This window comes from Hypanus sabinus, unplaced genomic scaffold (genome assembly GCF_030144855.1).
Source record: "Hypanus sabinus isolate sHypSab1 unplaced genomic scaffold, sHypSab1.hap1 H_5, whole genome shotgun sequence".
Classification (NCBI taxonomy): domain Eukaryota; kingdom Metazoa; phylum Chordata; class Chondrichthyes; order Myliobatiformes; family Dasyatidae; genus Hypanus; species Hypanus sabinus.
Genome location: NW_026779046.1, coordinates 639,202 through 711,016, shown reverse-complemented (window position 1 = coordinate 711,016; position 71,815 = coordinate 639,202). Strand labels below are relative to the sequence as shown.

The 71,815-nt window shown below is 52.1% G+C and overlaps 1 protein-coding gene across 1 annotated transcript; it reads left to right on the top strand.

Annotated features, from left to right (window-relative positions):
- Nucleotides 1-28,328: 28,328 nt before the first annotated feature.
- LOC132386069 (glutathione S-transferase theta-3-like) lies at nt 28,329-53,023 on the top strand. Its single transcript, XM_059958356.1, has 5 exons — nt 28,329-28,782; nt 33,552-33,639; nt 45,915-46,065; nt 49,039-49,215; nt 52,758-53,023. The coding sequence occupies exons 1-5, from the start codon at nt 28,671-28,673 to the stop codon at nt 52,959-52,961; spliced, it is 732 nt and encodes a 243-aa protein (XP_059814339.1). The 5' UTR covers nt 28,329-28,670; the 3' UTR covers nt 52,962-53,023.
- Nucleotides 53,024-71,815: the final 18,792 nt, after the last annotated feature.

Sequence of the window (71,815 nt, the reverse complement as noted above, 5' to 3'; positions counted from 1 at the left end):
GGATTTTTACACGGAGAGTGCTGGGTGCATGGAATACACTGGGGCCAGAGGTAGATACATCAGGACATTTAAGAAACTCTTAGGTAGGTACAGGATAGAAAAACAGAGGGCTGCACAGGAGGAAAGGATTACATTGATCTTTGACTAGTTTTAAAGGTCAGCACAGCATTGTGGGCCGAAGGGCCTGGGCTTACAGTAGTGTTCTAGCTTCTAATTTGTATAATCTAGCCGTTTGGCAAAACCCCCGCCCAAACTGTCTGAGGTCCCATGTATGATTTGTTATCTGTGTTTGTGTGGATCCTTGGCACGTCTACAAGGTGAAGGGACGATATAAATACCAGCCTCACTTTCCCTTTCAATCCTGACTGAGCACGAGCGATTGGATGCTGCTGCCCAGGGCGAATGAAGCAACAGCAGACAGCGAGGCAGTGAAGACTGTAAACAAACATCATAGAACCATAGAACATTACAGCACAGAAACAGGCCTTTTGGCCCTTCTTGGCTGTGCTGAACCATTTTTCTGCCTAGTCCCACTGACCTGCACCTGAACCATATCCCTCCATACCCCTCTCATCCATGTACCTGTCCAAGTTTTTCTTAAATGTTAAAAGTGAGCCCATGTTCACCACTTCATCTGGCAGCTCATTCCACTCTCACCACTCTCTGCATGAAGAAGCCCCCCCCCCAATGTTCCCTTTAAACTTTTCCCCCTTCACCCTTAACCCATGACCTCTGGGTTTTTTTTCTTGCCTAACCTCACTGGAAAAAGCCTGCTTGTATTCACTCTATCTATATCCATCATAATTTTATGCACCTCTATCAAATCTCTCCTCATTCTTCTACGCTCCAGGAATAAAGTCCTAACCTATTCGATCTTTCTCTGTAACTCAGTTTCTCAAGTCCCGGCAACATCCATGTAAACCTTCTCTGCACTCTTTCAACCTTATTATTAACCTTCCTGTAATTAGGTGAACAAAACTGCATACAATACTCCAAGTTCGGTCTCAGCAATGTCTTATACAACCTCACCATTACATTCCAACTCTTATACTCAATACTTTGATGTATAAAGGCCAATGTACCAAAAGCTCCCTTTATGACCCGATCTACTTGTGACGCCACTTTTATGGAATTATGAATCTGTACTCCCAGATTCCTCTGTTCTGCTGCACTCCTCAGTGTCCTACCATTTACCTTGTATGTTCAACCTTGGTTTGACCTTCCAAAGTGCAATACCTCACACTTGTCTGCATTAAACTCCATCTGCCATTTTTCAGCCCATTCCTCCAACTGGTCCAAATCCCACTGCAAGCTTTGAAAACCTTCCTCACTGTCCACTACACCTCCAATCTTTGTACCATCAGCAAATTTGCTGATCCAATTTGCCACATTATCATGCAGATCATTGATATAGATGACAAATAACAATGGACCCAGCACTGATTCCTGTGCCACACCACTAGTCACAGGCCTCCACTCAGAGATGCAATCCTCCACTACCACTCTGGCTTCTCCCATTGAGCCAATGTCTGCTCCAATTTGCTACCTCTCTCCATGTATACCTAGTGACTGAATCTTCCTAACTAACCTCCCATGCGGGACCTTGTCAAAGGCCTTACTGAAGTCCATGTATACAACATCCACTGCCTTCATCCACTTTCCTGGTAACCTCTTCAAAAAGATCTCTAATAGATTGGTTAAACATGACCTACCATGCACAAAGCCATGCTGACTTTTTCGAATAAGTCTCTGTCTATTCAAATTTTGAGCCTTTTTTAAACCACGGAACTACATGAGCTATCCTCCAATCCTCCAGCACCTGACCCGTAGATATCCACATTTTAAGTATTTCTGCCAGGGCCCCTGCAATTTCAACACTAGTCTCCTTCAAGCTCCGAGGGAATATCATGTCAGGTCCTGGGGATTTATCTACTCTGATTTGCCTCAAGACAGCAAGCACCTCCTCCTCTTTAATCTGTATAAGTTCCATGACCTCCCTACTTGTTTGCCTTGTTTCCACAGACTCCTTTCCAGTTTCCTTAGTAAATACAGATGCAAAAAAAACATTTAATATCTCTCTCATTTCTTTTGGTTCCATACATAGCCTACCACTCTGCTCTTCAGGAGGACCAATTTTATCCCTTACTATCCTTTTGCTCTTAACATACCTGTTGAAGCTCTTAGGATTATCCTTCACCCTGACTGCCAAAGCAACCTCATGTCTTCTTTTAACCTTCCTGATTTCTTTAAGTATTTTCTTACTCTTTTTATACTCCTCAAGCATCTTATTTCCTCCCTGTTGCCTATACAGGTTATAGATCTCTCTTCTTCATTATCAGAGTTCCAATATCCCTCGAGAACTAAGGTTCCTTATTCTTAATCACTTTGTCTTTAACCCTGACAGGAACATACAAACTCTGCACTCTCAAAATTTCTCCTTTGAAGGCCTCCCAGTTACCAATCACATCCCTGCCAGAGAACAACCTGTCCCAATCTACGCTTTTTAGTTCCTTGCTCATTTCTTCAAATTTGGCCTTTTTCCAGTTTAGAACTTCAACCCAAGGACCAGATCTATCTTTATCCATGATCAAGTTGAAACTAATGATGTTATGATCACTGGAACCAAAGTGTTACCCTACACACACCTCCGTCACCTGCCCTAACTCATTTCCTAATAGATCTAATATTGCATCCTCCCTAGTTGGTACATCTATATATTGATTTAGAAAACTTTCCTGAACACATTTCACAAACTCTAACCCATCTAGACCTTTAACAGTATGGAAGTCCCAACGTGTGGAATACTAAAATCTCCTACAATCACAACTTTCTGTCTCCTGCCGTTGTCTGCTATCTCTCTGCAGATTTGCTCCTCCAATTCTTGCTGACTATTGGGTGGTCTATAATACAACCCTATTAATGTGGTCATATCTTTCCTGTTTCTCAGCTCCACCCAGATGTCCTCAGTAGACAAGCCCTCTAATCTGTCCTGCCAAAGCACTGCTGTAATATTTTCCCTGACTAGCAAAGCCACCCCCCACCCTCCATCCCTCTCCCTCTATCACGTCTGAAACATCGGAACCCTGGAACATTGAGCTGCCAGTCCTGCCCCTCCTGTAGCCATGTTTCAGTAATGGCTACAATGTCATAATTCCATGTGTCAATCCAGGCCCTCAGCTCGTCTGCCGTTACCACAATACTCCTCGCATTGAAATATACACACCCCAGAAGATTATTACCGTTACACACAACCTTACTATTTATGACTTTGCATTAACTACTAACATCATTTATTTTTACTCCCATTCCACTATCTACTCTGGTTCCCATCCCCCTGCAAATCGAGTTTAAACCCTCCCCAATAACAGTAGCAAACCTCCCTGCAAGTATATTGATCCACTTGTAGTTCAGGTGTAACCCGTCTCTCTTGTACAGGTCCCACCTGCCCCAGAAGAGGTCCCAATGATTTAGAAATCTGAAACCCTGCCCCCTACACCAGTTTCTCAGCCACGTGTTCATCTGCCAGAGCATCCTACTCTTACCCTCACTGGCACGTGGCACAGGCAACAATCCTGAGATTGCTACCCTCAAGGTCCTGATTTTCAACTTCCTACCAAGCTCTCTGTACTCACTCTTCAGGACCTCATGACTCCTTCTACCTACGTCATTGGTACCGATGTGTACCACGACATCTGGCTGATCACCCTCCCACCTCAGAATGCTGTGCACGCGATCAGAGACATCCCTGACCCTGGCACCCGGGAGGCAACAAACCATCCGGGAGTCTTTGTCATGAGCACAGAATCTCCTGTCTGTACCCCTGACTATGGAGTCCCCGATCACTACCGCTCTCCTCTTCTTCCTCCCTCCCTTCTGCACTGCAGAACCAGACTCAGTGCCAGAGATCGGGCTGCCACCGCTTGTCCCAGGTGGACAACCACCCCCCAACAGTATCCAATTCAGTATACCTGTTAATGAGGGGACTGGCCACAGGGGAACCCTGCTCTGCCTGCCCTTTCCTCTTCCCTCGCCTGACGGTAACCCAATTACCTGTGCCCTGTTCTTCAGGTGTAACTACCTCCCGGAAGCTGCTGCTGGATGCACTTCTTGCAGGTATCGTTGTCAGGGCTACCCTGACTTCCCACATCCTGCAAGAGGAGCATTCCAGCATCCTGCCTGGCATATTCTCTTGTCTGAACAAAAAGAAGAAGAAAACAGAAACTCACCGGAACCTACCCTCGCCGAAGCCGTCCCACTCCGACTCAGTCCGCTCCAACGATGGCCGCTGCATATGGCGGCCTTTCTGTTCAACCTCGGCGCGCTACGTCACGCGCCTGCGCAGTCTGGCTCTCTCCCCACGAGCAGCGAAAGAACAACGACCTTCCCCCCGTGATGCTTCAGTCGCGAAGGATCGGCACGAAGTGAGGAGCAATCCATTCCCGCCGGAAGTCATCACGGGGCGGGGGCGCGCGGGGGGGGGCGGGGGCGCGCGGGGGGGGGCGGCGGCGCGCAGGGACGGGGGCGCGCGGGGGGCGCGCACAGTGTGTAAACACAAAGTACACGGCAGATGCTGTGGTCAAATCAACACACAAACACGCTGGATGAACTCAGAATAGAGGGGTGTCCACTCTGAGCAGAGATGAAGAAGGAAGAATTTCTCTTTCGAGTGGTGATGGAGGTGGATACGATAGGGTCTTTTAAGGGCCTCTTAGATAGGTACATGGAGCTTAGAAAAGTAGAGGGAGGGCTGTGCTGTCGGGGAATTCTTGGCAGTTTCTCGAGGCTGTTGCATGCTCAGCCCAACATTGTGGGCCGAAGGGCCTGTAATGTGGTGTGCCATATTCTCTGACAGGACATTCGATGGCCTCATTCTGCTGCTGTGTTTTATGGTCCTACGGCCAAGAGAAGCAGATGATAAGAATGTGGGAGAAAACAGAGAGGAAACGGGATGATAACAAATGAACAGTCTCTGGTGCTGAAGATCTCCTACCCACCTGCATCAGCTCCACAATGGCCACCAGGTCTGCCAGAGAGATCTCAGCTCCGGCGATGAAGGGCTTGTCCTGCAGGAACTTCTGCTGGAACCTCCCCAGGCTCTGGCTCAGCTCGTTCACAGCTGCCATCGGCCCGGTGTCTGACTCCAGCTTCCCAGCAATGACCGGCACCAGACTCTGTGGGAACCACACAGCACAGGCTGAGGCTGAGGGAAGGGCAGAGAGCTGCCCCTGGCAACCTGTGGATAGGCATCTACAAGGGGGGGGGCATTTCTCCTTCTCCCCCCTCCCTTTTTCTATTCCTCATTCTGACTCCCCTCTTATCCCTTCTCCTCTCCTCTGCTGCTCCTCCTCCTCCTTCCCTTTCTGTTGTCCACTCTCCTCTCCTATCAGATTCCTTCTTCTTCAGCCCTTTCCCTCTTCTACCTATCACCTCGCAGCTTCTTACTTCATTCCCCTTCCCCCTCACCCACCGCCTGTCTCCTTCACCCTGCCAGCTGGGACTCCTTCCCTCCCCAACTTCCTACTCTGGCATCTTCCTCATTCCTTTCCAGTCCTGAAATGTTGACTGTTGATTCCCCTCCACGGATGCTGCCTGACCTGCTGAGATTTTTAAACCTACGAGAGGCATAGAGTAGAGAGCAGGAATCTTTACCAAGGGTCAAAATGCCTTATAGCATGGGGCAGGTATTGAGGTGAGAGTGCGAACATTTAAAGAAGCTGTTTGGATAAGTCTTTTACAGAGTATCGTGGGTGCCTGGAATAATCTGTCAGGGTTGGTGGCGGAGATGTTTAATAAAGACAAGAGATTCTACAGAAGCTGTTAATTCAGAACGCACACAGGGCAGGTAGCATCTGTGTGGGATGTTTTGGGCTGAGACCTCCGACCAGGACTGGAAAGGAAAGAGGCAGAGGCCAGAATAAGAAGGTGGAGGAGTGGGGTGGGGTGGGGGGGGGGATGTACAATTGGGCAGGTGATAGGTGAGACCAAGGTGAGGGGAAGGTGAATGGCTGGAGACAAAGTCAGAAGCTGGTCTGATAGATGGAAGAGTTAAAGGAGTGAAGATGAAGGGGGACAGTAACCCGTGGAAGAAAGGGGAGGATGGGCACTAGATGGGTAGGTGAGGAGAAGAGAATTCCAAATGTGGGTGATAGTGACTTTACAGGGGGATGGGTTGGGCACAGGGAAATTCATACAATATTGCTCCTGACCACTGGGTTCACAGCACCAGGGAGCTGAGGCTGGGTCCAGGCCCTGGCAGACGAAGGCACCGGGAGATTGGCTTGTTGTCAGGCTGCCTGCTGTCCGGTAGTTGGGTTATATGGGGATGTTGGGGGTTAGTGTTAATTGGGGAGGAGGTTAAAGGGGTTAATGTATATGGGGAGAAGGTTGGGGGGGTTGGGATAAATGCCGAGAGTTAAATGAGGGGGGTTAAATAAGTCCCTGTACTCATCCTCCCGTCCTCCCATTAGACACCCAGAGTCATCAGAGACTTTCTGCGAATGACATGGCTCAGTATTGCCCCAGTGCTGCTCATAGCCATGTCTGACACACAGCTCTGAAATCGCACAGACTGTGGTCTGCCAGTCAGGTTATCCGTTATCCCGTAGAAAACAAACCCAATTTTGACCTTGAATCACACACACGTGAATATCCTCACACCCTCGTCCTCGGTTCCTCTCCTTCCCCTATATCCCCCATTGGTACTTAAGCTCCCTCCCTCAGTCTGCCCCCTTCCCTTCCCAAACTGACCCTCTCAGTGACTTTCACACACCCTCCAGAGGAAGGGGAGGGAGCTGAGCCACTCACTGACACCACAGCCTTTGCACAACAGAGATATGTAATTCACAGCCGCTTAGGTCCCAGGAACTCACTCGTCAGTGCAGGAGCTCCAGTAATGTGTTGGCCAGCAGGAGGCAGGGAAGCCTGCAGGTCATTCACCTGCACCTGGATCTCAAAGGTTCACTTATCATCAAAGTACACATGCAGTATACAACTCTGAGGTTCCTCTTCTCCAGATAGCCATAAACAAAGAAAACCAAAGGGTTGCACAAAGAAAAACATCAACTCCTCCCAACAGGCAGAAAAACAAATCATGCAAACGGCAAGAACATTAAACCCAACTCCCTGCACAAAAAAATAACAAATTGTGCCAAACAGCAACAAGAAAGAATGCCAACACCATCATCACACCCCTGATATGAAAACATCATGCAAACAGCACCTAGAACATCAAGCATCCTCCTCATGCCAAAAAACAAGTCGTAGAAATGGGAAGAAAATCTAACTGCACAAAAAACTAAAAAATTGGTCCAAATTACAAGAACATCAAACTCCTACCCACCCCTCCCCTGCAAAAGAATTTAAATATTGTGCCAAATGACACGAATGTTAAACCCCTACCAACACCCCCCACCTGCACAAAAACTAAGGATTGGTCATAATGACAAGAACACCAAGCCCCTACACCCCCCCCCCCCGCACAAAAGCACAAAATCTTGCCAAACAGTAACGAGAAAGACTGGGTGAAATCACAAAATCTGAAAGCCATCAAACTGAAAGAGTCCTGTCCCATCCATAAATGGCAGAACTTCGGTAACATCTTCTGACAGCATCCAGGAACAGCCCAGAGGACATCACTGTCCACCATCAGCTCTTCACAGCCCTCCAGCTCCCTCCTTCATCAGTCCCTACACACTGGGGAAGGAGCCTCACCTCACGGCACATCTCCCTCCTGATCCCACCTCAAGTAAACCTCCCTTAGTCTACAAGGACCCAGCCAGGAAACATCCCTCTCCTCACACCCAACGAGACTGACACAGCAAGTGACCCCTGCACCTATGCCCGGCTGTGACTAAGCTGGCCTGGGGTGAGAAAGCAGGTATTTGATGAAGACTCTGTTGTCTCAGCAGCCCACACAGGGCTCCTGGAGTGGAACTGTTTGTGGATCTGCCTGTGTGAGACAGGAGATGGATCCTGCCCTTTGACCATCTCCTGTCCATTCGCCCTCCCCACTAATCTCCCTTATGGCACTTACCCCTGCAAGCGGCCGAAGTGCCACACCTGCCCATTCATCACTTCCCTCAACAACATCCCGGGCCCTGAACAGTCCTTCCAGGTGAGGCAACACTTCACTTGGGAATCTGTTGAAGTCATCTATTGAATTTGGTGCTTCCGATGCAGCCTCCTCTACAACACTGGGGGAGGGCTTTGTCGAGCTCCAGCCGGCAAAGGCAGAACGTCACATTGGCCAAACATTCTAATTCCAGTTCCCATCCTATTCTGACATGTCAGTCCGTGGCCTCCTGTTGTGCTAGGATGAGGCAACCCTCGTGGTGCAGGAGCAACTCTTTATATTCTGTCTGGGTAGCCTCCAACCTCATGGCATGGATATTGATTTCTCCTTCCTGTAAAAGCAGTCCCTCCCCTCCCCTTATCTCCTCTTCTTCACTCTGGCCTCTTACCTCCTCTCACATGCCTGTCACACTCCCCCTGAGTCCCCTCCTCCTTCTCTTTCTCCCATGGTCCAAAATCTTCTCCTATCAGATTCTTTCTTCTCCAGCCCTTGACCTTTCCTACCCACCTGGCTTCATTTAACACCTTCAACTATCCTCAGTTCCCTCCCCCCATCTTTTTATTCTGGTATCTTCCCCCTTCCTTTCCGATCCTGAAGAGGGTTTCGACTCGAAATGTCGACTGTCTATTCCTATCCATAGAGGCTGCCTGACCCACAGAGTTCCTCAGCACTTTGTTAGTTGCTCTAGACCACCACTGCTGCTTCTCTCTCCCACTCATTGAGATCACTGGCTTGATTTCACATCTGAGCAGCCTTTCTGGTCCTGCATTTCTGCCAGAATACAATCTCTGGCTGTTCTGAATGAGTATTGTTCCAACCTGATGGCATGAACGTCGATTTCTCCTTTCAGGGAAAAAAATCCCTTCTCCCTTCCATCTTCTTCTATTCCCACTCTGACCTCTTACCTCTTCTCTTCAGCTGACTATCACCTCCCCCCAATTCCCCTCCTTCTTTACTTCCTCCCATGGTTCACTCCTCTCCCGTATCAGATACCTTCCTCTTCAGCACTTGTACCTTTCACACCCACCTGACTTCACCTATCACCTTCTCGCAATCCTCCTTCCAACGCCCCCCCCCCACCTATTTACTCTGACATCTTCCCCCTTTCTTTTCCATCCTAATGGATCCTGGCCCAAAATGTCGACTGTTCATTCCCCTGCATAGATGCTGCCTGACCTGCTGAGTTCCTCCAGCATTCTGTGTGTGTTGATCTAGATTACCCAGCATCTGCAGAGTCTGTTGTGTTTATATTATACTGAGAATGTGTTGTAAAGACCTGCCAAACTACTTCCTGCTTCTGGAAATTAACCCAGGTGTGAGTTCTTCATTCCATACTCTTCAGTAACCACTGGGAGATTTCCTGAATTCCGTACTCTTCAGTAACCACTGGGAGATTTCCTGAATTCCCTACTCTCCGGTAACCACTGGGAGATTTCCTGAATTCCATACTCTTCAGTAACCACTGGGAGATTTCCTGAATTCCGTACTCTTCAGTAACCACTGGGAGATTTCCTGAATTCCGTACTCTTCAGTAACCACTGGGAGATTTCCTGAATTCCCTACTCTTCAGTAAACCACTGGGAGATTTCCTGAATTCCCTACTCTCCAGTAACCACTGGGAGATTTCCTGAATTCCCTACTCTCCAGTAACCACTGGGAGATTTCCTGAATTCCGTACTCTCCAGTAACCACTAGGAGATTTCCTGAATTCCCTACTCTTCAGTAACCACTGGGAGATTTCCTGAATTCCATACTCTTCAGTAACCACTGGGAGATTTCCTGAATTCCCTACTCTTCAGTAAACCACTGGGAGATTTCCTGAATTCCCTACTCTCCAGTAACCACTGGGAGATTTCCTGAATTCCCTACTCTCCAGTAACCACTGGGAGATTTCCTGAATTCCGTACTCTCCAGTAACCACTAGGAGATTTCCTGAATTCCCTACTCTTCAGTAACCACTGGGAGATTTCCTGAATTCCATACTCTTCAGTAACCACTGGGAGCATCACACACAAAACCTGGAGGAACTCAGCAGGTCAGGCAGCATCTATGGTTGTCGGGCAAACAGTCAACTTTTCAGGCTGAGTGCATTCGTCTAGACTTTTCTCAGTTTTCCAATTCTGTAGAAGAGTCCCTGGTCCTAAACATTGACTCAGTTTCTTTCCCCACATGTACTGGCTGATCTGCTGAGTATTTCCAGGATTTTCTGTTTTGCTTTCTACAAACGTTTGTAGTTTCCAGCACCTGCAATATTTTTCTGCAGTGAAAGGCCCCCTCTCTCCCTGACATACCCAATGTACTGATCCCCTCCTGCTGAAGAGGATTGTAAGGAAAGAGTTAAATGCAATGCCCCATTGGTGTATGCTGAAAAACAATGGAAGTACGGAAGACAAAATGGTGTTAGCATGGAGTGGGGAAGTTCAAGAGAACGAGTCCACAGCAATGTTTTGAGAAAGTTATGGGAGTGCAAGGCTTCAGCCATGATTATGGATAATGGTAAAAAATGTGTTTGTCCGGGGAAGGTGAGAGCATTCTGTGGGTGCAGGAACCAAATGCAAGGGAACTTTATGGGGAATTACCTGTGTAAGGGGGTTTGAAGGGTATAAAAGGGGGCAAAGGGAGGGCAGGGGGAGGTTGGAGGGGGAGAGGGGAAGAGAGAGAGAGAGGGAGGAAGAGAAGGAGAGATGGAGAAAGGGAGAGGGAATCGTCTCTTAGGACTAGTGTTCGTGCTAAAGTTGAAGATAGAGACATGTACATATAGAACAGAATAGTACGGCACATATCAAGAGATTGAGAGTACATCGAGAGAGAGAGAAAGCTACATGAAAGTTTGTCAGAATTCTACAGAGCAGCTTGTCTGTTGGATGATAAACGGGCAATCAGCCATTGAGTCTGCTCTGCCATTTTACCATGGCTGATCCATTTTCCTTTTCAACCCCATTCTCCTGCCTTCTCCCCATAACTTTTGACACCCTGTCTAATCAAGAACCTGTCAACCTCTGCATTAAATACACCCATTGATCTGACCTCCACAGCTGCCCGTGGCAATGAATTCTACAGATTCGCTACCCTCTGACTAAAGAAATTCCACCTCATCTCCATTCTCAAAGGATACCCCACTATTTAGAGGCTCTTTCTTTCCCCCACTATAAGAAACATCCTCTTTGCATCCACTCTCTCCAGGCCTTTCAACATTGGATAAGTTTTAGTGAGATCTCCCCTCATTCTTCTAAATTCCAGTGAGTACAAGTCCAGAGCCATCAAATGCTTCTTGTATGATAAACCTTTCATTATCGGAACCATCCTTGTGAACCTGCTCCGAACCCTCTCCATATCAGTGTGGTGAACTACATATACCTGTCTGGACATGCCCCCCCGCTGACTGCTCCTGTGGCTCCTCCCACAGACCCTGGTATAAAGGCGATTGGAGACACAGCCCCGGCCTCAGTCTCCAGGATGTAGTGTGGTGGTCAATTGCTGCTTGTTCTTTCTTCCAGCCAATAAAAGCCTATATCTTGCCTCATGTCTCCAAGAGTTATTGATCAGCACATCAATCAGCACAATCAGTGCATCAATCAACACATCTTTTCTTAGATATGGGGTCAAAACTGCTCACAATACTCCAAGTGAGGCCTCACCTGTGTCTTTCAAAGCTTCAGCATTTCATCTTTGCTTTTATATTCTAGTCCTCTTGAAATGAATCCTACCATCACCAATTCAACCTCCATGTTAACCTTTTGGAAATCCTGCATAAGGACTTCCAAATCCCTTGGCACCTTGGATTTTTGAATTTTCTGCCCGTTTAGAAAATCATCTAGATCTTTATTCCTTCTACCAAAGTGCATGACCCTACACTTCCCTGTACTGTATTCCATCAGCCAGTTTGCCCATTCTCCTCATCTGTCTAAGTCCTGTGGCTCTTTGCTTCCTCAAAACTACCTGCACTCCACATAACTTTGTGACATCCTCAAACTTGGCAACAAAGCCATCAACTCTGCCATCCAAATCATTGAAAGATGATGTAAAAATCAAGCTGTCCCAATACAGACCCCTGTGGAACACTCCTAGTCAGTGGCAGCCAACCAGAAAAGGCCCCCATTATTCCCACTCTTTAACTTCTGCCAATCAGTCAATGCTCTATCCATTCTAGTATCTGTCCTGTAATACCATGCGCTCTTAACTTGTTAAACAGACTTATGTGTAGCACCTTGTAAAAGGCCTTCTGAAAATCCAAGTACACAACATCCACTGATTCTCCTTTGTCTATTCTGCTTGTTATTTTTTCAAAGAATTCCAACAGATTTGTCAGGCAATAATCAAAATAGGACATACATGGTAAATGGTGGGGCATTGAGGAATGCAGTAGAACAGAGTGATCTAGGAATAATGGTGCATAGTTCCCTGAAGGTGGAATCTCATGTGGATAGGGTGGTGAAGAAAGCTTTTGGTATGCTGGCCTTTATAAATCAGAACATTGAGTATAGGAGTTGGGATGTAATGTTAAAATTGTACAAGGCATTGGTGAGGCTGAATTTAGAGTATTGTGTACAGTTCTGGTCACTGAATTATAGGAAAGATGTCAACAAAATAGAGGGAGTACAGAGGAGATTTACTAGAATGTTACCTGGGTTTCAGCACCTAAATCACAGAGAAAGGTTGAACAAGTTAGGTCTTTATTCTATGGAGTGTAGAAGGTTGAGGGGGGACTTGATAGAGGTATTTAAAATTATGAGGGGGATAGATTGAGTTGATAGGGGGATAGGCTTTTTCCATTGAGAGTAGGGGAGATTCAAACAAGAGGACATGAGTTGAGAGTTGGGGGCAAAAGTTTGGGGGTAACAGGAGGGGGAATTTCTTTACTCAGAGAGTGGTAGCTGTATGGAACAAGCTTCCAGTAGAAGTGGTAGAGGCAGGTTCGATATTGTCATTTAAAGTAAAATTGGATAGGTATATGGACAGGAAAGGAATGGAGGGTTATGGGCTGAGTGCAGGTCGGTGGGACTAGGTGAGAATAAGTGTTTGGCACAGACTAGAAGGGCCAAGATGGCCTGTTTCTGTGCTGTAATGGTTATATGGTTATGTGGTTAATATTTTCCCTTGAAAAACCATGTTGACTATAGCCTATTTCATCATTTTCCTCCAAGTAACCTGAGACCTCATCTTTAACAATCGACTCCAACATCTTCTCAACCACTGAGGTCAGGCTAACCGGTCTATAATTTATTTTCTTTCTGCCTCTCTCCCTTCTTGAAGTGTGGAGTGACATTTGTAATTTTCCAGTCTTCACAAACCATTCCTTTCTGATTTGGATGTCTTATATAGCTCGAAGAAAGTGATTCAACATGTGCAGAGTGTCTCCTTCATTTGCGAATACATACACGATGCATATTGCTGAATCAGGAAGGAACACAGAAAGAATTCTAAAATAATTCTCATTACAAGGTTTCTGTTCTGCCCAGAGGGTCCCTGTGTACCTATGGAAAATACTGAAAGGCCTGTTTAGGGCTGTTGCTACAGACACTGTGGAGGCCAAGCCATCGGGTATATTTGAAGCAGAGGTTGATTGGTTCTTAACTAGTAAGGGTGCCAAATGTCACGGGGAGAATAGGGTTGAGAGGGAAAACAAATCAGCCACGATGAAATGACGGAGCAGAGATGATGGGCTGAATGGCCTAATTCTGCTCTTATATCTCATGGTCTTATGGTTTCACAGAACTCAAGCATTTCAACACGTCTTCTGGCAGTTTCCATTCTGCTCTCGGGGTCACTTGGCCCACACTAGACTCTTCTCTTTCTCACCTTCAGCAGGAGGCACGGTCACTCAGAGTCCCAGGCTGGAAATGTCAAATATGAGAGCGCACAGCTTTAAGCTGCGAGGGGCCAGGTTTAAAGGAGAAGTGTAGACGTATTTCTCTACACAAAGGACAGTGGGTGCCTGGAGGAGGAGGTGGAGGCAGATATCATCGGTGTGTGTGAGACTGTCACGTGAGTGAGCTGGGAATGGAGGAACACAGACTATGTGTTGACACCCAGATGCCAGTGCATCCCAGACCAGTGCCTAGGTGATGCCTTCCTTTATCCTTAACCTTTTCCCTTCTACGACAGTTGACAGGAATCTCAACCCTGTCTGCTGCCTTGCCACACCTTTTCCTTCCAGCAGAGTGAGGACAAGGCTTCCCCGTCTCAGCCCTGACCACCAGCCTCTGTGTTCAATGGCTCACCTGCATGATTTCTGTTACCGGACGATGAAGGGTGACCTCATGGGATGATGAGAACCATTGATCGTGTGGATAGTCAGAGGCTTTTTCCCAGGGCTGAAATGGCTAACACGAGAAGACACAGGTTTAAGGTGCTGGGGAGTAGGTACAGAGGAGATGTCAGGGGTAAGTTTTTTACACAGAGAGTGGTGAATGCGTGGAATGGACTGCTGGCGGAGGTGGTGGAGGCAGATATGATAGTCTTTTAGCAGACACCTGGATACGTATATGGAGCTCAGAAAAATAGAGGGCTATGGGTAACCCGAGGCAACTTCTAAAATAACTATGTGTTTGGCACAGCATTGTGGGCTGAAGGGCCTGTATTGTGCTGCAGATTTTCTATGTTTCTGTGTTTTCCACTGAGATTACACCTTCCTCTCCCCTGTCAGTACTCAACAGATGGATCCTCTATTTTCTGAGAAGATTAAGGAGGTTCAGCTGGTCACTAACTGATCTGACAAACTTTTACAGATGTCCTGTTGAGCGTCCTAGCGGTATGAAACAGCAGTTTGAAGACGTGGAAACAAAAGAAGCTGGAGGACTCAGGCCAAAACCTCATGGACACATCCCTCCTCCCCACATCCCTCCCCTCCCCATATCCCCTTCCCCACATCCCTCCCCTCCCCTCCCCTCCCCATATCCCCTTCCCCACATCCCTCCCCTCCCCATATCCCTTTCTCCACTCCCCTCCCCTCCCCATATCCCCTTCCCCACATCCCTCCCCTCCCCATATCCCCTTCCCCACATCCCTCCCCTCCCCATATCCCTTTCCCCACATCCCTCCCCTCCCCTCCCCATATCCCCTTCCCCACATCCCTCCCCTCCCCATATCCCTTTCCCCACATCCCTCCCCTCCCCATATCCCTTTCCCCACATCCCTCCCCTCCCCATATCCCTTTCCCCACATCCCTCCCCCCCTCCCCATATCCCCTTCCCCACATCCCTCCCCTCCCCATATCCCTTTCCCCACATCCCTCCCCTCCCTTCCCCATACCCCCTCCCCACATCCCTCCCCTCCCCATATCCCTTTCCCCACATCCCTCCCCTCCCCTCCACTCCCCATATCCCCTTCCCCACATCCCTCCCCTCCCCATATCCCCTTCCCCACATCCCTGCCCTCCCTTCCCCATACCCCCTCCCCACATCCCTCCCCTCCCCATATCCCTTTCCCCACATCCCTCCCCTCCCCTCCCCATATCCCTTTCCCCACATCCCTCCCCTCCCCATATCCCTTTCCCCACATCCCTCCCCTCCCCATATCCCCTTCCCCACATCCCTCCCCTCCCCATATCCCTTTCCCCACATCCCTCCCCTCACCTCCCCTCCCCATATCCCCTTCCCCACATCCCTCCCCTCCCCATATCCCTTTCCCCACATCCCTCCCCTCCCCATATCCCTTTCCCCACATCCCTCCCCTCCCCTCCCCATATCCCCTTCCCCACATCCCTCCCCTCCCCATATCCCTTTCCCCACATCCCTCCCCTCCCTTCCCCATACCCCCTCCCCACATCCCTCCCCTCCCCATATCCCTTTGCCCACATCCCTCCCCTCCCCTCCCCTCCCCATATCCCCTTCCCCACATCCCTCCCCTCCCCATATCCCCTTCCCCACATCCCTCCCCTCCCTTCCCCATACCCCCTCCCCACATCCCTCCCCTCCCCATATCCCTTTCCCCACATCCCTCCCCTCCCCTCCCCTCCCCATATCCCTTTCCCCACATCCCTCCCCTCCCCATATCCCCTTCCCCACATCCCTCCCCTCCCCATATCCCTTTCCCCACATCCCTCCCCTCACCTCACCTCCCCATATCCCCTTCCCCACATCCCTCCCCTCCCCTCCACTCCCCATACGCCTCTCCCCACATCCCTCTCCTCCTCTCCCCTCCCCATACACCCCTCCGCACATCTGTCCCCTCCCATCACCATACCACCCGCGCCAAATCCGTCCCCTCCCCATTACCTCCTCCACATCCCTCCCCTCCCCTCCTCATACCCCTCTCCCTACATCCCTCCCCTCCTCATTACCCCAAACCCACATCTCTCCCCTCCCCTCTCCATATCCCCTCCCCACATCCCTGCCCTCCCCTCCCCTCCCCATACACCTGCCCCACATCTTTACCCTCCCCTCCCCATGCCCGCCTCCCGACATCACTCTCCTCCACTCTCATACTCCCTCCACACATCACTCTCCTCATCCCTCCCCTCCCCACAGCCCATTCTCCCCACCCCCAACATCTACAGGAGGTGTTGCCTTAAGAAGCAACATCGACCATTGAAAACCCACACAGTCCTCGGACCACGGCATCTTCTCAGAGCAATCATCTGGCAGGAGGTAACGAAGCCTGACGATCTACACCACTAGGGTCGGGAACAGCTACTTCCCTTCATGAAGCAACCAGCAAGACCCCGATCACTGCCTCAGTACAGAGACACCGTGGCCACTTCACACTGGAACTGAACGGGCTTTTCCTTGTTTTCTTTCAAAGTCAAAGTTGAGGTGATTGTTATTTGCACAAATGCAAGAACACACAGATGTAATGAACAGCAGTCACAAGGAAATCATAACATCAATCTAACAGTTCGTCTAAACTCATTCAGAACAAACAATGCAAAGCCCATTGGAGGATTTCTTATACAGTTCTTGTGTAATTTATCATTTTCTTCAGAATGCTGCCTATCAGATGCCTTGATTTGTTGCTGCAAGTAACTTTATCATTGCAGGACAGTCTGAACAACAATAGTCTTCACCCAGTGTAGGACAGTCTAAACAACAATAGTCTTCACCCAGTGTAGGACACTCTGAACAACAATAGTCTTCACCCAGTGTAGGACAGTCTAAACAACAATAGTCTTCACCCAGTGTAGGGCAATCTAAACAACAATAGTCTTTTCCCAGTGTTGGTGATTCCAAGTAGTTATAGTATTTACCCAGAGTCTGACAGTCTAATCATTAATAGTCTTCACCCAGTGCAGGACAGTCTAAATAACAATAGTCTTCACCCAGTGTAGGACAGTCTAAACAACAATAGTCTTCACCCAGTGCAGGAAAGTCTAAAGAACAATAGTCTTCACCCAGTGTAGGACTGTCTAAACAACAATAGTCTTCACCCAGTTTAGGACAGTCTAAACAACAATAGTCTTCACCCAGTGTAGGACAATCAAAACAGTAATTGTCCTTACCCAGTGTAGGACAGCCTGAACAACAATAGTCTTTGCCCAGTGTAGGACAGTATAAACAACAATAGTCTTCTCCCAGTGTAGGACAGTCTAAACAACAATAGTCTTTACCCAGTGTAGGACAGTCTAAACAACAATAGTCTTCACCCAGTGTAGGACAGTCTAAACAACAATAGTCTTCACCCAGTGTAGGACAGTCTGAACAACAATAGTCTTCACCCAGTGTAGGACAGTCTGAACAACCATAGTCTTCACCCAGTGCAGGACAGTCTAAACAACAATAGTCTTCACCCAGTGTAGGACACTCTGAACAACAATAGTCTTCACCCAGTGTAGGACAGTCTGAACAACAATAGTCTTCACCCAGTGTAGGGCAATCTAAACAACAATAGTCTTTTCCCAGTGTTGGTGATTCCAAGTAGTTATAGTATTTACCCGGAGTCTGACAGTCTAATCATTAATAGTCTTCACCCAGTGTAGGACAATCAAAACAGTAATTGTCCTTACCCAGTGTAGGATAGTCTGAACAACAATAGTCTTTGCCCAGTGTAGGACAGTCTAAACAACAATAGTCTTCACCCAGTGTAGGACAGTCTAAACCACAATAGTCTTCACCCAGTGTAAGACAGTCTAAACAACATTAGTCTTAACCCATTGCAGGACAGTCTAAATAACAATAGTCTTCACCCAGCGTAGGACAGTCTAAATAACAATAGTCTTCACCCAGTGTAGGACAGTCTGAACAACAATAGTCTTCACCCAGTGTAGGACAGTCTGAACAACAATAGTCTTCACCCAGTGTAGGACACTCTGAACAACAATAGTCTTCACCCAGTGTAGGACAGTCTAAACAACTATAGTCTTCACCCAGTGTAGGGCAATCTAAACAACAATAGTCTTTTCCCAGTGTTGGTGATTCCAAGTAGTTATAGTATTTACCCAGAGTCTGACAGTCTAATCATTAATAGTCTTCACCCAGTGCAGGACAGTCTAAATAACAATAGTCTTCACCCAGTGTAGGACAGTCTAAACAACAATAGTCTTCACCCAGTGCAGGAAAGTCTAAAGAACAATAGTCTTCACCCAGTGTAGGACTGTCTAAACAACAATAGTCTTCACCCAGTTTAGGACAGTCTAAACAACAATAGTCTTCACCCAGTGTAGGACAATCAAAACAGTAATTGTCCTTACCCAGTGTAGGACAGCCTGAACAACAATAGTCTTTGCCCAGTGTAGGACAGTATAAACAACAATAGTCTTCTCCCAGTGTAGGACAGTCTAAACAACAATAGTCTTTACCCAGTGTAGGACAGTCTAAACAACAATAGTCTTCACCCAGTGTAGGACAGTCTAAACAACAATAGTCTTCACCCAGTGTAGGACAGTCTGAACAACAATAGTCTTCACCCAGTGTAGGACAGTCTGAACAACCATAGTCTTCACCCAGTGCAGGACAGTCTAAACAACAATAGTCTTCACCCAGTGTAGGACACTCTGAACAACAATAGTCTTCACCCAGTGTAGGACAGTCTGAACAACAATAGTCTTCACCCAGTGTAGGGCAATCTAAACAACAATAGTCTTTTCCCAGTGTTGGTGATTCCAAGTAGTTATAGTATTTACCCGGAGTCTGACAGTCTAATCATTAATAGTCTTCACCCAGTGTAGGACAATCAAAACAGTAATTGTCCTTACCCAGTGTAGGATAGTCTGAACAACAATAGTCTTTGCCCAGTGTAGGACAGTCTAAACAACAATAGTCTTCACCCAGTGTAGGACAGTCTAAACCACAATAGTCTTCACCCAGTGTAAGACAGTCTAAACAACATTAGTCTTAACCCATTGCAGGACAGTCTAAATAACAATAGTCTTCACCCAGCGTAGGACAGTCTAAATAACAATAGTCTTCACCCAGTGTAGGACAGTCTGAACAACAATAGTCTTCACCCAGTGTAGGACAGTCTGAACAACAATAGTCTTCACCCAGTGTAGGACAGCCTAAACAACAATAGTCTTCACCCAGTGTAGGACACTCTGAACAACAATAGTCTTCACCCAGTGTAGGACTGTCTAAACAACAATAGTCTTCACCCAGTGTAGGACAGTCTAAGGAACAATAGCCTTCACCCAGTGTAGGACTGTCTAAACAACAATAGTCTTCACCCAGTTTAGGACAGTCTAAACAACAATAGTCTTCACCCAGTGTAGGACAGTCTAAACAACAATAGTCTTCACCCAGTGTAGGACAGTCTGAACAACAATAGTCTTCACCCAGTGTAGGACAGTCTAATGAAGAATAGTCTTCACCCAGTTTAGGACAGTCTAAACAACAATAGTCTTCACCCAGTGTAGGACAGTCTAAACAACAATAGTCTTCACCCAGTGTAGGACAGTCTAAACAACAATAGTCTTCACCCAGTGTTGGACAGTCTAAACAAAAATAGTCTTCACCCAGTGTAGGACAGTCTAAACAACAATAGTCATTACCCAGTGCAGGACAGTCTAATTAACAATAGTCTTCACCCAGTGTAGGACAGTCTAAAGAACAATAGTCTTCACCCAGTGCAGGACAGTCTAAAGAACAATAGTCTTCACCCAGTGTAGGACAGTCTAAACAACAATAGTCTTCACCCAGTGTAGGACACTCTGAACAACAATAGTCTTCACCTAGTGTAGGACAGTCTAAACAACAATAGTCTTCACCCAGTGTAGGACAGTCTGAACAACAATAGACTTCACCCAGTGTAGTACAGTCTAAACAACAATAGTCTTCACCCAGTGTAGGGCAATCTAAACAACAATAGTCTTTTCCCAGTGTTGGTGATTCCAAGTAGTTATAGTATTTACCCAGAGGCTGACAGTCTAATCATTAATAGTCTTCACCCAGTGCAGGACAGTCTAAATAACAATAGTCTTCACCCAGTGTAGGACAGTCTGAACAACAATAGTCTTCACCCAGTGTAGGACAGTCTAAACAACAATAGTCTTCACCCAGTGTAGGACAGTTTAAACAACAATAGTCTTCACCCAGTGTAGGACAGTCTAAACAACAATAGTCTTCACCCAGTGTAGTACAATCAAAACAGTAATTGCCCTTACCCAGTGTAGGACAGTCTGAACAACAATAGTCTTTGCCCAGTGTAGAACATTCTAAACAACAATAGTCTTCACCCAGTGTAGGACAGTCTAAACAGCAATAGTCTTCACCCAGTGTAGGACAGTCTAAAGAACATTAGTCTTCACCCAGTGCAGGACAGTCTGAATAACAATAGTCTTCACCCAGCGTAGGACAGTCTAAATAACAATACTCTTCACCCAGTGTAGGACAGTCTGAACAACAATAGTCTTCACCCAGTGTAGGACAGTCTGAACAACAATAGTCTTCACCCAGTGTAGGACAGTCTAAACAACAATAGTCTTCACCCAGTGTAGGACAGTCTGAACAACAATAGTCTTTACCCAGTGTAGGACAGTCTAAACAAAAATAGTCTTCCCCAGTGTAGGACAGTCTAAACAACATTAGTCTTCACCCAGTGCAGGACATTCTAAATAACAATAGTCTTCACCCAGCGTAGGACAGTCTAAATAACAATAGTCTTCACCCAGTGTAGGACAGTCTAAAGAACAATAGTCTTCACCCAGTGTAGGACAGTCTAAAGAACAATAGTCTTCACACAGTGTAGGACAGTCTGAACAACAATAGTCTTTACCCAGTGTAGGACAGTCTAAACAACAATAGTCTTCACCCAGTTTAGGACAGTCTAAAGAAGAATAGTCTTCACCCAGTGTAGGACAGTCTAAATAACAATAGTCTTCACCCAGTGTAGGAGAGTCTAAAGAACAATACTCTTCTCACAGTGTAGGACAGTCTAAAGAACAATAGTCTTCACCCAGTGTAGGACAGTGTAAAGAACCATAGTCTTCACCCAGTGTAGGACAGTCTGAACAACAATAGTCTTCACCCAGTTTAGGACAGTCTAAACAACAATAGTCTTCACCCAGTGTAGGACAATCAAAACAGTAATTGTCCTTACCCAGTGTAGGACAGTCTAAACAACAATAGTCTTCACCCAGCGTAGGACAGTCTAAATAACAATAGTCTTCACCCAGTGTAGGACAGTCTAAACAACAATAGTCTTCACCCAGCGTAGGACAGTCTAAATAACAATAGTCTTCACCCAGTGTAGGACAGTCTAAACAACAATAGTCTTCACCCAGTGTAGGGCAATCTAAACAACAATAGTCTTTTCCCAGTGTTGGTGATTCCAAGTAGTTATAGTATTTACCCAGAGGCTGACAGTCTAATCATTAATAGTCTTCACCCAGTGCAGGACAGTCTAAATAACAATAGTCTTCACCCAGTGTAGGACAGTCTGAACAACAATAGTCTTCACCCAGTGTAGGACAGTCTAAACAACAATAGTCTTCACCCAGTGTAGGACAGTTTAAACAACAATAGTCTTCACCCAGTGTAGGACAGTCTAAACAACAATAGTCTTCACCCAGTGTAGTACAATCAAAACAGTAATTGCCCTTACCCAGTGTAGGACAGTCTGAACAACAATAGTCTTTGCCCAGTGTAGAACATTCTAAACAACAATAGTCTTCACCCAGTGTAGGACAGTCTAAACAGCAATAGTCTTCACCCAGTGTAGGACAGTCTAAAGAACATTAGTCTTCACCCAGTGCAGGACAGTCTAAATAACAATAGTCTTCACCCAGCGTAGGACAGTCTAAATAACAATACTCTTCACCCAGTGTAGGACAGTCTGAACAACAATAGTCTTCACCCAGTGTAGGACAGTCTGAACAACAATAGTCTTCACCCAGTGTAGGACAGTCTAAACAACAATAGTCTTCACCCAGTGTAGGACAGTCTGAACAACAATAGTCTTTACCCAGTGTAGGACAGTCTAAACAAAAATAGTCTTCCCCAGTGTAGGACAGTCTAAACAACATTAGTCTTCACCCAGTGCAGGACATTCTAAATAACAATAGTCTTCACCCAGCGTAGGACAGTCTAAATAACAATAGTCTTCACCCAGTGTAGGACAGTCTAAAGAACAATAGTCTTCACCCAGTGTAGGACAGTCTAAAGAACAATAGTCTTCACACAGTGTAGGACAGTCTGAACAACAATAGTCTTTACCCAGTGTAGGACAGTCTAAACAACAATAGTCTTTACCCAGTTTAGGACAGTCTAAAGAAGAATAGTCTTCACCCAGTGTAGGACAGTCTAAATAACAATAGTCTTCACCCAGTGTAGGAGAGTCTAAAGAACAATACTCTTCTCACAGTGTAGGACAGTCTAAAGAACAATAGTCTTCACCCAGTATAGGACAGTGTAAAGAACCATAGTCTTCACCCAGTGTAGGTTTGTTAAACAACAATAGTCTTCACTCAGTGTAGGACAGTCTAAACAACAATAGTCTTCACCCAGTGTAGGACAGTCTAAACAACAATAGTCTTCACCCAGTGTAGGACAGTCTAAACAACAATAGTCTTCACCCAGCGTAGGACAGTCTAAATAACAATAGTCTTCACCCAGTGTAGGACAGTCTAAACAACAATAGTCTTCACCCAGCGTAGGACAGTCTAAATAACAATAGTCTTCACCCAGTGTAGGACAGTCTAAACAACAATAGTCTTCACCCAGCGTAGGACAGTCTGAACAACAATAGTCTTCACCCAGTGTAGGACAGTCTAAACAACAATAGTCTTCACCCAGTGTAGGACAGTCTAAACAACAATAGTCTTCACCCAGTGTAGGACAGTCTAAACAACAATAGTCTTCACCCAGTGTAGGACAGTCTAAAGAACAATAGTCTTTTCCCAGTGTTGGGGATTCCAAGTAGTTATAGTATTTACCCAGGGTCTGACAGTCTACTCATTAATAGTCTTCACCCAGTGTAGGACGATCAAAACAGTAATTGTCCTTACCCAGTGTAGGACAGTCTGAACAACAATAGTCTTCACCCAGTGTAGGACAGTCTAAAGAACAAGTCTTCACCCAGTGTAGGACAGTCTAAACCACAATAGTCTTCACCCAGTGCAGGATAGTCTGAACAACAATAGTCTTTACCCAGTGTAGGACAGTTTGAACAACAATAGGCTTTACACAGTGTAGGACAGTCTGAACAACAATAGTCTTTACCCAGTGTAGGACAGTCTGAACAACAATAGTCTTCACCCAGTGTAGGGCAATCTAAACAACAATAGTCTTTTCCCAGTGTTGGGGATTCCAAGTAGTTATAGTATTTACCCGGAGTCTGACAGTCTAATCATTAATAGTCTTCACCCAGTGTAGGACAATCAAAACAGTAATTGTCCTTACCCAGTGTAGGACAGTCTGAACAACAATAGTCTTTGCCCAGTGTAGGACAGTCTAAGCAACAATAGTCTTCACCCAGTGTAAGACAGTCTAAACAACATTAGTCTTCACCCAGTGCAGGACAGTCTAAATAACAATAGTCTTCACACAGCGTAGGACAGTCTAAATAACAATAGTTTTCACCCAGTGCAGGACAGTCTGAACAACAATAGTCTTCACCCAGTGTAGGACAGTCTGAACAACAATAGTCTTCACCCAGTGTTGGACAGTCTAAACAACAATAGTCTTCACCCAGTGTAGGACACTCTGAACAACAATAGTCTTCACGCAGTGTAGGACAGTCTAAACAACAATAGTCTTCACCCAGTGTAGGGCAATCTAAACAACAATAGCCTTTTCGCAGTGTTGGTGATTCCAAGTAGTTATAGTATTTACCCAGAGTCTGACAGTCTAATCATTAATAGTCTTCACCCAGTGCAGGATAGTCTAAATAACAATAGTCTTCACCCAGTGTAGGACAGTGTAAACAACAATAGTCTTCACCCAGTGCAGGACAGTCTAAAGAACAATAGTCTTCACCCAGTGTAGGACAGTCTAAATAACAATAGTCTTCACCCAGTGTAGGAGAGTCTAAAGAACAATACTCTTCTCCCAGTGTAGGACAGCCTAAAGAACAATAGTCTTCACCCAGTGTAGGACAGTGTAAAGAACAATAGTCTCCACCCAGTGTAGGTTTGTTAAACAACAATAGTCTTCACCCAGTGTAGGACAGTCTAAACAACAATAGTCTTCACCCAGTGTAGGACAGTCTAAACAACAATAGTCTTCACCCAGTGTAGGACAGTCTAAACAACAATAGTCTTCACCCAGCGTAGGACAGTCTAAATAACAATAGTCTTCACCCAGTGTAGGACAGTCTAAACAACAATAGTCTTCACCCAGCGTAGGACAGTCTAAATAACAATAGTCTTCACCCAGTGTAGGACAGTCTAAACAACAATAGTCTTCACCCAGCGTAGGACAGTCTGAACAACAATAGTCTTCACCCAGTGTAGGACAGTCTAAAGAACAATAGTCTTCACCCAGTGTAGGACAGTCTAAACAACAATAGTCTTTACCCAGTGTAGGATTGTCTAAAGAACAATAGTCTTCACCCAGTGTAGGACAGTCTAAACAACAATAGTCTTCACCCTGTGTCGGACAGTCTGAACAACAATAGTCTTTACCCAGTGTAGGATAGTCTGAACAACAATAGTCTTCACCCAGTGTAGGACAGTCTGAACAACAATAGTGTTCACCCAGTGTAGGACAGTCTAAACAACAATAGTCTTCACCCAGCGTAGGACAGTCTGAACAACAATAGTCTTCACCCAGTGTAGGACAGTCTGAACAACAATAGTCTTCACCCAGTGTAGGACAGTCTGAACAACAATAGTCTTCACCCAGTGTAGGACAGTCTAAACAACAATAGTCTTCACCCAGTGTAGGACACTCTGAACAACAATAGTCTTCACCCAGTGTAGGGCAATCTAAACAACAATAGTCTTTTCCCAGTGTTGGTGATTCGAAGTAGTTATAGTATTTACCCAGAGTCTGACAGTCTAATCATTAATAGTCTTCACCCAGTGCAGGACAATCAAAACAGTAATTGTCCTTACCCAGTGTAGGACAGTCTAAATAACAATAGTCTTCACCCAGTGTAGGACAGTGTAAACAACAATAGTCTTCACCCAGCGTAGTACAGTCTAAATAACAATAGTCTTCACCCAGTGCAGGACAGTCTGAACAACAATAGTCTTCACCCAGTGTAGGACAGTCTAAACAACATTAGTCTTCACCCAGTGTAGGACAGTCTAAACAACAATAGTCTTTTCCCAGTGTTGGTGATTCCAAGTAGTTATAGTATTTACCCAGAGTCTGACAGTCTAATCATTAATAGTCTTCACCCAGTGCAGGACAATCAAAACAGCAATAGTCTTCACCCAGTGTAGGACAGTCTAAACAACAATAGTCTTTACCCAGTGTAGGACAGTCTAAAGAACAATAGTCTTTACCCAGTGTAGGACAGTCTAAATAACAATAGTCTTCACCCAGTGTAGGACAGTCTAAATAACAATAGTCTTCACCCAGTGTAGGACAGTCTAAACAACATTAGTCTTCACCCACTGTAGGACAGTATAAATAACAATAGTCTTCACCCAGCGTAGGACAGTCTAAACAACAATAGTCTTCTCCCAGTGTAGGACAGTCTAAACAACAATAGTCTTCACCCAGTGTCGGACAGTCTGAACAACAATGGTCTTTACCAACTGTAGGTGAGTCCATACAGTAATAATCTCTATACAGAGGAGGACAATCCTAACAGTAATAGCCTTTACCCTGTGTCTGACAGTCATAGAAACATAGAAAATCTACAGCACAACACAGGCCCTTTGGCCCACAATGCTGTGCTGAACATGTACTTACTTTAGAAATTACTGAGGGTTACTTATAGCCCTCTATTTTTCCAAACTACAGTCGATCTAAACCCCTTGCTCCAAGGAGTTTGAAATCTATATTTGGGAAATTAAAATCTCCCACCACTTCGTCACTGTTATTATTACACCTTTCCCGAATCTGTCCCCCTATCTGATCCTCGATGTCCCTGTTACTGTTGGGTGGTTTATAAAAAACACCCAGTAGTGTCACGGTCTGGTCCATGAGGTACACATTCCGGTTCACTGTCCGGTCCTTGGATTCCGTACTCTGGTTATTCCATTTTTCCCTTGTTCCGTTGGGTGTCTTAATTGAGGCACCTGATTCTCGTTTCGGGCTGGCAACATAAATAGCTCTGAGGACCATTGATTCCTTGCTGGAATATCTCTGTCAGAACCCCTTCAGGAATTCACTCCAAGAAGGAGTCCCAGCTCCGAGCCCAGCCGAGTCCCAGAGCCAAGTTCCAAGTGCAAGTGCGGGGACAAGCCCAAGCCAGGTCCGAGTTCTCGTCAAGAGCCAAGTCTAGACGCAGGTACTGAGTCCCTGCCAAGACCCGAAGTTCCCTGTCCAGTTCAAATCTAAGTCCATGTTTTCCAGTTATTCACTCTACATCTACGTTCCTGTTATCATTTGTCCTCGATCCATGGCTTACCTAGCATTCTTAATCAACACAAGTCTAGTTCCCAGTACTTCAGTGTCCGTGTCTTGCATTTGGGTTCATTACCATCGCCCCCATGAAACAAATAGAGTTATTGACCCCTTCCTGTTCCTAACCTCCACCCACAGAGACTCAGTAAACAATCCCTCCATGTCTTTCTCCTTTTCTGCACCCATTCTCTGATCAGCAGTGCCACACCCCCACCTCTTTTGCCTCCCTCCCTGTCCTTTCTGAAACATCTAAAGCCTGGCACTCTAAGTAACCATTCCTGCCCCAGAGCCATCCAAGTCTCTGTAATGGCCACAACATCATAGCTCCGAGTTCTGATCCACGCTCCAAGCTTGTCCACTTTGTTCATGATGCTTCTTGCATTAAAATAGACGCATCTCAAGCCATCAGTCCAAATGGTAATAGTCTTCATCCAGTGTCTGACAGTCCAAACAGTGATACTCTTTCCCAGGTGTAGGGGTTTCCAAACAGTAATAGTCTTTACCCAGTGTCTGACAGTCCAAACAGTGATACTCTTTCCCAGGTGCAGGGGTTTCCAAACAGTAATATTCTTTACCCAGTGTCTGACAGTCCAAACAGTGATACTCTTTCCCAGGTGCAGGGGTTTCCAAACAGTAATAGTCTTTACCCAGTGTCTGACAGTCCAAACAGTGATACTCTTTCCCAGGTGTAGGGGTTTCCAAACAGTAATAGTCTTTACTATTATCTGTAGTAATACTGTGGAACCTGGAAATTCAAGCAACACACACAAAATGCTGGTGGAACACAGCAGGCCAGGCAGCATCTATAGGGAGAAGCGCTGTCGCCAGTGCTTCCAGTAATAGTCTTTAGATTAGATTAGATCAGATTCCGTTTTATTGTCGTTGTGCCGAGTACAGAAACTGCGAATACAAAGTGCCACAGCACACAAATATAAAAGTACTGAGACAGTACAATGTGGGTGCAATACTGCTTAGCGCAGTGACGTGAGGTTCAGCAGGGTCACAGCCTCAGGGAAGAAGCTCTTCCTGTGCCTGCTGGTGCGGGAGCGGAGGGGGAAAGTAAAAAGTCATGCATCCTTGATAATGGTTTTCGCCCTGCCCAGGCAGCGCTTATGATAAATATTCTCAATGGTGGGCAATTGGGTGCTGATAATCCGCTGGGCAGTTTTCACCACCCGCTGGAGTGCTTTGCGGTCCGGTACGGGACAATTGCCATACCACACTGAGATGCAGTGTCGGGGTGGGGAGGTCCAAACAGAAATCGTCGTCACCCAGTGAATGGGGACTCCAGACATCTATACTCTTCACCCAGTGTGGGGAGGGGTCCAAACAGTAATGGTATCATTTCAGAAACGCTGGGATGGTACACGGGGGAAGGGATTTTAACCGCGCACAGATAACCGGGAATAGCGGAGTGGATCTGAGCCTGTATGTGTGCTCCATCTCTCTCAGGCTCCGTTTGTATTTGCATCTGTCCTCTGGTCTCTCCAGCTGGCCCAGTCCCACATATTACAATTGCGTTCACGGGGTAGTCCGGGCGTTGGTAGTTCCCTCCCTCCCGAAGGCGGAGCCCGGTCCGGGGAATCAATCCACAGTGACAGGCTGTTCCCTCTGAACAGGCCTGACTTCCTCCATCTTTGGACTCGGAGTTGTTGGTCAGGAATCCCTCTCTCTGTGCTCGTCCTTCGTCCGGTTTCATCCCGTCCTGCGCCATGGATCTGGAGCTTTACCTCGACCTGCTGTCCCAGCCCTGCCGCGCCGTCTACATCTTCGCCAAGAAGAACAACATCGCCTTTGACTTCAAGTTCGTCAGTCTAAGGGCAGGTAGAGTTCGCGTCAAACTGTCCAGCCCCTCCATATTCCCTCCGACATCCCACCCCGTCACCCCCTACGACATCCCACCCCGTCACCCCTCCGACATCCCACCCCGTCACCCCTCCGACATCCCACTCCGTCACCCCCTCATCCCACCCGTCACCCCCTCATCCCACCCGTCACCCCTCCGACATCCCACCCCGTCCCCCCTCATCCCACCCGTCACCCCCTCATCCCACCCCGTCGCCCCCTCATCCCACCCCGTCACCCCCTCATCCCACCCGTCACCCCTCCGACATCCCACCCCGTCACCCCCTCCGACATCCCACCCCGTCACCCCTCCGACATCCCATCCCGTCACCCCCTCATCCCACCCGTCACCCACTCCGACATCCCACCCCGTCACCCCCCTCATCCCACCCCGTCACCCCCTCATCCCACCCGTCACCCCCTCATCCCACCCCGTCGCCCCCTCATCCCACCCCGTCACCCCCTCATCCCACCCCGTCACCCCCTCATCCCACCCCGTCACCCCTCCGACATCCCACCCCGTCACCCCCTCTGACATCCCACCCCGTCACCCCCTCCGACATCCCACCCCGTCACCCCCTCATCCCACCCCGTCACCCCTCCGACATCCCACCCCGTCACCCCCTCATCCCACCCCGTCACCCCCTCCGACATCCCACCCCGTCACCCCCTCATCCCACCCGTCACCCCCTCATCCCACCCCGTCACCCACTCATCCCACCCGTCACCCCCTCATCCCACCCGTCACCCCCTCATCCCACCCCGTCACCCCCTCCGACATCCCACCCCGTCACCCCTCCGACATCCCACCCCGTCACCCCCTCATCCCACCCGTCACCCCCTCCGACATCCCACCCGTCACCCCCTCCGACATCCCACCCGTCACCCCCTCCGACATCCCATCCCGTCACCCCTCCGACATCCCACCCCGTCACCCCCTCCGACATCCCACCCCGTCACCCCCTCCGACATCCCACCCCGTCACCCCCTCATCCCACCCGTCACCCCCTCCGACATCCCACCCCGTCACCCCCTCATCCCACCCCGTCACCCCTCCGACATCCCACCCCGTCACCCCTCCGACATCCCACCCCGTCACCCCCACCGACATCCCACCCCGTCACCCCCTCATCCCACCCCGTCACCCCTCCGACATCCCACCCCGTCACCCCTCCGACATCCCACCCCGTCACCCCGTCACCCCTCCGACATCACACCCCGTCACCCCCTCATCCCACCCCGTCACCCCCTCCGATATCCCACCCCGTCACCCCCTCATCCCACCCGTCACCCCCTCCGACATCCCACCCCGTCACCCCTCCGACATCCCACCCGTCACCCCCTCATCCCACCCGTCACCCCCTCCGACATCCCACCCGTCACCCCCTCATCCCACCCGTCACCCCCTCCGACATCCCACCCCGTCACCCCCTCCGACATCCCACCCGTCACCCACTCATCCCACCCGTCACCCCCTCCGACATCCCACCCCGTCACCCCCTCATCCCACCCCGTCACCCCTCCGACATCCCACCCCGTCACCCCTCCGACATCCCACCCCGTCACCCCTCCGACATCCCACCCCGTCACCCCCACCGACATCCCACCCCGTCACCCCCTCATCCCACCCCGTCACCCCTCCGACATCCCACCCCGTCACCCCGTCACCCCTCCGACATCCCACCCCGTCACCCCTCCGACATCCCACCCCGTCACCCCTCCGACATCCCACCCGTCACCCCTCCGACATCCCACCCGTCACCCGCTCATCCCACCCGTCACCCCCTCATCCCACCCCGTCACCCCCTCCGACATCCCACCCCGTCACCCCTCCGACATCCCACCCGTCACCCCCTCATCCCACCCCGTCACCCCCTCCGACATCCCACCCCGTCACCCCGTCACCCCTCCGACATCCCACGCCGTCACCCCTCCGACATCCCATCCCGTCACCCCTCCGACATCCCACCCCGTCACCCCCTCATCCCACCCCGTCACCCCCTCCGACATCACACCCCGTCACCCCCTCATCCCACCCCGTCACCCCTCCGACATCCCACCCCGTCACCCCCTCCGACATCCCACCCCGTCACCCCCTCATCCCACCCCGTCACCCCTCCGACATCCCACCCCGTCACCCCTCCGACATCCCACCCCGTCACCCCGTCACCCCCTCATCCCACCCCGTCACCCCCTACGACATCCCACCCCGTCACCCCCTCCGACATCCCATCCCGTCACCCCCTCCGACATCCCACCCCGTCACCCCCTCATCCCACCCGTCACCCCCTCATCCCACCCCGTCACCCCCTCCGACATCACACCCCGTCACCTCCTCATCCCACCCCGTCACCCCTCCGACATCCCACCCCGTCACCCCCTCCGACATCCCACCCGTCACCCCCTCCGACATCCCACCCCGTCACCCCCTCATCCCACCCGTCACCCCCTCATCCCACCCGTCACCCCTCCGACATCCCACCCCGTCACCCCCTCATCCCACCCCGTCACCCCCTCATCCCACCCGTCACCCCTCCGACATCCCACCCCGTCACCCCCTCATCCCACCCGTCACCCCCTCCGACATCCCACCCGTCACCCCCTCCGACATCCCACCCCGTCACCCCTCCGACATCCCACCCCGTCACCCCCTCATCCCACCCGTCACCCCTCCGACATCCCACCACGTCAACCCCTCCGACATCCCACCCCGTCACCCCCTCATCCCACCCCGTCACCCCCTCCGACATCCCACCCCGTCACCCCCTCCGACATCCCACCCCGTCACCCCCTCATCCCACCCGTCACCCCCTCATCCCACCCGTCACCCCCCTCATCCCACCCCGTCACCCCTCCGACATCCCACCCCGTCACCCCCTCATCCCACCCCGTCACCCCCTCATCCCACCCGTCACCCCTCCGACATCCCACCCGTCACCCCCTCCAACATCCCACCCCGTCACCCCTCCGACATCCCACCCCGTCACCCCCTCCGACATCCCACCCCGTCACCCCCTCCGACATCCCACCCCATCACCCCCTCATCCCACCCCATCACCCCCTCATCCCACCCCATCACCCCCTCATCCCACCCCATCACCCCCTCATCCCACCCCATCACCCCCTCATCCCACCCGTCACCCCTCCGACATCCCACCCCGTCACCCCTCCGACATCCCACCCGTCACCCCCTCATCCCACCCCGTCACCCCCTCCGACATCCCACCCCGTCACCCCTCCGACATCCCACCCGTCACCCCTCCGACATCCCACCCGTCACCCCCTCATCCCACCCGTCACCCCCTCCGACATCCCACCCCGTCACCCCTCCGACATCCCACCCGTCACCCCTCCGACATCCCACCCGTCACCCCTCCGACATCCCACCCGTCACCCCCTCATCCCACCCGTCACCCCCTTCGACATCCCACCCCGTCACCCCCCTCCGACATCCCACCCCGTCACCCCTCCGACATCCCACCCCGTCACCCCCTCCGACATCCCACCCGTCACCCCTCCGACATCCCACCCGTCACCCCCTCCGACATCCCACCCGTCACCCCTCCGACATCCCACCCCGTCAACCCCTCCGACATCCCACCCCGTCACCCCCTCATCCCACCCCGTCAACCCCTCCGACATCCCACCCGTCACCCCCCATCCCACCCCGTCACCCCTCCGACATCCCACCCCATCACCCCCTCCGACATCCCACCCGTCACCCCCTCATCCCACCCCGTCACCCCTCCGACATCCCACCCCGTCACCCCACCGACATCCCACCCGTCACCCCCTCATCCCACCCGTTACCCCCTCCGACATCCCACCCCGTCACCCCCTCCGACATCCCACCCCGTCACCCCCTCATCCCACCCGTCACCCCCTCATCCCACCCGTCACCCCCTCCGACATCCCACCCCGTCACCCCCTCATCCCACCCCGTCACCCCCCCCGACATCCCACCCCGTCACCCCCTCCGACATCCCACCCGTCACCCCCTCCGACATCCCACCCCGTCACCCCCTCATCCCACCCCGTCACCCCTCCGACATCCCACCCCGTCACCCCCTCATCCCACCCGTCACCCCCTCATCCCACCCGTCACCCCCTCATCCCACCCCGTCACCCCTCCGACATCCCACCCCGTCACCCCTCCGACATCCCACCCGTCACCCCCTGATCCCACCCGTCACCCCTCCGACATCCCACCCCGTCACCCCCTCCGACATCTCACCCCGTCACCCCCTGATCCCACCCGTCACCCCTCCGACATCCCACCCCGTCACCCCTCCGACATCCCACCCCGTCAACTGCTCTCAACAGCCCACTTTGTTAAGCCCTCGTCTCTTCTCCACACCATTTTCAGCCCCACCATCTCTCCAGCACCACTTGACTGCTCCATTGCCCACTGACTTTTCTCCACTTACCTGCCCACAACCCCTCCCATCAGGCTATTCCCCTTTGCACCCCTCCTCCTCCACTTCTTCTCTCTCCCCCCATTTTCTTCCAGAGGCTATTTCCAGTAGATACCATGACATGATTGATTGAACCCACTCTGACACTTCCTTCCTCCGCTTTGCCCAGGCACTTCTCTGTCCCCCTACCCCCTACCAACCTCATTGTCCACTCCAGTCTCTGCCCCCTCTCTTCATCTGTCTAGTCCCCCGGCCACCACTTTCTCCCAATCCTTGCATGAGGTTTCAGGCTGGGCAGGATCAGATACTCTGCACCGTGTTCCCTCTCCGCAGGGCAGCAGTTCAGCGAGGAGTTTGGCAAAGTGAACTTGCTCCGACGGGTGCCTGCTTTGAAGGATGGTGACTTCATCCTGGCTGAGAGGTGAGGGCACAGTCAGTGCCGGCAGAGCAGATATCAGAGAGAAGGTTCTCCTCAGACCCAAGGATTTATTCCCAGCTCCTGAGAAAAGATGACTGCACAATGTCCATTTCAGGAAGAAAGGAAAATGGTTGGCAGAGTCGGTGTGAGAACAGGGTTAGTGTAAACGAGTGTACAATGGTTGGCAGAGTCGGTGTGAGAACAGGGTTAGTGTAAACGAGTGTACAATGATTGACAGAGTCGGTGAGAGAACAGGGTTAGTGTAAACGAGTGTACAATGGTTGGTGCAGAGTCGGTGTGAGAACAGGGTTAGTGTAAACGAGTGTACAATGGTTGGTGCAGAGTCGGTGAGAGAACAGGGTTAGTGTAAACGAGTGTACAATGTTTGGTGCAGAGTCGGTGAGAGAACAGGGTTAGTGTAAATGAGTGTACAATGGTTGGTGCAGAGTCAGTGAGAGAACAGGGTTAGTGTAAACGAGTGTACAATGATTGACAGAGTCCGTGTGAGAACAGGGTTAGTGTAAACGAGTGTACAATGATTGACAGAGTCCGTGTGAGAACAGGGTTAGTGTAAATGAGTGTACAATGGTTGGTACAGAGTCGGTGTGAGAACAGGGTTAGTGTAAATGAGTGTACAATGGTTGGCACAGAGTCGGTGTGAGAACAGGGTTAGTGTAAACGAGTGTACAATGGTTGGCACAGAGTCGGTGTGAGAACAGGGTTAGTGTAAACGAGTGTACAATGATTGGCAGAGTCAGTGTGAGAACAGGGTTAGTGTAAATGAGTGTACAATGGTTGGCACAGAGTCGGTGTGAGAACAGGGTTAGTGTAAACGAGTGTACAATGATTGACAGAGTCCGTGTGAGAACAGAGTTAGTGTAAACAAGTGTACAATGGTTGGCACAAATTGTGTGTCACTGCCTGTGTCTCTCCCTGGGTCTGGATCTAGTGTCACTGTCTGTGTCTCTCCCTGGGGTCTGGATCTAGCGTCACTGTCTGTGTCTCCCTCAGGGGTCTGGATCTAGTGTCACTGTTTGTGTCTCTCCCTGGGGTCTGGATCTAGTGTCATTGTCTGTGTCTCTCCCTGGGGTCTGGATCTAGTGTCACTGTCTGTGTCTCTCCCTGGGGTCTGGATCTAGTGTCATTGTCTGTGTCTCTCCCTGGGGTCTGGATCTAGTGTCACTGTCTGTGTCTCTCCCTGGGTCTGGATCTAGTGTCACTGTCTGTGTCTCTCCCTGGGGTCTGGATCTAGTGTCATTGTCTGTGTCTCTCCCTGGGGTCTGGATCTAGTGTCACTGTCTGTGTCTCTCCCTGGGTCTGGATCTAGTGTCACTGTCTGTGTCTCCCTCAGGGGTCTGGATCTAGTGTCACTGTCTGTGTCTCTCCCTGGGGTCTGGATCTAGTGTCATTGTCTGTGTCTCTCCCTGGGGTCTGGATCTAGTGTCATTGTCTGTGTCTCCCTCAGGGGTCTGGATCTAGTGTCACTGTCTGTGTCTCTCCCTGGGGTCTGGATCTAGTGTCACTGTCTGTGTCTCCCTCAGGGGTCTGGATCTAGTGTCACTGTCTGTGTCTCTCCCTGGGTCTGGATCTAGTGTCACTGTCTGTGTCTCTCCCTGGGGTCTGGATCTAGTGTCACTGTCTGTGTCTCCCTCAGGGGTCTGGATCTAGTGTCACTGTCTGTGTCTCTCCCTGGGGTCTGGATCTAGTGTCACTGTCTGTGTCTCTCCCTGGGGTCTGGATCTAGTGTCACTGTCTGTGTCTCTCCCTGGGTCTGGATCTAGTGTCATTGTCTGTGTCTCCCCCTGGGGTCTGGATCTAGTGTCAGTGTCTGTGTCTCTCCCTGGGGTCTGGATCTAGTGTCATTGTCTGTGTCTCTCTCTGGGTCTGGATCTAGTGTCAGTGTCTGTGTCTCTCCCTGGGGTCTGGATCTAGTGTCATTGTCTGTGTCTCTCCCTGGGTCTGGATCTAGTGTCACTGTCTGTGTCTCTCCCTGGGGTCTGGATCTAGTGTCAGTGTCTGTGTCTCTCCCTGGGGTCTGGATCTAGTGTCATTGTCTGTGTCTCTCCCTGGGTCTGGATCTAGTGTCACTGTCTGTGTCTCTCCCTGGGGTCTGGATCTAGTGTCATTGTCTGTGTCTCTCCCTGGGGTCTGGATCTAGTGTCACTGTCTGTGTCTCTCCCTGGGTCTGGATCTAGTGTCATTGTCTGTGTCTCTCCCTGGGGTCTGGATCTCGTGTCACTGTCTGTGTCTCCCTCAGGGGTCTGGATCTAGTGTCACTGTCTGTGTCTCTCCCTGGGGTCTGGATCTAGTGTCAGTGTCTGTGTCTCCCTCAGGGGTCTGGATCTAGTGTCACTGTCTGTGTCTCTCCCTGGGGTCTGGATCTAGTGTCACTGTCTGTGTCTCCCTCAGGGGTCTGGATCTAGTGTCACTGTCTGTGTCTCCCCCTGGGGTCTGGATCTAGTGTCATTGTCTGTGTCTCTCCCTGGGGTCTGGATCTAGTGTCATTGTCTGTGTCTCTCCCTGGGGTCTGGATCTAGTGTCATTGTCTGTGTCTCTCCCTGGGGTCTGGATCTAGTGTCAGTGTTTGTGACTCTCCCTCAGGGGTCTGGATCTAGTGTCACTGTCTGTGTCTCTCCCTGGGGTCTGGATCTAGTGTCACTGTCTGTGTCTCTCCCTGGGTCTGGATCTAGTGTCACTGTCTGTGTCTCTCCCTGGGGTCTGGATCTAGTGTCATTGTCTGTGTCTCTCCCTGGGGTCTGGATCTAGTGTCACTGTCTGTGTCTCTCCCTGGGTCTGGATCTAGTGTCACTGTCTGTGTCTCCCCCTGGGGTCTGGATCTAGTGTCACTGTCTGTGTCTCTCCCTGGGGTCTGGATCTAGTGTCAGTGTGTGTGTCTCCCTCAGGGGTCTGGATCTAGTGTCACTGTCTGTGTCTCCCCCTGGGGTCTGGATCTAGTGTCACTGTCTGTGTCTCTCCCTGGGTCTGGATCTAGTGTCACTGTTTGTGTCTCTCCCTGGGGACTGGATCTAGTGTCACTGTCTGTGTCTCTCTCTGGGCCTGGATCTAGTGTCACTGTCTGTGTCTCTCCCTGGGGTCTGGATCTAGTGTCACTGTCTGTGTCTCTCCCTGGGTCTGGATCTAGTGTCACTGTCTGTGTCTCTCTCTGGGTCTGGATCTAGTGTCACTGTCTGTGTCTCTCCCTGGGGTCTGGATCTAGTGTCACTGTCTGTGTCTCTCCCTGGGTCTGGATCTAGTGTCACTGTCTGTGTCTCTCCCTGGGGTCTGGATCTAGTGTCACTGTCTGTGTCTCTCCCTGGGGTCTGGATCTAGTGTCACTGTCTGTGTCTCTCCCTGGGTCTGGATCTAGTGTCACTGTCTGTGTCTCCCCCTGGGGTCTGGATCTAGTGTCAGTGTCTGTGTCTCTCCCTGGGGTCTGGATCTAGTGTCATTGTCTGTGTCTCTCTCTGGGTCTGGATCTAGTGTCAGTGTCTGTGTCTCTCCCTGGGGTCTGGATCTAGTGTCATTGTCTGTGTCTCTCCCTGGGTCTGGATCTAGTGTCACTGTCTGTGTCTCTCCCTGGGGTCTGGATCTAGTGTCAGTGTCTGTGTCTCTCCCTGGGTCTGGATCTAGTGTCACTGTCTGTGTCTCCCTCAGGGGTCTGGATCTAGTGTCACTGTCTGTGTCTCTCCCTGGGGACTGGATCTAGTGTCACTGTCTGTGTCTCTCTCTGGGTCTGGATCTAGTGTCACTGTCTGTGTCTCTCCCTGGGGTCTGGATCTAGTGTCACTGTCTGTGTCTCTCCCTGGGTCTGGATCTAGTGTCACTGTCTGTGTCTCTCCCTGGGGTCTGGATCTAGTGTCACTGTCTGTGTCTCTCCCTGGGGTCTGGATCTAGTGTCAGTGTCTGTGTCTCTCCCTGGGTCTGGATCTAGTGTCAGTGTCTGTGTCTCTCTCTGGGTCTGGATCTAGTGTCACTGTCTGTGTCTCTCCCTGGGTCTGGATCTTGTGTCATTGTCTGTGTCTCCCTCAGGGGTCTGGATCTAGTGTCATTGTCTGTGTCTCTCCCTGGGGTCTGGATCTAGTGTCACTGTCTGTGTCTCTCCCTGGGGTCTGGATCTCGTGTCACTGTCTGTGTCTCCCTCAGGGGTCTGGATCTTGTGTCACTGTCTGTGTCTCTCCCTGGGGTCTGGATCTAGTGTCATTGTCTGTGTCTCTCCCTGGGGTCTGGATCTACTGTCATTGTCTGTGTCTCTCCCTGGGGTCTGGATCTAGTGTCACTGTCTGTGTCTCTCCCTGGGGTCTGGATCTAGTGTCAGTGTTTGTGTCTCTCTCTGGGTCTGGATCTAGTGTCAGTGTTTGTGTCTCCCCTGGGGTCTGGATCTTGTGTCACTGTCTGTGTCTCTCCCTGGGGTCTGGATCTAGTGTCACTGTCTGTGTCTCTCTCTGGGTCTGGATCTAGTGTCACTGTCTGTGTCTCTCCCTGGGGTCTGGATCTAGTGTCAGTGTTTGTGTCTCTCCCTGGGTCTGGATCTAGTGTCATTGTCTGTGTCTCTCCCTGGGGTCTGGATCTAGTGTCAGTGTGTGTGTCTCCCCCTGAGGTCTGGATCTAGTGTCAGTGTTTGTGTCTCTCCCTGGGTCTGGATCTAGTGTCATTGTCTGTGTCTCTCCCTGGGGTCTGGATCTAGTGTCACTGTCTGTGTCTCTCCCCGGGTCTGGATCTAGTGTCACTGTCTGTGTCTCCCCCTGGGGTCTGGATCTAGTGTCACTGTCTGTGTCTCCCTCAGGGGTCTGGATCTAGTGTCATTGTCTGTGTCTCTCCCTGGGTCTGGATCTAGTGTCATTGTCTGTGTCTCTCCCTGGGGTCTGGATCTAGTGTCACTGTCTGTGTCTCTCCCCGGGTCTGGATCTAGTGTCACTGTCTGTGTCTCTCCCTGGGGTCTGGATCTAGTGTCACTGTCTGTGTCTCTCCCTGGGGTCTGGATCTAGTGTCACTGTCTGTGTCTCTCTCTGGGTCTGGATCTAGTGTCACTGTCTGTGTCTCTCTCTGGGTCTGGATCTAGTGTCACTGTCTGTGTCTCTCCCTGGGGTCTGGATCTAGTGTCACTGTCTGTGTCTCTCCCCGGGTCTGGATCTAGTGTCACTGTCAGTGTCTCTCCCTGGGGTCTGGATCTAGTGTCAGTGTGTGTGTCTCCCTCAGGGGTCTGGATCTAGTGTCACTGTCTGTGTCTCTCCCTGGGGTCTGGATCTAGTGTCAGTGTGTGTGTCTCCCTCAGGGGTCTGGATCTAGTGTCACTGTCTGTGTCTCCCCCTGGGGTCTGGATCTAGTGTCACTGTCTGTGTCTCTCCCTGGGTCTGGATCTAGTGTCACTGTTTGTGTCTCTCCCTGGGGTCTGGATCTAGTGTCACTGTCTGTGTCTCTCTCTGGGTCTGGATCTAGTGTCACTGTCTGTGTCTCTCCCTGGGGTCTGGATCTAGTGTCACTGTCTGTGTCTCCCTGGGGTCTGGATCTAGTGTCACTGTCTGTGTCTCTCCCTGGGGTCTGGATCTAGTGTCAGTGTCTGTGTCTCTCCCTGGGTCTGGATCTAGTGTCAGTGTCTGCGTCTCTCTCTGGGTCTGGATCTAGTGTCACTGTCTGTGTCTCTCCCTGGGTCTGGATCTTGTGTCATTGTCTGTGTCTCCCTCAGGGGTCTGGATCTAGTGTCATTGTCTGTGTCTCTCCCTGGGGTCTGGATCTAGTGTCACTGTCTGTGTCTCTCCCTGGGTCTGGATCTAGTGTCACTGTCTGTGTCTCTCCCTGGGGTCTGGATCTAGTGTCACTGTCTGTGTCTCTCCCTGGGGTCTGGATCTAGTGTCAGTGTCTGTGTCTCTCCCTGGGTCTGGATCTAGTGTCAGTGTCTGTGTCTCTCTCTGGGTCTGGATCTAGTGTCACTGTCTGTGTCTCTCCCTGGGTCTGGATCTTGTGTCATTGTCTGTGTCTCCCTCAGGGGTCTGGATCTAGTGTCATTGTCTGTGTCTCTCCCTGGGGTCTGGATCTAGTGTCACTGTCTGTGTCTCTCCCTGGGGTCTGGATCTCGTGTCACTGTCTGTGTCTCCCTCAGGGGTCTGGATCTTGTGTCACTGTCTGTGTCTCTCCCTGGGGTCTGGATCTAGTGTCATTGTCTGTGTCTCTCCCTGGGGTCTTGATCTAGTGTCACTGTCTGTGTCTCTCCCTGGGTCTGGATCTAGTGTCACTGTCTGTGTCTCTCCCTGGGGTCTGGATCTAGTGTCATTGTCTGTGTCTCTCCCTGGGGTCTGGATCTAGTGTCACTGTCTGTATCTCCCTCAGGGGTCTGGATCTAGTGTCACTGTCTGTGTCTCTCCCTGGGTCTGGATCTAGTGTCACTGTCTGTGTCTCTCCCTGGGGTCTGGATCTAGTGTCACTGTCTGTGTCTCCCTCAGGGGTCTGGATCTAGTGTCACTGTCTGTGTCTCTCCCTGGGGTCTGGATCTAGTGTCACTGTCTGTGTCTCTCCCTGGGGTCTGGATCTAGTGTCACTGTCTGTGTCTCTCCCTGGGTCTGGATCTAGTGTCATTGTCTGTGTCTCCCCCTGGGGTCTGGATCTAGTGTCAGTGTCTGTGTCTCTCCCTGGGGTCTGGATCTAGTGTCATTGTCTGTGTCTCTCCCTGGGGTCTGGATCTCGTGTCACTGTCTGTGTCTCCCTCAGGGGTCTGGATCTTGTGTCACTGTCTGTGTCTCTCCCTGGGGTCTGGATCTAGTGTCATTGTCTGTGTCTCTCCCTGGGGTCTGGATCTAGTGTCATTGCCTGTGTCTCCCTCAGGGGTCTGGATCTAGTGTCACTGTCTGTGTCTCTCCCTGGGGTCTGGATCTAGTGTCACTGTCTGTGTCTCCCTCAGGGGTCTGGATCTAGTGTCACTGTCTGTGTCTCTCCCTGGGTCTGGATCTAGTGTCACTGTCTGTGTCTCTCCCTGGGGTCTGGATCTAGTGTCACTGTCTGTGTCTCCCTCAGGGGTCTGGATCTAGTGTCACTGTCTGTGTCTCTCCCTGGGGTCTGGATCTAGTGTCACTGTCTGTGTCTCTCCCTGGGTCTGGATCTAGTGTCATTGTCTGTGTCTCCCCCTGGGGTCTGGATCTAGTGTCAGTGTCTGTGTCTCTCCCTGGGGTCTGGATCTAGTGTCATTGTCTGTGTCTCTCTCTGGGTCTGGATCTAGTGTCAGTGTCTGTGTCTCTCCCTGGGGTCTGGATCTAGTGTCATTGTCTGTGTCTCTCCCTGGGTCTGGATCTAGTGTCACTGTCTGTGTCTCTCCCTGGGGTCTGGATCTAGTGTCAGTGTCTGTGTCTCTCCCTGGGTCTGGATCTAGTGTCACTGTCTGTGTCTCCCTCAGGGGTCTGGATCTAGTGTCACTGTCTGTGTCTCTCCCTGGGGTCTGGATCTAGTGTCAGTGTCTGTGTCTCCCTCAGGGGTCTGGATCTAGTGTCACTGTCTGTGTCTCTCCCTGGGGTCTGGATCTAGTGTCACTGTCTGTGTCTCCCTCAGGGGTCTGGATCTAGTGTCACTGTCTGTGTCTCCCCCTGGGGTCTGGATCTAGTGTCATTGTCTGTGTCTCTCCCTGGGGTCTGGATCTAGTGTCACTGTCTGTGTCTCTCCCTGGGTCTGGATCTAGTGTCACTGTCTGTGTCTCCCTCAGGGGTCTGGATCTAGTGTCACTGTCTGTGTCTCCCCCTGGGGTCTGGATCTAGTGTCATTGTCTGTGTCTCTCCCTGGGGTCTGGATCTAGTGTCACTGTCTGTGTCTCTCCCTGGGGTCTGGATCTAGTGTCACTGTCTGTGTCTCTCCCTGGGGTCTGGATCTAGTGTCAGTGTTTGTGTCTCTCTCTGGGTCTGGATCTAGTGTCAGTGTTTGTGTCTCCCCTGGGGTCTGGATCTTGTGTCACTGTCTGTGTCTCTCCCTGGGGTCTGGATCTAGTGTCACTGTCTGTGTCTCTCTCTGGGTCTGGATCTAGTGTCACTGTCTGTGTCTCTCCCTGGGGTCTGGATCTAGTGTCAGTGTTTGTGTCTCTCCCTGGGTCTGGATCTAGTGTCATTGTCTGTGTCTCTCCCTGGGGTCTGGATCTAGTGTCAGTGTGTGTGTCTCCCCGTGAGGTCTGGATCTAGTGTCAGTGTTTGTGTCTCTCCCTGGGTCTGGATCTAGTGTCATTGTCTGTGTCTCTCCCTGGGGTCTGGATCTAGTGTCACTGTCTGTGTCTCTCCCCGGGTCTGGATCTAGTGTCACTGTCTGTGTCTCCCCCTGGGGTCTGGATCTAGTGTCACTGTCTGTGTCTCTCCCTGGGGTCTGGATCTAGTGTCATTGTCTGTGTCTCTCCCTGGGTCTGGATCTAGTGTCATTGTCTGTGTCTCTCCCTGGGGTCTGGATCTAGTGTCACTGTCTGTGTCTCTCCCCGGGTCTGGATCTAGTGTCACTGTCAGTGTCTCTCCCTGGGGTCTGGATCTAGTGTCAGTGTGTGTGTCTCCCTCAGGGGTCTGGATCTAGTGTCACTGTCTGTGTCTCTCCCTGGGGTCTGGATCTAGTGTCAGTGTGTGTGTCTCCCTCAGGGGTCTGGATCTAGTGTCACTGTCTGTGTCTCCCCCTGGGGTCTGGATCTAGTGTCATTGTCTGTGTCTCTCCCTGGGTCTGGATCTAGTGTCACTGTTTGTGTCTCTCCCTGGGGTCTGGATCTAGTGTCACTGTCTGTGTCTCTCTCTGGGTCTGGATCTAGTGTCACTGTCTGTGTCTCTCCCTGGGGTCTGGATCTAGTGTCACTGTCTGTGTCTCTCCCTGGGTCTGGATCTAGTGTCACTGTCTGTGTCTCTCCCTGGGGTCTGGATCTAGTGTCACTGTCTGTGTCTCACCCTGGGGTCTGGATCTAGTGTCAGTGTCTGTGTCTCTCCCTGGGTCTGGATCTAGTGTCAGTGTCTGTGTCTCTCTCTGGGTCTGGATCTAGTGTCACTGTCTGTGTCTCTCCCTGGGTCTGGATCTTGTGTCATTGTCTGTGTCTCCCTCAGGGGTCTGGATCTAGTGTCATTGTCTGTGTCTCTCCCTGGGGTCTGGATCTAGTGTCACTGTCTGTGTCTCTCCCTGGGTCTGGATCTAGTGTCACTGTCTGTGTCTCTCCCTGGGGTCTGGATCTAGTGTCACTGTCTGTGTCTCTCCCTGGGGTCTGGATCTAGTGTCAGTGTCTGTGTCTCTCCCTGGGTCTGGATCTAGTGTCAGTGTCTGTGTCTCTCTCTGGGTCTGGATCTAGTGTCACTGTCTGTGTCTCTCCCTGGGTCTGGATCTTGTGTCATTGTCTGTGTCTCCCTCAGGGGTCTGGATCTAGTGTCATTGTCTGTGTCTCTCCCTGGGGTCTGGATCTAGTGTCACTGTCTGTGTCTCTCCCTGGGGTCTGGATCTCGTGTCACTGTCTGTGTCTCCCTCAGGGGTCTGGATCTTGTGTCACTGTCTGTGTCTCTCCCTGGGGTCTGGATCTAGTGTCATTGTCTGTGTCTCTCCCTGGGGTCTGGATCTAGTGTCACTGTCTGTGTCTCTCCCTGGGTCTGGATCTAGTGTCACTGTCTGTGTCTCTCCCTGGGGTCTGGATCTAGTGTCATTGTCTGTGTCTCTCCCTGGGGTCTGGATCTAGTGTCACTGTCTGTATCTCCCTCAGGGGTCTGGATCTAGTGTCACTGTCTGTGTCTCTCCCTGGGTCTGGATCTAGTGTCACTGTCTGTGTCTCTCCCTGGGGTCTGGATCTAGTGTCACTGTCTGTGTCTCCCTCAGGGGTCTGGATCTAGTGTCACTGTCTGTGTCTCTCCCTGGGGTCTGGATCTAGTGTCACTGTCTGTGTCTCTCCCTGGGGTCTGGATCTAGTGTCACTGTCTGTGTCTCTCCCTGGGTCTGGATCTAGTGTCATTGTCTGTGTCTCCCCCTGGGGTCTGGATCTAGTGTCAGTGTCTGTGTCTCTCCCTGGGGTCTGGATCTAGTGTCATTGTCTGTGTCTCTCTCTGGGTCTGGATCTAGTGTCAGTGTCTGTGTCTCTCCCTGGGGTCTGGATCTAGTGTCATTGTCTGTGTCTCTCCCTGGGTCTGGATCTAGTGTCACTGTCTGTGTCTCTCCCTGGGGTCTGGATCTAGTGTCAGTGTCTGTGTCTCTCCCTGGGTCTGGATCTAGTGTCACTGTCTGTGTCTCCCTCAGGGGTCTGGATCTAGTGTCACTGTCTGTGTCTCTCCCTGGGGTCTGGATCTAGTGTCAGTGTCTGTGTCTCCCTCAGGGGTCTGGATCTAGTGTCACTGTCTGTGTCTCTCCCTGGGGTCTGGATCTAGTGTCACTGTCTGTGTCTCCCTCAGGGGTCTGGATCTAGTGTCACTGTCTGTGTCTCCCCCTGGGGTCTGGATCTAGTGTCATTGTCTGTGTCTCCCCCTGGGGTCTGGATCTAGTGTCATTGTCTGTGTCTCTCCCTGGGTCTGGATCTAGTGTCACTGTCTGTGTCTCTCCCTGGGGTCTGGATCTAGTGTCACTGTCTGTGTCTCCCCCTGGGGTCTGGATCTAGTGTCATTGTCTGTGTCTCCCCCTGGGGTCTGGATCTAGTGTCATTGTCTGTGTCTCTCCCTGGGGTCTGGATCTAGTGTCACTGTCTGTGTCTCTCCCTGGGGTCTGGATCTATTGTCACTGTCTGTGTCTCTCCCTGGGGTCTGGATCTAGTGTCATTGTCTGTGTCTCCCCCTGGGGTCTGGATCTAGTGTCAGTGTCTGTGTCTCCCCCTGGGGTCTGGATCTAGTGTCATTGTCTGTGTCTCCCCCTGGGGTCTGGATCTAGTGTCACTGTCTGTGTCTCCCTCAGGGGTCTGGATCTAGTGTCACTGTCTGTGTCTCCCCCTGGGGTCTGGATCTAGTGTCATTGTCTGTGTCTCTCCCTGGGGTCTGGATCTAGTGTCACTGTCTGTGTCTCTCCCTGGGGTCTGGATCTAGTGTCATTGTCTGTGTCTCTCCCTGGGGTCTGGATCTAGTGTCACTGTCTGTGTCTCTCCCTGGGGTCTGGATCTAGTGTCAGTGTTTGTGTCTCTCTCTGGGTCTGGATCTAGTGTCAGTGTTTGTGTCTCCCCTGGGGTCTGGATCTTGTGTCACTGTCTGTGTCTCTCCCTGGGGTCTGGATCTAGTGTCACTGTCTGTGTCTCTCTCTGGGTCTGGATCTAGTGTCACTGTCTGTGTCTCTCCCTGGGGTCTGGATCTAGTGTCAGTGTTTGTGTCTCTCCCTGGGTCTGGATCTAGTGTCATTGTCTGTGTCTCTCCCTGGGGTCTGGATCTAGTGTCAGTGTGTGTGTCTCCCCCTGGGGTCTGGATCTAGTGTCAGTGTTTGTGTCTCTCCCTGGGTCTGGATCTAGTGTCATTGTCTGTGTCTCTCCCTGGGGTCTGGATCTAGTGTCACTGTCTGTGTCTCTTCCCGGGTCTGGATCTAGTGTCACTGTCTGTGTCTCCCCCTGGGGTCTGGATCTAGTGTCACTGTCTGTGTCTCCCTCAGGGGTCTGGATCTAGTGTCACTGTCTGTGTCTCTCCCTGGGTCTGGATCTAGTGTCATTGTCTGTGTCTCTCCCTGGGTCTGGATCTAGTGTCAGTGTTTGTGACTCTCCCTCAGGGGTCTGGATCTAGTGTCACTGTCTGTGTCTCTCCCTGGGTCTGGATCTAGTGTCATTGTCTGTGTCTCTCCCTGGGTCTGGATCTAGTGTCAGTGTTTGTGACTCTCCCTGGGGTCTGGATCTTGTGTCACTGTCTGTGTCTCTCCCTGGGTCTGGATCTTGTGTCACTGTCTGTGTCTCTCTCTGGGTCTGGATCTAGTGTCATTGTTTGTGTCTCCCCTGGGTCTGGATCTTGTGTCACTGTCTGTGTCTCTCCCTGGGGTCTGGATCTAGTGTCATTGTCTGTGTCTCTCCCTGGGGTCTGGATCTAGTGTCAGTGTTTGTGACTCCCCCTGGGTCTGGATCTAGTGTCACTGTTTGTGTCTCTCCCTGGGTCTGGATCTTGTGTCATTGTCTGTGTCTTTCCCTGGGGTCTGGATCTTGTGTCAGTGTTTGTGTCTCCCTGGGGTCTGGATCTTGCTGGATAGTGATGCCAATCTGAGTTACAATGGAGAGAGGCACTCCCTCACCCCCGCACCGGGCAAGATGGAGCTGTTGCTGGATGTTCTGGAAGAGGGTGGTTGATTTTGGCTGGAAGCTAACCTGATAAGAGAATGATGCTCCCTATCTCCCCCCCCCCCTCCCCCCCTCCCAGTGTGGCCATCCTGAAGTACCTGGCTGGTAAATACCGGACCCCCAACCACTGGTACCCCTCCGATCTGCAGCTGAGAGCCCGTGTGGACGAGTACCTGGCCTGGCAGCACACGGCCATTAGGTTCCAAGGATCAAGGCTCTTCTGGTTCAAGGTAAACTTGATGGTTCCTTCCAATTCACACTCCTCCAACCAGTCCCACTCTCCACCTCCGCTCCCCTCCAACCACCCTGCTCTTCCCACCAACCCCACACCCCATCACCTCGAAGTCGCCCCTCCCCACCCCCCCCCCCCCCCCCAGCTCTAACCCTTCCCTGCCCTGTCACACTGCCTCAGTTTGCAGGTATCGCTGAAACTTTGCTGGGTTGTCAGTTAACTGCAGGGATCGTGCTTCAACAATAGAGTCTGTGGCTTCACTCTGATCGTCCACGTGAACAAACTGTGGTTTTCACGAGGATTTGCTCATCTGGTGCTCAACCAGCCAGAGTCCAGTGGCCCCGGGATCACTCACCGAATGCCCCAAGCTTCCACATTTCTGCAGGTTTTCACACACATTCTCCCTTCGCCTTGGTAGAGCCATGGGAAAGGGGCTGTGTGGGGGGAGGGGCAGTGGGAAGGATGTGGTTCTGACGTAAGGGGGTGGTTAGATAGGAGCATTTGGGGGAGGGGCGTAGGGGTGGGGGTGATTGGAGAGGGGCTGCGGGGGAGGGGAGGAGGATCAGAGAGGGGATTTGGGAGAGGGGAGGGGTGATTGGAGAGGGGCTGTGGGGGAGGGGTGGGGGTGATTGGAGAGGGGCTGGGGAGGGGGGAGGGGTGATTGGAGAGGGGCTGGGTAGGGGGTTAAGCTGATTGGAGAGGGGCTGGGGAGGGGTTTAGGGTGATCAGAGAGGAGTTGTGGGGGAGGGGTGGGGGTGATTGGAGAGGGCCTGGGGAGGGGGTTAAGGGGATGAGGTGATTTGGGAGGGGTGTGGGGAATTGGGGAGGGCCCAATGTGAGACAGCAGTACAATTGTACGTTCCTGCACTGCTCTGTGTGTCACAGGGACAACAGTCCCCGGGCCAGTGCTGGAGCAAATGGCAGCGCTCCAAATAGCCAGAGCGCAGTTGGAATCCAGCGGGGTGTTGGTGGAGGAGGAACACTGCTCAGAGATGTTCGGGAAGGGGTGGAATCAAAGCCAGGGTTCTGGTTGGGTGTTTTAGAGACACGATCTGAGAGATAGGGAGAGGAGATCAGAGTCCAAGGCCGAGTGATACAGTTGGGGATAATTAAGAATTTTCACAGGCCGTCTGGAAGAGAATGGGGAGACGGGGTGGGGTTCGAAAGGTCGGGGAGTGTGAGGTTTCTTGGGGTCCATTGCACTCCCCTCGGAGGTGCCACACTCGACTTTTGCCTGCTTGGGAAGTTTGATCGCATGTATTTCAGAGCAGGGCCTACATTAAGAGTGATCAGAATCAGAATCAGGTTTATTATCACCGGCAGAGAAATCAATTATGTATATTGAGTAGATTTTAAAAAATGTGCAAAAACAGAAATATTGTATAATAAAAAAGTGAGGTCGAAAGCTTCAAAGTCCATTTAGGAATCAGATGGCAGAGGGGAAAAAGCTGTTCCTGAATCGCTGAGTGTGTGTCTTCAGGCTTCTGTATCTCCTACCTGATACAGGGTATAACCTGCACTGCCAGATCATTTCCTCTGCATAACTTGAATAGCCCCAAAACTCTCCCACATTGCCCTGGACTCCCAGATCTATGTCCCCATGTCTGGAATTCCCTCTCTCCCCTCCCCACCTCCCACTGCCCCCCAGCCAAACCGACTTGCTGCTTGAGCAGAGCTGGGCTCCAGGCCCATTCAGCTGTCCACACGGACAGTGCCGGTGGAACAGCCTCCGATTGCCCTCACCTTTGTGCGTGGCATCATTGCCCCTGCTCATACTGCCACTAGCTCTCAATGACGTCCCCCTCCACTGCTGAGCTCAGGGGAGGGGCTCTGACTGAGATTTATTCCGTTACAATGCACTGCAGAGTGGCACTGGAACTGGGCCATCTCAGTTCACCCGACTGCGCTCACACGCAGAGCACCGACCCCCCACCCCCATGGCGAGTGGCTGCTCCTGCTAACACAACACCATCATCATAGTGTCCTACTGCAAGCAAACAGGCCACTCAGCCCCTCACCCGTGCTAGTCCCAAATACAGCTGTATTTGATCATTGGCCAAATACCGACAAATTGCACTGCACAGCACATCCACAGTAGAGTATCCTTACTGCCAAGTTAGCAACCCCAGTCCAATTCTCCCACTGTCAGTACGTTCTCCCCGAGACCGTGACTTCCAGTTTCCCTACAGCTTAGTCAGGTGACTGGTCATATGGATGTAATTTGGTAGCATGGGCTTGTTGGGACGAACGCGACATCACACGTCATCCTGATGTATGGTAGAATGTGTTCCCTACATCACTCGTCACCCTGATGTACGGTAAAATGTGTTCCCTACATCACTCGTCACCCTGATGTACGGTAAAATGTCCATCTGTCCGTTTCAGTGCGGACCAGTTTATGGTCTTTACAAGTAATGAGTAGAGGGGACTGGAGGAATGATCTCCCACTGGACAGATGGTAGACACTAGAATACAACAGCACATTACAGGTCCTTCGGACCTCGATGTTGAGCCGAACCATATGTTTGACAGGGAGGCAGGAACACTCCAGGAATGTGTGTGCTGAGAGGGACACCCGTTTGCAGGAAGTAACAGAAAGGGAACTCTGGTCCACAAGACATGGGAGCAACATTAGGCCCTTCTGCCCATTGCGTCTGCTCTGTAATTCCAACATGGCTGATGTATTCATCCCTCTCAATCCCATTCTCCCACTATCCCCCTTTGGCCTTTAACAGCCTTATCAATCAGAAAGCTATTAAACTGCTTTAAATACCTCAATGACTTGGCCTCGACAGCCACCTGTGGCAAAGAATTCCACAGATTCACCAGCCTCTGCCATCTCTGTTCTAAAGGAATGTCCTTTTATCGGAGGCTGTGCCCTCCCACTATTGGACACATCCTTTCTATGGCCACTCCATCTCGGCACGTTGATATTGAATAGGATGACTGACCTCTGCACTGTTTGCCTCAGGGTCTGCTCCCTCTGCTGACGGGCCAGCCAATTCCGAAGGAGCAGCTGGATGAGGCGGTGGAGGACCTGCAGAGTTCAATTCAGCTGTTGGAAGACAAGTTCCTCCAGGACAGGCCATTCATCGTAGGGAACGAGGTGTCCCTGGCCGACCTCTTCGCAATCGTGGAGCTGATGCAGGTGAGGTGGAAGGACCGGTTACTACCGAGGCCTAGAGCCTCTGGACACCCTCCTCGGTGGCCTCGGCGGTCCTCAAGGGTCCTGGGCTGAAGGCCAGGTGTCCTCACTCCCCAGCCTGGGTGCTCAAATCGTGACGAAGCATTCATCCCACCCACTGTTCTCTGCTCCACGATCAGAGATTCTCAGTCCCTCCACTTCTGACGCTCGGTCCCAGGGGAATACTCCCATTCCAGCCTCCCAGATACAGCACACTTCCATCCCACCTCAGCCATGGACTGCTCTGCCTCTCCCTCCTCCTCTGTCAGATTTGGCATCACGTCTTGTAGCTCGATGTTGCACAGACTCCCCATCTGTGTAACTCCACGCAGTCACTACAGTAAACACCTGCCTCTGCCTCTCCCACTTCTCTCCTTCTCACTTCCTTTTTCTCACTTCCTTTTTCACTCATTTTCTCTCTCCTCCCTCTCCTTCCATTTCCCTCACTCCAATTATTCCACTTTCTTTCTTTTCTCTTGTGGTTTCACTCTCTCATTGTCCCCTCCCTCTCTCACCCTCTGCCCCTCCTGCCCTCTTTTACCCCCTTCCTCCTCTGTCTCGCCCTCTGCCCCTCTCTCTATTCTCAGACTCTCATGTTCTGGACAGTCTCACCTCCTTCGAGTCTCACGGTCGTGGACACCTCCCTCGAGTCTCACTGTCGTGGACACCTCCCTCGAGTCTCACTGTCGTGGACAGCTCCCTCGAGTCTCACGGTCGTGGACACCTCCCTCGAGTCTCACTGTCGTGGACACCTCCCTCGAGTCTCACTGTCGTGGACACCTACCTCGTGTCTCACTGTCGTGGACAGCTCCCTCGAGTCTCACGGCCGTGGACAGCTCCCTCGAGTCTCACGGTCGTGGACACCTCCCTCGAGTCTCACTGTCGTGGACACCTCCCTCGAGTCTCACTGTCGTGGACACCTCCCTCGAGTCTCACTGTCGTGGACACCTCCCTCGAGTCTCACGGCCGTGGACAGCTCCCTCGAGTCTCACTGTCGTGGACACCTCCCTCGAGTCTCACTGTCGTGGACACCTCCCTCGAGTCTCACTGTCGTGGACACCTCCCTCGAGTCTCACTGTCGTGGACACCTCCCTCGAGTCTCACGGCCGTGGACACCTCCCTCGAGTCTCACTGTCGTGGACACCTCCCTCGAGTCTCACTGTCGTGGACACCTCACTCGAGTCTCACTGTCGTGGTCAGCTCCCTCGAGTCTCACTGTCGTGGACACCTCCCTCGAGTCTCACTGTCGTGGACAGCTCCCTCGAGTCTCACGGTCGTGGACACCTCCCTCGAGTCTCACTGTCGTGGACACCTCCCTCGAGTCTCACTGTCGTGGACACCTCCCTCGAGTCTCACTGTCGTGGACAGCTCCCTCGAGTCTCACGGTCGTGGACACCTCCCTCGAGTCTCACTGTCGTGGACACCTCCCTCGAGTCTCACGGCCGTGGACACCTCCCTCGAGTCTCACGGTCGTGGACACCTCCCTCGAGTTTCACTGTCGTGGACACCTCCCTCGAGTCTCACTGTCGTGGACACCTCCCTCGAGTCTCACTGTCGTGGACACCTCCCTCGAGTCTCACTGTCGTGGACACCTCACTCGAGTCTCACTGTCGTGGACACCTCACTCGAGTCTCACGGCCGTGGACACCTCCCTCGAGTCTCACTGTCGTGGACACCTCCCTCGAGTCTCACTGTCGTGGACACCTCCCTCGAGTCTCACTGTCGTGGACACCTCCCTCGAGTCTCACGGCCGTGGACACCTCCCTCGAGTCTCACTGTCGTGGACACCTCCCTCGAGTCTCACGGCCGTGGACACCTCCCTCGAGTCTCACTGTCGTGGACACCTCCCTCGAGTCTCACGGCCGTGGACACCTCCCTCGAGTCTCACGGCCGTGGACAGCTCCCTCTAGTCTCACGGTCGTGGACACCTCCCTCGAGTCTCACTGCCGTGGACACCTCCCTCGAGTCTCACGGCCGTGGACAGCTCCCTCGAGTCTCACGGCCGTGGACACCTCCCTCGAGTCTCACGGCCGTGGACACCTCCCTCGAGTCTCACGGCCGTGGACACCTCCCTGGAGTCTCACGGCCGTGGACACCTCCCTCGAGTCTCACGGCCGTGGACACCTCCCTCGAGTCTCAAGGCCGTGGAAAGCTCCATCGAGTCTCAAGGCCGTGGAAAGCTCCATCGAGTCTCACGGCCGTGGACAGCTCCCTCGAGTCTCACTGTCGTGGAAAGCTCCCTCGAGTCTCACTGTCGTGGACAGCTCCCTCGAGTCTCACGGCCGTGGACACCTCCCTCGAGTCTCACTGTTGTGGACACCTCCCTCGAGTCTCACGGCCGTGGACACCTCCCTCGAGTCTCACTGTCGTGGACACCTCCCTCGAGTCTCACTGTCGTGGACACCTCCCTCGAGGCTCACTGTCGTGGACACCTCCCTCGAGGCTCACTGTCGTGGACACCTCCCTCGAGTCTCACGGCCGTGGACACCTCCCTCGAGTCTCACGGCCGTGGACAGCTCCCTCGAGTCTCACGGCCGTGGACAGCTCCCTCGAGTCTCACGGCCGTGGACAGCTCCCTCGAGTCTCACGGCCGTGGACAGCTCCCTGGAGTCTCACGGCCGTGGACACCTCCCTCGAGTCTCACGGCCGTGGACACCTCCCTCGAGTCTCACGGCCGTGGACACCTCCCTCGAGTCTCACTGTCGTGGACACCTCCCTCGAGTCTCACGGCCGTGGACACCTCCCTCGAGTCTCACTGCCGTGGACACCTCCCTCGAGTCTCACGGCCGTGGACACCTCCCTCGAGTCTCACTGTCGTGGACACCTCCCTCGAGTCTCACTGTCGTGGACACCTCCCTCGAGTCTCACGGCCGTGGACACCTCCCTCGAGTCTCACGGCCGTGGACAGCTCCCTCGAGTCTCACGGCCGTGGACACCTCCCTCGAGTCTCACTGTCGTGGACACCTCCCTCGAGTCTCACTGTCGTGGACAGCTCCCTCGAGTCTCACTGTCGTGGACACCTCCCTCGAGTCTCACTGTCGTGGACACCTCCCTCGAGTCTCACTGTCGTGGATACCTCCCTCGAGTCTCACTGTCGTGGACACCTCCCTCGAGTCTCACGGCCGTGGACACCTCCCTCGAGTCCCACTGTCGTGGACACCTCCCTCGAGTCTCACGGCCGTGGACACCTCCCTCGAGTCTCACTGTCGTGGACAGCTCCCTCGAGTCTCACGGCTGTGGACACCTCCCTCGAGTCTCACGGCCGTGGACACCTCCCTCGAGTCTCACTGTCGTGGACTGCTCCATCGAGTCTCACTGTCATGGACAGCTCCCTCGAGTCTCACTGTCGTGGACACCTCCCTCGAGTCTCACTGTCTTGGACTGCTCCATCGAGTCTCACTGTCGTGGACAGCTCCCTCGAGTCTCACTGTAGCTTTCCCACCATTCCTTCGTCTTGCTGTGCTGCTGGCTGATGATTCTCACTTATCGTCTTTCCTTTCCTGCAGCCCGTGAGTGTTGGGTTTGACCCATTTGCTGATCGGCCCAAGCTAGCTGCCTGGCGGGATCGAGTCAAGGCAGCCCTGGGTAAGGAGTTGTTTGATGAGGCCCATGAGCAGCTCATGAAGAGTGGAGAAGCTCCAAGTACTTTGGACCTCCAGTCCCCTGCAATGCAACGTCTAGCAAAAAACCTGAAGAAACGATACAAGTGATGGAGCCAAGCATCTGCTCTCTCCAAATATTTCCTCCAATGAAATAAAGAGCTGAAAAGAGAGGTTTGCTTCCTGTGTCTCAGTGAAATGGGAACGGCAATAGCAATGTATGATGGACAGCTTGTTTCTGTTCATACAGGTCAAATCAGTATAACAGTGCATTGAGGTAGAACAGGGCACAGTAACCGAATGCAGACTAACGTGTAGCTGAACACAGAACATTACAGCACAGTAGTCCCTTCAGCTCACAATCCATCTGACTCTTCCCACCATTCTTCTACCCTGCTTTGTAAGAGTTTCTTAAATGCCCCTATCACCACCCTGCATACCCACCACTCTCTGTTTAAAAAGCCTAACTCTGATCCTCAGAACTTCCTCCAATTCCCTCACTCCCTCATGTTAGCCATTTTGGCCCTGGAAAAATGTCTCTGGCTATGCACTCAATTCGTGGATCTTAACATCTTGCTCACCCGCACCAAGTCGCCTCTCATCTACCTTTGCTCCCAAAAGAGAAGTCCTGACATTTCCGGAGAACGTGCAGTGCAGGTGAACAGTAAGGTGCAAGGTGATAGTGAGGTTGATTGTGAGTCAACAGGAGACCATCTTGTTGTTCTAGCAGCTCCGACCTGCTGCTAACAGTCCTTATCCCTGGTGGTAGTGCTTTCAGATTCCTGGACCTTCTGCCTGATGGAAGAGAGCAGATCCAGGTTGGATGTGGTCTTTGGTTAACTGGGGGGTCTGGATGTTGTCTTGACTCTTCATCCACAGTAGGTGACAACTCTTGTAGCTGCAATTCACCCTAACAGCTCAAACACACAGCAGGTGCTGGAAATCGGAGACACAATGAGTAACTCAGAAATACTCAGCAGGTCGGGCAGCATCTGTGCAGAGGGAAGCGGTTAATGTTTCAGGTCTGGGGCCCTTCATTAAAACTGAGAAAGGAAAAGAAAAATGAGCTTTGAGTCATAGGGTAGCTGAGGAAGGGTTGGGTTGTGCAAAGGGAATGAGGGTGAGGCCAGATGAATTGATGACAGTTTGAAGCAAGTATTGATCCTTTGTGTGAGATAAGTTATGGTGCGGAGTCTCCAATGGGGACATACTCATGAGAGAAGGCTGAACAATGACATTAGTACCTTGCTCAGCCCGAAACGTCGACAGTGCTTCTCCCTATAGATGCTGCCTGGACTGCTGAATATTGAAAGGTGTGGACAGAGTGGGTGTAGGGAAGATATTTCCCATCGTGAAGGAGTCTAGCCCTAGTGGGGACAGCCTTAGAACAGAAGGATGTTCTGTAAAACAATGGAGATGAGGAATTTCTTCAACAAGAGGGTGGCGAGTCTGTGAAATACATTGCCATAATCAGGTGTCACTGGGTATATTTAACACAGGTTATAGTTTGTTGATTAGTAAGGGTATCAAAGGTCACTGGGACAAGACAGTTTTGGGTTTGAGAGGGAAAATAAATCAGCCATGACAGAATGGTACAGAGGTCTCAATGGGTGGAGTGGACTAGTTCTGCTCCAATGTGTAGCCCTCTCACCATGGGCTGATAATGAGTTAGCTATTACTTTGAATACAAACTAACAGCAACATAACTCTGCAATGCATGGGGAATAACGATGAGAAGGCCATTTCCAGTAAATGAACATCTCCAGGGTTGATGCGATTCAGGTAACTACAGAAACATAAATATTTGGAATGTTCCTCGAAGGGGAAGTAGGATTTTCACCTGCATAAATACTGACACACCCATGCAAATTTACTGTTCACCAGGAAGCAACAATTTAGCTCACATCTCAATAAACTTAGATCAAAAAAGTATTGAAAAATTTTTTTAAACTCTAACAAACAAAGTAAAGAAAAGGGCCCATCATATATTAGTCTATAATGTGCATTTAATCGTTGGAGCTGATTGTTGTGTGATCAATCCAATTTGCTTCACTTCATTTACTTGCGGAACTGAAATAATTCTGCAGTTCAAGTGAATTATAAATAAATACCTACACAACGACCAAGAGAAAAGGTGTCGAACTTTCTCTAATGCCGGGTTAACTAGAAGTTATCTGCACATTCTCCAACAGACCAAAGTCTGCATGAGGATTTTACAACATCAGTATCTGTCCTTCCAAACGGGTTCTGCAGGTATTTCAGCATGTTCTCCCATTACATCTGCGTCCCAATCCCATCTCCCTTCTTTCTCCTGCTCCTTCAAAACTTCTGCTCTCTCTAGAAAAAATACAGCTCCCTTCTTTTTTTAACCATGCTCTCTCTTGAAAATAAAATTAACAAGACAAATATTATTGGCTAATTCAACAAGCCTACCTTAATCAAATGATTCTTTATTTTCGACAGCAAAAATTAAATATTCGATTGTTTGATGTAATTAAAGGAACACTTACTGCATTGTGAGAAAATCTACAAAAAAAAACCAACAGTATAACTGTATTAATAAAACAATGCATGGTCTTAAAAAGGGTAATACAAATGTCTTACAGTCTTGTAATAACACTGGAAATTAAACACCTTACTGAACTAATAGCTTCTGGCTGTGCCATGTCTCCATTCCCCACAGATTCATGTGCCTCTCGAAGAGCCTCTTAAACATTTTTATTGCATCTGCCTCCACCACCACCCATGGCATCACAATTCAGCATCCAACAGTCACTGTGTGAAAACGATAGACAATAGACAATAGGTGCAGAAGTAGACCATTCGGCCCCTCGAGTCTGCACCGCCATTCTGAGATCATGGCTGATCATTCACTATCAATACCCAGTCCCTGCCTTGTCCCCATATCCCTTGATTCCCCTATCCATCAGATATCTATCTAGCTCCTTCTTGAAAGCATCCAGAGAATTGGCCTCCACCGTCTTCCGAGGTAGTGCATTCCACACCTGCACAACTCTCTGGGAGAAGAAGCTCTTCCTCAACTCTGTTTTAAATAACTGACCTCTTATTCTCAATCCATGCCCTCTGGTACTGGACTCTCCCAACATCTGGAACATATTTCCTGCCTCAATCCTATCAAATCCTTTAATTATCTTAAACGTTTCAATCAGATCCCCTCTCAATCTCCTGAATTCCAGCGTGTACAAGCCCAATCTCTCCAATCTCTCTGCGTAAGACAGCCCTGCCATCCCAGGAATCAACCTAGTGAATCTACGCTGCACTTCCTCAACTGCCAGAATGTCCTTCCTTAAACCTGGAGACCAAAACTGTACACAATATTCCAGGTGTGGTCTCACCAGGGCCCTGTACAAATGCAAAAGGACATCCTTGCTCTTGTATTCAATTCCCCTTGTAACAAAGGCCAACATTCCATTTGCCCTCTTCACTGCCTGTTGCACTTGCTCATTCACCTTCATTGACTGGTGAACTGGGACTCCTAGGTCTCTTTGCATTTCTCCCTTACCTAACTCTACACCGTTCAGGCAATACTCTGCCCTCTTGTTCCTGCTTCCAAAGTGGATAACTTCACATTTATTCACATTGAATGACATCTGCCAAGTATCTGCCCACTCACCCAGCCTATCCAAGTCTCCCTAACGTCCTCTTTGCATGTCACACTGCCACCCAGTTTAGTATCGTCAGCAAACTTGCTGATATAGTTTTCAATGCCCTCATCTAAATCATTGACATAAATCGTAAAGAGCTGTGGTCCCAATACAGAGCCCTGTGGTACCCCACTAGTCACCTCCAGCCAGTCCGAGAAACACCCATTCACTGCTACCCTTTGCTTTCTATCTGCCAACCAGTTTTCTATCCATGTTGAAACCCTGCCCCCAATGCCATGAGCTCTGATTTTACTCACCAATCTCCTATGTGGCACCTTATCCAATGCCTTCTGAAAATCTAGGTATACAACATCCACTGGCTTACCCTCATCTAACATCCTTGTTACACCCTCAAAAAACTCCAACAGATTAGTCAAGCATGATTTGCCCATGGTAAATCCATGCTGGCTCAGCCTAATCCTATTACTGCCATCAAGATATGCCACTATTTCGTCCTTAATAATGGACTCAAGCATCTTCCCCACGACTGACGTTAGGCTAACAGGGCGATAGTTCTCCATTTTCTCCTTCCCTCCCTTCTTGAAAAGTGGGATACATTAACATTAGCCACTCTCCAACCTTCAGGAACTGATCCTGAATCTAAGGAACATTGGAAAATGATTACCAATGCATCCGCAATTTCCTGAGCCCTTTTAGAACCCTCGGATGCAGACCATCTGGACCCAGGGATTTATTAGCCTTCAGTCCTACCAGTCTACTCATCACAGTTTCTTTCCTAATGTCAATCTGTCTCAATTCCTCTGATATCTTATGACCCTGGCCCATCCATACATCTGGGAGATTGCTTGTGTCCTCCCTGGTGAAGACAGATCTAAAGTACGCATTAAATTCTGTTGCCATTTCCCTGTTTCCCATAACAATTTCAACCAATTCATTCTTCAAGGGGCCAACATTGTTCTTAACTATCTTCTTTCTCTTCACATAGCTAAAAAAGCTTTTGCTATCCCCTTTTATATTTCTGGCTAGACTGAGCTCATACCTGATTTTTTCTCTCCATATTGCTTTTTTAGTTAAGATCTGCTGCTCCTTAAAACTTTCCCAATCATCTGTATTCCCACTCATCTTAGCCCTGTCATACTTCTTTTTCTTTAATGCTATACAATCTCTGACTTCCTTGGTCAACCACTGTGGCCCCTTCCCCCTCTTTGAATCCTTCCTTCTCATTGGAATGAACTGCTTTTGCATCTTTTGTATTATGCCCAAGAATATCTGCCACTGCTGATCCACTGTCTTTCCTGCCAGGGCATCTGCCCATTTAACTTTGGCCAGCTCTTCCCTCATGGCTCCGTAGTCTCCTTTATCTAATTGCAACACTGACACCTCTGATCTGCCCTTATCCCTCTCAAATTGTAGATAAAAACTTATCATGTTATGATCACTACGTCCTAATGGCTCCTTTACTTCAAGATCACTTATCAATTCCTGTTCATTACACATCACCAAGTCCAAAATAGCCTCGTTCCTGGTTGACTCAAGCACAAGCTGTTCCAAAAATACATCCCTTAGACCCTCCACAAACTCCCTATCCTGGGGTCCAGCACCTACCTGATTCTCCCAGTCCACCTGCATGTTGAAATCTCCCATAATGACTGCATTACCTTTAGCACATGCCAATGTTACCTCCCTAATCAACTTGTACCCAATATCCATGCTACTGTTTGGGGGCCTGTACACAACACCCATTAGGGTCTTTTTACCCTTGCTGTTCCTCAGCTCAATCCACACAGACTCTACTTCCCCTGTTCCCAAGTCACCTCTTGCTAAGGACTGAATCTCATTCCTTACCAACAGTGCCACCCCACCCCCTCTTCCCATATTTCTGTCTCTACGATAGCACGTATACCCTGGTACACTCAATTCCCAGGCCTGATCCCCTTGCAGCCATGTCTCCGTTATCCCAACAATATTGTAGTTCCCCATTTTCATCTGAGCTTCAAGCTCATCTGCCTTATTTCTGACACTACGTGCATTCAAGTATAGAATTCTTAGCCCATTCCTCCTCTCTTTGATTAAAAGACTGTCTACTGTACCTAACCCAGCTCCTTGAACTTCCATCGGGCTAATTGCACCCTGAATTTTGATGACCTTCTCAAGATTACCCAAACCTTCTACACATTTAATCCCATGCTCCTTCTGACCAACCCTCTGGATCTGGATCCCTGCCCCCTGCACATCTAGTTTAAACCCCCCCCGAGCAGCACTAGCAAACACTCCTGCAAGAATGCTAGTACCCCTCCGGTTCAGATGTAGACCGTCCCTTCGAAACAGATCCCAATGTCCCTGGAACAAAGACCAATTATCCAAAACCCTGAACCCTTCCTTCCTGCACCATGCTCTCAGCCTCGTATTAATGTGCATAATCATTCTATTCTTCGCCTCACTCGCACGTGGCACAGGTAGCAATCCCGAGATTGTCACCCTGGAGGTCCTGCCTTTCAGCTTCACTCCTAACTCCCTGAACTCTCTAAGCAGGACCCCCTCACTCACCTTACCTACATCGTTGGTCCCTACATGGACCACTACATCTGGGTTCATGCCCTCGTTCTCAAGAATAGCCTGCACCCGATCTGAGATGTCCCGGACCCTGGCACCAGGGAGGCAACATACCATCCGAGACTCCCGATCTGCCCCACAAAATCTCCTATCTGCCCCCCTAACTATAGAATCCCCTAAAACTATCGCTCTCTTCTCTTCCCTCCTCCCCTTTCTAGTTGAGGGTTCAACCTCTGTGCCAGAGGCAGGACCACTGCAACTCATTCCTGGTAGGTCATCCCCATCAACAGTATCCAGTACGGTAAACTTATTGTTAATGGGAATGGCCGCAGGGGTGCTCTGCTCTCTCTGCCTGCTCCCCCTGCCTCTCTGGACCGTCACCCATCTGCCTACTTCTTGGTTTTTTGGTGTGACTACCTCCTGATAACTCCTATCTATCTCTGCCTCCACCTTCCGAATGATCCGTAGTTCATCCAGCTCCCGCTCCAACTCCCTAACTCGGTCTGATAGGAGCTGCAGCTGGACGCACCTCTTGCAGGTGTGGTCATCAGGGACAACTGTGTTGACCCTGACCTCCCACATACTGCATACAGAGCACACCACTGCTCTGACTGTCTCCCCCATACCTGAACTGGATTAATAGAATAAGTCTAAAAAGCACCTAACGACCTTACCTTCTTCCCCTCAGCGAGCAATCACACAAGCTTACCGAAGTCCCCTTACGCCGAAGCCCACTTAGCCAAAGCCCAGGACTCTGCTTCCACGGACTCCCCCTTAGCCAAAGCCCAGGACTCTGCTTCCATAGACTCCCCCTTAGCCAAAGCCCAGGACTCTGCTTCCACAGACTCCCCCTTAGCCAAAGCCCAGGACTCTGCTTCCACAGACTCCCCCTTAGCCAAAGCCCAGGACTCTGCTTCCACAGACTCCCCCTTAGCCAAAGCCCAGGACTCTGCTTCCACGGACTCCCCCTTAGCCAAAGCCCAGGACTCTGCTTCCACGGACTCCCCCTTAGCCAAAGCCCAGGACTCTGCTTCCACGGACTCCCACTTAGCCAAAGCCCAGGACTCTGCTTCCACGGACTCCACTTAGCCAAAGCCCAGGACTCTGCTTCCACAGACTCCCCCTTAGCCAAAGCCCAGGACTCTGCTTCCACGGACTCCCCCTTAGCCAAAGCCCAGGACTCTGCTTCAACGGACTCCCACACAGCCAAAGCCCAGGACTCTGCTTCCACGGACTCCCACTTAGCCAAAGCCCAGGACTCTGCTTCAACGGACTCCCACACAGCCAAAGCCCAGGACTCTGCTTCCACGGACTCCCACACAGCCAAAGCCCAGGACTCTGCTCCCACAGACTCCCACTTAGCCAAAGCCCAGGACTCTGCTTCCACGGACTCCCACTTAGCCAAAGCCCAGGACTCTGCTTCCACGGACTCCACTTAGCCAAAGCCCAGGACTCTGCTTCCACGGACTCCACTTAGCCAAAGCCCAGGACTCTGCTTCAACGGACTCCCACACAGCCAAAGCCCAGGACTCTGCTTCCACGGACTCCACTTAGCCAAAGCCCAGGACTCTGCTTCCACGGACTCCACACAGCCAAAGCCCAGGACTCTGCTCCCACAGACTCCCACTTAGCCAAAGCCCAGGACTCTGCTTCCACGGACTCCCACACAGCCAAAGCCCAGGACTCTGCTTCCACGGACTCCACTTAGCCAAAGCCCAGGACTCTGCTTCCACGGACTCCCACACAGCCAAAGCCCAGGACTCTGCTCCCATGGACTCCCCCTTAGCCAAAGCCCAGGACTCTGCTTCCACGGACTCCACTTAGCCAAAGCCCAGGACTCTGCTTCCACGGACTCCCCCTTAGCCAAAGCCCAGGACTCTGCTTCCACGGACTCCACTTAGCCAAAGCCCAGGACTCTGCTTCCACGGACTCCACTTAGCCAAAGCCCAGGACTCTGCTTCCACGGACTCCACTTAGCCAAAGCCCAGGACTCTGCTCCCATGGACTCCGCTGCCCGCTCTGACAAGAAGTCCTGCCTTTTAAAGTGCGCGCTCGACACTGACGTCACTCGCGCCTGCGCAGTTCCCCCTCCTCCACAGGTATTGACCAGGTAGGCTTAAATCCTACCTACACGGTCGAATTCTCTGAGCTCCCAGCTGAATCACAAGCTGTAACTTGCTCCCGATTCAAATTGACTCAAAACAATTGCCATGCACATCTCCTTTTAACATACCCCTCTCTCACCTTAAATGCGTGCTCCCTGTTATAGGCATTTCAACCCTGGGAGAGAAATATTGGCTTCTCATAACATTATAAACCTCTTGTCAGGTGTCCTCTCAGCCTCCGCCACTCCAGAGAAAACTACGCAAGTTTGTCCAATTTCCTGTTATAGTGCATGTCCTCTGATCTGGGCAGCATCCTGCTAAACCTCTTCTGCATCTTCTCCAAAGCCTCCACATTCTATGGAGGGGCAACCAGAACTATATGCAATACAGTGGATGCAGCTTAACTGGAACTTTATAAAGCTGAAACATAACTTCCTGACTATTGACCTCAGTGCCTCAACTAATAAAGGCAAGCATATCATACACCTTCTTTATCACCCTATCAACCCGTGCAGCCACTTTCAGGGACCTAAGGACTTGGACCTCAAGATCCCCTGTACATCAACACTGTTCAAATCGTCCCATTAACTGTGTACTGTTTGCTTGCATTTCTCCTTACAAAGTGCAACAGCTGCTGGAATAAAGTCCATCTGCCATTACTCTGCCCGTTACTGCACAGTATATGCGGCTATCTTCTTTGGCAATCTTCTATACTGTTCACAATGACATCAAACAATCATTAACTAAAAAAATAAATCTATGTTCTTATCATTGTCCCAGTTTGGATCCTGGAGGAACATCACTAGTCACAATCCACCAGCCAGAATATATCCCATCAGTCATGACCCTCTATCATCTATGAGCAAGCCAAATCATCAAGGACTTCATGCATCTTCATCTTCAGGATAGGCCCTCTCCGAGGAACCTTATCAAGCCTCTATTAAAATCCAAGTAGTATGATGCTAACATTCTAGGCTGTGCTGGAACAGGAGACTGTGTACCCAGACCATGCTGGAACGGATGACTGTGTACCCGTACCATGCTGGAACGGGAGACTGTGTATCCAGACCGTGCTGGAACGGGTGACTGTGTACCCAGACCATGCTGGAACGGGAGACTGTGTACCCAGACCATGCTGGAACGGGTGACTGTGTACCCAGGCTGTGCTGGAACAGGAGACTGTGTATCCAGACCGTGCTGGAACGGGTGACTGTGTACCCAGGCCGTGCTGGAACGGGTGACTGTGTACCCAGGCCGTGCTGGAACGGGAGACTGTGTACCCAGGCCGTGCTGGAATGGGAGACTGTGTACCCAGGCCGTGCTGGAATGGGAGACTGTGTACCCAGACCGTGCTGGAACGGGTGACTGTGTACCCAGACCATGCTGGATCTGGAGACAGTGTACCCAGACCGTGTTGGAATGGGAGACTGTGTACCCAGGCCGTGCTGGAACGGGAGACTGTGTATCCAGACCGTGCTGGAACGGGTGACTGTGTACCCAGACCGTGCTGGAACGGGTGACTGTGTACCCAAGCCGTGCTGGAACGGGAGACTGTGTATCCAGACCGTGCTGGAATGGGAGACTGTGTACCCAGGCCGTGCTGGAATGGGAGACTGTGTACCCAGACCGTGCTGGAATGGGTGACTGTGTACCCAGGACGTGCTGGAACGGGAGACTGTGTACCCAGGACGTGCTGGAACGGGAGACTGTGTACCCAGGCCGTGCTGGAATGGGAGACTGTGTACCCAGACCGTGCTGGAACGGGTGACTGTGTACCCAGGCCGTGCTGGAACGGGAGACTGTGTACCCAGGCCATGCTGGAACGGGTGACTGTGTATCCAGACCGTGCTGGAACGGGTGACTGTGTACCCAGGCCGTGCTGGAACGGGAGAATGTGCACCCAGGCCGTGCTGGAATGGAGACTGTGTACCCAGGCCGTGCTGGAACAGGAGACTGTGTACCCAGGCCGTGCTTGAACGGGTGACTGTGTACCCAGACCGTGCAGGAACGGGAGACTGTGTATCCAGACCGTGCTGGAATGGGAGACTGTGTACCCAGGCCGTGCTGGAATGGGAGACTGTGTACCCAGGCCGTGCTGGAATGGGTGACTGTGTACCCAGGACGTGCTGGAACGGGAGACTGTGTACCCAGGACGTGCTGGAATGGGAGACTGTGTACCCAGGTTGTGCTGGAACGGGTGACTGTGTATCCAGACCGTGCTGGAACAGGTGACTGTGTACCCAGGACGTGCTGGAACGGGAGACTGTGTACCCAGGACGTGCTGGAACGGGAGACTGTGTACCCAGGCCGTGCTGGAATGGGAGACTGTGTACCCAGACCGTGCTGGAACGGGTGACTGTGTACCCAGGCCGTGCTGGAACGGGAGACTGTGTACCCAGGCCATGCTGGAACGGGTGACTGTGTATCCAGACCGTGCTGGAACGGGTGACTGTGTACCCAGGCCGTGCTGGAACGGGAGAATGTGCACCCAGGCCGTGCTGGAATGGAGACTGTGTACCCAGACCGTGCTGGATCAGGAGACTGTGTATCCAGACCGTGCTGGAATGGGAGACTGTGTACCCAGGCCGTGCTGGAATGGGAGACTGTGTACCCAGACCGTGCTGGAATGGGTGACTGTGTACCCAGGACGTGCTGGAACGGGAGACTGTGTACCCAGGTTGTGCTGGAACGGGAGACTGTGTACCCAGGCCGTGCTGGAATGGGAGACTGTGTACCCAGACCGTGCTGGAACGGGTGACTGTGTACCCAGGCCGTGCTGGAACGGGAGACTGTGTACCCAGCCCATGCTGGAACGGGTGACTGTGTATCCAGACCGTGCTGGAACGGGTGACTGTGTACCCAGGCCGTGCTGGAACGGGAGAATGTGCACCCAGGCCGTGCTGGAATGGAGACTGTGTACCCAGGCCGTGCTGGAACAGGAGACTGTGTACCCAGGCCGTGCTTGAACGGGTGACTGTGTACCCAGACCGTGCTGGAACGGGTGACTGTGTACCCAGACCGTGCTGGATCAGGAGACTGTGTACCCAAGCCGTGCTGGAACGGGAGACTGTGTACCCAGGCCATGCTGGAACGGGTGACTGTGTATCCAGACCGTGCTGGAACGGGTGACTGTGTACCCAGACCGTGCTGGAACGGGTGACTGTGTACCCAAGCCGTGCAGGAACGGGAGACTGTGTATCCAGACCGTGCTGGAATGGGAGACTGTGTACCCAGGCCGTGCTGGAATGGGAGACTGTGTACCCAGGCCGTGCTGGAATGGGTGACTGTGTACCCAGGACGTGCTGGAACGGGAGACTGTGTACCCAGGACGTGCTGGAATGGGAGACTGTGTACCCAGGTTGTGCTGGAACGGGTGACTGTGTATCCAGACCGTGCTGGAACAGGTGATTGTGTACCCAGGCCGTACTGGAACGGGAGACTGTGTACCCAGGCCGTGCTGGAATGGGAGACTGTGTACCCAGATCGTGTTTGATGTGGAGACTGTGTACCCAGACCGTGTTGGATGTGGAGACTGTGTACCCAGGCCGTGCTGGAACGGGAGACTGTGTACCCAGGCCCTGCTGGAATGGGTGACTGTGTACCCAGGACGTGCTGGAACGGGAGACTGTGTACAGAGGACGTGCTGGAACGAGAGACTGTGTACCCAGACCGTGCTGGAGTGGGAGACTGTATCCAGACCGTGCTGGAATGGGAGACTGTGTACCCAGGTTATGCTGGAACGGGTGACGGTGTACCCAGGCCGTGCTGGTACAGGTGACTGTGTACACAGGCCGTGCTGGAACGGGAGACTGTGTACCCAGACAGTGCTGGAACGGGAGACTGTGTAACCAGACCGTGCTGGAACGGGTGAATGTGTACCCAGACCGTGCTGGAACGGGTGACTGTGTACCCAGACCGTGCTGGATCAGGAGACTGTGTACCCAGGCCGTGCTGGAACGGGTGACTGTGTATCCAGACCGTGCTGGAACGGGTGACTGTGTACCCAGACCGTGCTGGAATGGGAGACTGTGTACCCAGACCGTGTTTGATTTGGAGACTGTGTACCCAGACCGTGCTGGAATGGGAGACTGTGTACCCAGGCCGTGCTGGAGTGGGAGACTGCGTATCCAGACAGTGCTGGAATGGGAGACTGTGTAACCAGGTTGTGCTGGAACGGGTGACTGTGTACCCAGGCCGTGCTGGAACAGGTGACCGTGTACCCAGGCCGTGCTGGAACGGGAGACTGTGTACCCAGACCGTGCTGGAACGGGTGACTGTGTACCCAGGCCGTGCTGGAATGGGAGACTGTGTACCCAGACTGTGCTGGATGTGGAGACTGTGTACCCAGGCCGTGCTGGATCAGGAGACTGTGTACCCAAGCCGTGCTGGAACGGGAGACAGTGTACCCAGGCCATGCTGGAACGGGTGACTGTGTACCCAGGCCGTGCTGGAACGGGTGACTGTGTATCCAGACCGTGCTGGAACGGGTGACTGTGTACCCAGACCGTGCTGGAATGGGAGACTGTGTACCCAAGCCGTGCTGGAATGGGAGACTGTGTATCCAGACCGTGCTGGAACGGGTGACTGTGTTCCCAGACCGTGCTGGAACGGGTGACTGTGTACCCAAGCCGTGCTGGAACGGGAGACTGTGTATCCAGGCCGTGCTGGAATGGGAGACTGTGTACCCAGGCGGTGCTGGAATGGGTGACTGTGTACCCAGGACGTGCTGGAAAGGGAGACTGTGTACCCAGACCGTGCTGGAACGGGAGACTGTGAACCCAGGACGTGCTGGAACGGGTGACTGTGTACCCAGGCCGTGCTGGAACAGAAGACTGTGTACCCAGACAGTGCTGGAACGGGTGACTGTGTACCCAGGCTGTGCTGGAACAGGAGACTGTGTACGCAGACCATGCTGGAATGGGAGACTGTGTATCCAGGCCGTGCTGGAATAGGAGACTGTGTATCCAGACCGTGCTGGAACGGGTGACTGTGTACCCAGGCCGTGCTGGAACGGGAGACTGTGTACCCAGCCCATGCTGGAACGGGTGACTGTGTATCCAGACCGTGCTGGAACGGGTGACTGTGTACCCAGGCCGTGCTGGAACGGGAGAATGTGCACCCAGGCCGTGCTGGAATGGAGACTGTGTACCCAGGCCGTGCTGGAACAGGAGACTGTGTACCCAGGCCGTGCTTGAACGGGTGACTGTGTACCCAGACCGTGCTGGAACGGGTGACTGTGTACCCAGACCGTGCTGGATTAGGAGACTGTGTACCCAAGCCGTGCTGGAACGGGAGACTGTGTACCCAGGCCATGCTGGAACGGGTGACTGTGTATCCAGACCGTGCTGGAACGGGTGACTGTGTACCCAGACCGTGTTGGAACGGGTTACTGTGTACCCAAGCCGTGCAGGAACGGGAGACTGTGTATCCAGACCGTGCTGGAATGGGAGACTGTGTACCCAGGCCGTGCTGGAATGGGAGACTGTGTACCCAGGCCGTGCTGGAATGGATGACTGTGTACCCAGGACGTGCTGGAACGGGAGACTGTGTACCCAGGACGTGCTGGAATGGGAGACTGTGTACCCAGGTTGTGCTGGAACGGGTGACTGTGTATCCAGACCGTGCTGGAACAGGTGACTGTGTACCCAGGCCGTACTGGAACGGGAGACTGTGTACCCAGGCCGTGCTGGAATGGGAGACTGTGTACCCAGATCGTGTTTGATGTGGAGACTGTGTACCCAGACCGTGTTGGATGTGGAGACTGTGTACCCAGGCCGTGCTGGAACGGGAGACTGTGTACCCAGGCCCTGCTGGAATGGGTGACTGTGTACCCAGGACGTGCTGGAACGGGAGACTGTGTACAGAGGACGTGCTGGAACGAGAGACTGTGTACCCAGACCGTGCTGGAACGGGAGACTGTACCCAGACCGTGCTGGAATGGGAGACTGTGTACCCAGGCCGTGCTGGAGTGGGAGACTGTATCCAGACCGTGCTGGAATGGGAGACTGTGTACCCAGGTTATGCTGGAACGGGAGACTGTGTACCCAGACAGTGCTGGAACGGGAGACAGTGTAACCAGACCGTGCTGGAACGGGTGACTGTGTACCCAGACCGTGCTGGAACGGGTGACTGTGTACCCAGACCGTGCTGGATCAGGAGACTGTGTACCCAGGCCGTGCTGGATCGGGTGACTGTGTATCCAGACCGTGCTGGAACGGGTGACTGTGTACCCAGACCGTGCTGGAATGGGAGACTGTGTACCCAGACCGTGTTTGATTTGGAGACTGTGTACCCAGACCGTGTTGGATGTGGAGACTGTGTACCCAGGCCGTGCTGGAACAGGAGACTGTGTACCCAGGCCGTGCTGGAATGGGTGACTGTGTACACAGGACGTGCCGGAACGGGAGACTGTGTACAGAGGACGTGCTGGAACGGGAGACTGTGTACCCAGACCGTGCTGGAACGGGAGACTGTGTACACAGACCGTGCTGGAACGGGAGACTGTGTACCCAGACCGTGCTGGAATGGGAGACTGTGTACCCAGGCCGTGCTGGAGTGGGAGACTGCGTATCCAGACCGTGCTGGAATGGGAGACTGTGTACCCAGGCGGTGCTGGAATGGGTGACTGTGTACCCAGGACGTGCTGGAAAGGGAGACTGTGTACCCAGGACGTGCTGGATCGGGAGACTGTGTACCCAGACCGTGCTGGAACGGGAGACTGTGTACCCAGGTTGTGCTGGAACGGGAGACTCTGTACCCAGGCCGTGCTGGAACGGGTGACTGTGTACCCAGGCCGTGCTGGAACGGGAGACTGTGTACCCAGGCCGTGCTGGAATGGGAGACTGTGTACCCAGGCCATGCTGGAATGCTAGACTGTGTACCCAGACCGTGCTGGAATGGGAGACTGTGTACCCAGGGCGTGCTGGAACGGGAGACTGTGAACCCAGGACGTGCTGGAACGGGTGACTGTGTACCCAGGCCGTGCTGGAACAGGAGACTGTGTACCCAGACAGTGCTGGAACGGGTGACTGTGTACCCAGGCTGTGCTGGAACAGGAGACTGTGTACGCAGACCATGCTGGAATGGGAGACTGTGTATCCAGGCCGTGCTGGAATGGGAGACTGTGTATCCAGACCGTGCTGGAACGGGTGACTGTGTACCCAGACCGTGCTGGAACGGGAGACTGTGTATCCAGACCGTGCTGGAATGGGTGACTGTGTACCCAGGCCGTGCTGGAACAGGAGACTGTGTACCCAGACACAGCTGGAACGGGTGACTGTGTACCCAGGCTGTGCTGGAACAGGAGACTGTGTACCCAGACCATGCTGGAATGGGAGACCGTGTATCCAGGCCGTGCTGGAATGGGAGACTGTGTATCCAGGCCGTGCTGGAACGGGTGACTGTGGACCCAGACCGTGCTGGAACGGGTGACTGTGTATCCCGACCGTGCTGGAACAGGCGACTGTGTACCCAGACCATGCTGGAACGGGTGACTGTGTACCCAGACCGTGCTGGAACGGGTGACTGTGTACCCAGACCGTGCTGGAATGGGAGACTGTGTAACCAGACCATGCTGGAACGGGTGACTGTGTACCCAGACCGTGCTGGAACGGGTGACTGTGTATCCAGACCGTGCTGGAACGGGAGACGGTGTACCCAGGCCATGCTGGAACGGGTGACTGTGTATCCAGACCGTGCTGGAACGGGTGACTGTGTACCCAGGCCGTGCTGGAACGGGAGAATGTGCACCCAGGCCGTGCTGGAATGGAGACTGTGTACCCAGGCCGTGCTGGAACAGGAGACTGTGTACCCAGGCCGTGCTTGAACGGGTGACTGTGTACCCAGACCGTGCTGGAACGGGTGACTGTGTACCCAGACCGTGCTGGATCAGGAGACTGTGTACCCAAGCCGTGCTGGAACGGGAGACTGTGTACCCAGGCCATGCTGGAACGGGTGACTGTGTATCCAGACCGTGCTGGAACGGGTGACTGTGTACCCAGTCCGTGCTGGAACGGGTGACTGTGTACCCAAGCCGTGCAGGAACGGGAGACTGTGTATCCAGACCGTGCTGGAATGGGAGACTGTGTACCCAGGCCGTGCTGGAATGGGAGACTGTGTACCCAGGCCGTGCTGGAATGGGTGACTGTGTACCCAGGACGTGCTGGAACGGGAGACTGTGTACCCAGGACGTGCTGGAATGGGAGACTGTGTACCCAGGTTGTGCTGGAACGGGTGACTGTGTATCCAGACCGTGCTGGAACAGGTGACTGTGTACCCAGGCCGTACTGGAACGGGAGACTGTGTACCCAGGCCGTGCTGGAATGGCAGACTGTGTACCCAGATCGTGTTTGATGCGGAGACTGTGTACCCAGACCGTGTTGGATGTGGAGACTGTGTACCCAGGCCGTGCTGGAACGGGAGACTGTGTACCCAGGCCCTGCTGGAATGGGTGACTGTGTACCCAGGACGTGCTGGAACGGGAGACTGTGTACAGAGGACGTGCTGGAACGAGAGACTGTGTACACAGACCGTGCTGGAACGGGAGACTGTGTACCCAGACCGTGCTGGAATGGGAGACTGTGTACCCAGGCCGTGCTGGAATGGGAGACTGTGTACCCAGGCCGTGCTGGAATGGGTGACTGTGTACCCAGGACGTGCTGGAACGGGAGACTGTGTACCCAGGACGTGCTGGAATGGGAGACTGTGTACCCAGGTTGTGCTGGAACGGGTGACTGTGTATCCAGACCGTGCTGGAACAAGTGACTGTGTACCCAGGCCGTACTGGAACGGGAGACTGTGTACCCAGGCCGTGCTGGAATGGGAGACTGTGTACCCAGATCGTGTTTGATGTGGAGACTGTGTACCCAGACCGTGTTGGATGTGGAGACTGTGTACCCAGGCCGTGCTGGAACGGGAGACTGTGTACCCAGGCCCTGCTGGAATGGGTGACTGTGTACCCAGGACGTGCTGGAACGGGAGACTGTGTACAGAGGACGTGCTGGAACGAGAGACTGTGTACCCAGACCGTGCTGGAACGGGAGACGGTGTACACAGACCGTGCTGGAACGGGAGACTGTGTACCCAGACCGTGCTGGAATGGGAGACTGTGTACCCAGGCCGTGCTGGAGTGGGAGACTGTATCCAGACCGTGCTGGAATGGGAGACTGTGTACCCAGGTTATGCTGGAACGGGAGACTGTGTACCCAGACAGTGCTGGAACGGGAGACTGTGTAACCAGACCGTGCTGGAACGGGTGACTGTGTACCCAGACCGTGCTGGAACGGGTGACTGTGTACCCAGACCGTGCTGGATCAGGAGACTGTGTACCCAGGCCGTGCTGGAACGGGTGACTGTGTATCCAGACCGTGCTGGAACGGGTGACTGTGTACCCAGACCGTGCTGGAATGGGAGACTGTGTACCCAGACCGTGTTTGATTTGGAGACTGTGTACCCAGACCGTGTTGGATGTGGAGACTGTGTACCCAGGCCGTGCTGGAACAGGAGACTGTGTACCCAGGCCGTGCTGGAATGGGTGACTGTGTACCCAGGACGTGCCGGAACGGGAGACTGTGTACAGAGGACGTGCTGGAACGGGAGACTGTGTACCCAGACCGTGCTGGAACGGGAGACTGTGTACACAGACCGTGCTGGAACGGGAGACTGTGTACCCAGACCGTGCTGGAATGGGAGACTGGGTACCCAGGCCGTGCTGGAGCGGGAGACTGCGTATCCAGACCGTGCTGGAATGGGAGACTGTGTAACCAGGTTGTGCTGGAACGGGTGACTGTGTACCCAGGCCGTGCTGGAACAGGTGACCGTGTACCCAGGCCGTGCTGGAACGGGAGACTGTGTACCCAGACCGTGCTGGAACGGGTGACTGTGTACCCAGGCCGTGCTGGAATGGGAGACTGTGTACCCAGACTGTGCTGGATGTGGAGACTGTGTACCCAGGCCGTGCTGGAACGGGAGACTGTGTACCCAGGCCGTGCTGGAACAGGAGACTGTGTACCCAGACCGTGCTGGAACGGGTGACTGTGTAACCAGACCGTGCTGGAACGGGTGACTGTGTACCCAGACAGTGCTGGAACGGGTGACTGCGTACCCAGACCGTGCTGGATCAGGAGACTGTGTACCCAAGCCGTGCTGGAACGGGAGACAGTGTACCCAGGCCATGCTGGAACGGGTGACTGTGTACCCAGGCCGTGCTGGAACGGGTGACTGCGTATCCAGAACGTGCTGGAACGGGTGACTGTGTACCCAGACCGTGCTGGAATGGGAGACTGTGTACCCAAGCCGTGCTGGAATGGGAGACTGTGTATCCAGACCGTGCTGGAACGGGTGACTGTGTTCCCAGACCGTGCTGGAACGGGTGACTGTGTACCCAAGCCGTGCTGGAACGGGAGACTGTGTATCCAGGCCGTGCTGGAATGGGAGACTGTGTACCCAGGCGGTGCTGGAATGGGTGACTGTGTACCCAGGACGTGCTGGAAAGGGAGACTGTGTACCCAGGACGTGCTGGATCGGGAGACTGTGTACCCAGACCGTGCTGGAACGGGAGACTGTGTACCCAGGTTGTGCTGGAACGGGAGACTCTGTACCCAGGCCGTGCTGGAACGGGTGACTGTGTACCCAGGCCGTGCTGGAACGGGAGACTGTGTACCCAGGCCGTGCTGGAATGGGA

Coding starts and splice junctions, on each gene's coding strand:
- LOC132386069 (XM_059958356.1), top strand. CDS start 28,671: ATGGATCTGGAGCTTTACCTCGACCTGCTGTCCCAGCCCTGCCGCGCC. Junction 28,783..33,551: donor GTTCGTCAGTCTAAGGGCAG/GTAGAGTTCGCG, acceptor CCCTCTCCGCAG/GGCAGCAGTTCAGCGAGGAG. Junction 33,640..45,914: donor GACTTCATCCTGGCTGAGAG/GTGAGGGCACAG, acceptor CCCCCCTCCCAG/TGTGGCCATCCTGAAGTACC.